We start from the raw sequence: 72089 nt of genomic DNA, 5'->3' as shown, positions 1-72089 counted from the left end.
ACTAATGAAACAATTCTATGTCTAGCATACTTTGTTATAATTTAGAGCAAAGTTTCCACATGCTGAAGCTGTTTTGTTCCTTCTCGTACTGGTTTGCACTCCCTATTCGACTTTGGGGATGTTTGTCCTCCAAGCATCACCTATGTCTTGTATTTTTTATGTCCCAGTGTGGAATAAGACTAAAGTTTATTGTCAGGGGTTTTTGCATCGTCTTAAGGATGCATCTGGAGCACTTATTCTTGCTCTTGCGCTTGAGATTCTTCCTTGTTTCAATTCAAAGAACAGCAGTGTGAAAGGAACAGGAGGTTGGCGTCAAACATTACTCTCTCCTTGAAACACAGCCTAGCCGCTCCCACCTAGAAATGTGGACTTTCCCATCCGTCTCACACAGTGAGAACAGAAGGCACATTGATCCCGTGTGGACTTCCAGTCAGCAGAGCTGTCTGTGTCCACATGTGTCCTCCGGTCCCTGGCCGTAAACCCTGCCGTAGCCAAGAGAACTGGCTTGTGTTGGCCCCTGGTAGCTACATATGGTTGGCGTGGATGAACCCACAGAAGAACGTATTGTATATTTTCTGGCCAGATGTCCTGGGGCTGCTGAGCAGATACTGAATTAGGATTCCCTAAAAGAGTGTTGGAGATTGGCAGGAGGGCATACTCTGCTAAGTTCTGCCATCTCCACGAGGCTCTTTGTGTCCATGCCAGCAGCCTCTTTCCTTTCTTTGCCATGGGCGTGTGTCCTGGTGGACCCTCTCTCCCATCACCAAGGAGACTGTTGGGGCTGGGCTGGGGGTGTGCAGATGGTGCCTCAAGTTTAGTCCCTACTACAAGTCCACTTGTTTCTTGCCCACAGAGCTATACTTTACCTAGCAGGCCATTTAGTGGAAGAGCTGGGAAGCAGGAGGATAGGGTAGGAGAAATGCTCTCTGGTAGCCCAAACAGTGAATGGTTTTGACTCACTAGGAAATGTTACCTTCCCATCCACTCTACCTCAGGTATCATCCCATGCCAGATTCTGACAGACAACTACGCTTCCCCAAAGGAAAACTGAGTACTTGCCATGGGAACCAGGAGCAAATCTGCACTGTTCATGCTTTTCAGAGTTTTATAGGGGAAATGGAAAAGAATAATAGGTGCAGGACAATAGTGACCTACTACCCCTAGTGACCAGGCACGAAATAGTCATCATTATAACAGTGATCATAGCTGCCAGACGATGTTTATTTTATTTAATTCTCTCGGCACAGTGTTAAGAAGAGACTGCAGTTCCCATTTAAAGGGTGAGGGTTTCTAAAGCTCAGAGAGGCCACAGCCATTCAGATGGTCAGTGGAGGGCTAAGATTCCGACCCAGTTTTCTGCAACTTAAAAGTTACCGCTTCTGCTGTTCCTCCCCACTGCTTCCTCAAGGGGCTCTCCTCTGACTTGGTAAGTGTCACAAGTTTTCTATAATTTCTCTCCACAGCCTCCAATCTCATCATGTCAAATTAGACTTAACAGCCACAGGGCTTCTTCAGAGGGTAGAGCACTCACTTGGACTAGGCTTGTTGATGTGGATATAAATACAAGGACATATACATCTTCATGTAAAATTATGAATTCTATGTGTGTGTGTGAGAAAGAGATAGTAATACAGGCGCACATCTTGTGCTAATGAGTCTAAATGATGGGATGGGGGTATAGAAAGGTGAAACACAGCAATCTGTTTTTAGCATCGATGTTTTCCCCAAAGAACTCATTTTTAGAGCCAGGCCTGCTGGCTCTAAATAGCTTCAGCTGCTGCTCACTTGAAGGATATACCCACGTAGAGTCAGAAGGTATATTCGAAAGGGAGGTGATGTAGGAAGTAAGAAGGATGCTCCCAATCATGTGGGTGCAGCCGGAAAAGCCGAGGCTGCCTCCGTGCCTGGCTGTGTGACCCCCAGCACAGCAGAGCTCTGGCTCTTCGCCTGTGTATGGCAGGAGGGAGCTTGAAGCTGGGCCAGAGGTCTGGCCAGATCAGAGACTGAACCCCTTAACTGCTAAGGGAAAAGAATTCTTAGAGTTTGGAGCCCGAGAAGTTCGTTTAGGACTTCAGCATAGGAAAGAAATCTCTAGGGCTATTTTCATCTTAGGTCTGTGTCTTCATGAATATTATATTCCTATGCTCCAATCTTCACAGCCAAAGGATTAAAAATGCCTTACCTTGGCTTTCCACAGCATGTTGGGGCAGTGGCTTTACTCCAGTGATCATCATCCATATCTTATTGCTGGAGATCCTGAGATGATTTGAAATCTATAGCAGAAGGAAGGGCACAGAGTCTCTGTATCTTCCATGCCTTTTCCAAAGCAGGGTCCTAGGTGTCCAAAACATCAAATTGTTATGGAAAGAGGCTCTGGACTCAGAGAGACTATTCAAATCCCAGATTTTCCATCTATATGCTGTGTGACCTTGCCAACTTTCTCAGCCTCTCTGAGCCTCAATATCCCCATCTGTAAAATATAAAAAGTAATACTCTCTTCCCAGCCTCATGAGGATGGAAAGGCATAGAGTATACCAAAATGCCTTGGCCTGGTCCCAGCACATAGTAAGAACTGGTTTCCTTCCTCTTTCCACCCACTTATACTCATCTTTCGCTTTTTCCTTTTACCATAACTCAGCACTTTGGAAAAAGTATTATCTATTTTTTTATTCCTCCTGAAAAGGCTGTTCAAATCTAGCATGTTGATTTGATGATGCATATGAGATGAACGTTTATGAGAGTTGTGCCAAGGAGTGGGACATTCTCATTCTATCCAAACACGTGCTGCAGCTCAGAATAGGGGGCAGACAGCCCAGCCTAGGTATATGCAGGCTGAGGAAGACCAACAGCACTAACGGAAGCCAAGTAACTTCCCCACCAGGCAGAACCAAGGGGCCCGAAGTTAAAAGAGGAGGATATGTTTCCCAGACATCTGTTTCTGTTGGGGGTCCTAGCACTGATCCTTGCCTCGAGGGTCTGAGTGCCTAATTGCTGGAGGCATCTCAAAAGAAATTTAATCAATGGAGGCAGAAACAAATCAGTGGACAAGCTAGCCCAAATGAGATGCCCTCCACTGGAATCCTGTAACTGCCTGAGTTGGATTCCCATCAGACAAGATACCCAATGAGACAGTGGAAAGCTTTTTGTATCTGGAGTGAATAGAGATCTAGTGTAGGAAAATTACGAGGAAACTGAAGAAGGCCAATACAATGCTGAAAGTTTTAAAGCAGCCCTAGAGTGAATTTTTGTTTCTGTCCTAAAGTTTTCTCGAGAAGCCTGTAATAATTTGGAAAGGGGAGGATGCTGACGATGACGGGTGGAGCAGAGGCAGAGCTAAAGGGGAAAAGCAAGCTGTGTTCCAGGTTAGAGCTGTATGTTTGGTAATGCAGATCTGGAACTTCACGGTTCTGAGATGTAACTGCCTTAAAGTAATACAGCCTTCTCTTTCTCCCTCTCTCTTTCTCTCCCTCCCCGCCCCCCGTACGTGTGTGCGTGTGTGTGCACATGTGTGTGTTGGCCAGTAAGTAGGCTAAAAGGCAATTCCAAAGAAGGGGGTGCACAGACTTTTCCAGCAAAGCAGAGCCCTTGAACAAGTGTATAAAACTCACAAGGTGCCCGCCCTGGGCAAGTCCCTTGCCTGAATTGGTAAGTATTGGTGCGAGGGAACAGAGCCTCGGAAGCAGAGAGCTCACTGGAATCCCAAATCTTCCAGTTACTGCATGACTTTGGGCAAGATTTTTTCCCGAGTTCTAGTCTTAAATGTAGAAAATAATCCTTACCTCACAGGATTCTTTTGAGGTTTAAATAAGATAATGTTTTCTCATTAGACGCTTTGTTTTATTCAAAGAGCTAGGCCTATTACTTCTGAACACCTTTTTCCATGTCTGTCTCTTTCTCACCACACCTCAAATCACTCTTTTAACATTCCTGTTTTGATCAATTGGCTAATATTAACCAAGCACCCACCATACATTCTGTCTCCAGCATAGCCTTTTTGAACTCAAAGTAAAGGTCAAGGCAGTGTCCCTGCTCTAAAGTGAAGAAGTCCCGGGGAGATACAGGAGGTGCGTGGTAGGGCTGGACCCGGACCAATTGAGGCATTGGTGAAATTGGGCTTTGGTGTTCTGCTGCCTCCCTTGCAAGTATGAACTGGTTTCTCTCCTGGGCAGGCACCGTTCATAGTCTACTCTGTGCTATTTGCTCCACATTTCACTCCCTGATTTTGTAATAGGTGGATTTGCTTTGTTATTTGGAAAGGTAGGCCCCTCTCCTAACCTCAGGAGAGTGAGTCTTACTCTAAGCCCTGGGTAACCGCGTTCCCGTTTGCCAGCAATCGGTTTAAAGGAACGCTTGAAGTTTCTGTTAAGAATTTTGCTTTCCTAGTAAAATGCACAGATGCGGCTTGCAAAGCTCTTTTGCTTTCCTTCCACTTTCAAAATGCAAGTAATGCCTGAAACTGCAGCAGCGTGAAGCAATAAACATGAGGATAAAAAGTGAATAACCAAAGATGGAGAAACTGGGTGTTAGAAAACAGAAAGAACCTGGATTCTTGATGATCTAATACAGCCCTGGACTGCTAACCTTTTATTAGCTGAGATGAGTGAAGGTCTGGATTGCTTATATCACCCTTAATTGGGTTTTCTGTTACTTGCAACTAATAGCAATCCTGTCTGACATTCCTTCCTTTTGAACAGCATCTCTTTCTAAAGTGCTGCAAGGTCGTACTGCAACCTTTCTTGTGGCCCAACTGATATCTTTGTTTCCAGTTGGCTGCAGGGGATCCCTACTAAGTATTAGCAGGACTTAAGGTATATTTTCATCAAAGAGTATTAACATTTTAACACAGGATTCCTGTGATCAGAAAAGCTGCATAGGGACAAAGGCATGAAACCATGATGGTAGGATGACAGGTTGTGGGATGGATACTTTGCAGATACTATGAATTTCTGCCCCTTCAAGTCCAGTGTGTAAGTGACCACCTGGTCTACTTACGTTTGTTCCCCAGAACCTTGCTTTACCTCATGCACCCCACGTGCTCAAAGTGTGGTCCACCAGCAGGACTAGCATCACTTGAGGACCTTTAAAAAAGGGAAATCTCACACCTTAGCCCAAACCTGATGAATCAGAACCTGAATCTTCATAAAGATCTCCAAGTGATTCACATGCACATTAAAGTTGGAGAAGCACCCCCAGAAGACACAGAACTGCTGGAATTAGAAAAAGATCAATTTTCTAGTACCAGGCGAATAGTTGGCAAGGCACAGTGTTACAAGGAAACACTCTCCTATTGTCTTTTTATCCAGCTGTGGAGATCTGGGGTAAACCAGATTTATTGAATAAATAAGTACAATTCTTTCAGAGTCATCTGAACTTGGAGACCAGGACCACCTAGCACAATTCACTTGTTTCAAGATTACATCTTATTTCCAAAAGAGATATGAGTTATGCAGAAATTGAGAGACATAACAGAGATGGAGATAGTGGTGCTATAGTTTAAGGAAGGCCCCACTGGAACCAGAAGTGTCCTCACATTATAGGGCCTCAATTAGGTGGCTTCATGTGAGAGTCCACCCCTTCCTCAAAGACTCAGAATCTCATTATTGGCAGTGCCTGGTGATCAGGTGATACTAGTTTTCCACATCAATAGGAATAAATGTTAGTTTGCATGAGAATCAAGAATGTAAAAAAATTAAAGTATATAACCATCACATGGGCAGGCAAGATTTCTTTGGGCTGCTCCAGGGAATTTTCTCCCTGGGACAAGCTTCATGGTAACCTAAGTCAAAATTAGAAGTTATCTTACTGATTTGCCAGGAAACATCCCTCAATCAGGGACCAGACTTCTTGAAAGTCCCTAAAATCAGTTCAATTTTTTTTAAAAAGATAGACTTACATGACAGGCAAAATCAAAATGAGAAGGATGCTTTGTGTGTGTGGAACCGTCAGGGGGTGAAAAGATAGAAAGACACTTCCTCCCCTCACAAACTAAAACCCATGAGTCAGGACGTGCAGGTGGGTTGTAACCAGTTGTGAAGTAGTCATTAGCAATTTATAAGTTAAAGTTTTGAAGTTTGTGGATGATGTGCTGTACTGGAGATCCCCAAGAAGACTCTCAGGTTCGATGATTTGCTAGCACTCACAAGACTCAGAAACTGTTATGCTCACAGATATGGTTTATTAAAGTGAAAGGATACAGATTAAAATCAACATAGAGAAAGGTGCATGGGAAGAAGTCCGGGAGAAACCAGGTACAAGTTGCCAGATTCCCCCTCCCAGGGGAGCTGCATAAGGATGCACTTCATTTCCCAGCGATTATGTGTGTGTGACAACACATGTGAAAGGTTGCCAACCAGGGAAGCTTCCCTGAGTCTCGATGTCAAGAGTTTTTTTAACTTGAACAACGATTTGAAGTAGGATTGCCAGTAACAGACTATTGTGAGACAGACATAGTGAGAGCCTGAACCATAGTTGTGGATATGGAAAGGAGAAGAATCTTACTTGAAACAATTCAGATACAGAATCTATAGGGCTGGACTCTAAGAATTTGGTAAAGGACTTGTGAGCAGTTGTTAAAAATTTGCCTGCCAATGCAGGGGACACAAGTTCGATCCCTGGTCTGGGAAGATCCCACATGCCACAGAGCAAATAAGCCCGTGAGCCACAGCTACTGAGTCTGCGCTCTAGAGCCTGAGAGCCACAACTATTGAGCCCACACGCTGCAACTACTGAAGCCCACATGCCTAGAGTCTGTGCTCTGCAGCAAGAGAAGCCACCACAATGAGAAGCCTGTGCACCACAACGAAGAGCAGCCCCTACTCTCCGCAACTAGAGAAAGCCCACATGCAGCAATGAAGACCCAACACAGCCAATAAATTAATTAATTAAAAAAAAAAAGAATTTGGTATATAGTGACATGTCAGAGAAAGGAATGGAAAAGAGGTTAAAAGTCATGTATGTTCCAGGATTTAGAGTACAAGGTGACTGGGATGACTGTGGTGCTACTATAAGAAATAGGAAAAATGGAAAATAGGCGCCAGAGACTATTTGAAAAGGGAGAGGTGGGTGGGAGTGGATCAGAGATAATCCACTAGATTTGGAAATGGTGAGTGTGAAATACCAATAGAATGTCCAAATGATGTCCATCAGGGCATTTAAAAAATGAGCCTGGATGTCCCTGGTGGCACAGTGGTTAAGAATCCACCTGCCAATGCAGGGCACTCGGGTTTGATCCCTGGTCTGGGAAGATTCCACATGCCATGGAGCAACTAAGCCCATGCGCCACAACTACGGAAACCCATGTGCCCAGAGCCCGTGCTCTGCAACAAGAGAAGCCACCACAATGAGAGGCCCGCGCACCGCAACGGAGAGTAGCCCCCCTTCGCTGCAACTAGAGAAAGCCATATGCAGCAATGAAGACTAAACACAGCCAATAAATAAATAAATAGATTTAGAAAACCAAAACCAAAAAAAAAAAAAAAAAATCAGCCTGTAGCTTGGGTGAGGGCTGAGGCTTGAGAACCCTTAGCATTGAGGTTCTATGAAAATAAATGGCATTATCTTGAATAGATATTTTATCCAAAGAAGACATACAAATGGCTAACAGACACATGAAAAGATGCTCATCATTAATTATTAGAGAAATGTAAATCAAACCCACAATGAGGTATCACCTCACACCTGTTAAAATGGCCATCATCAAAATATCTACAAATAACAAATGTTGGAGAGGATGTGGAAGAAAGGGAGCCCTCCTACACCATTGGTGGGAATGCAAATTGGTGCAGCCACAATGAAAAACAGCAGGGAGATTCCTTAAAAAACTAAAAAGAGAACTATAATATGACCTAGCAATAACACTTACTCAAAAAGATACATGCACCCCCGTGTTCACAGCAGCACTATTCACAATAGCCAAGACATAGAAACAACCTAAGTACCGATCAACAGATGATTCCATTAAAAAGATGCCCCCCACCACAGGAATATTACTCAGCCATAAAAAAGAATGAAACATTGCCATTTGCAGCAACGTGAATGGACCTAGAGGGCGTTATGCTTAGTGAAATAAATCAGACAGAAGAAGACAAATACTGTATGTTATCCCTTATATGTGGAATCTAAAAAACAACACAAGTGAATGTATATACAAAACAGAAACAGACTCACAGATATAGAAAACAAACTTGTGGTTACCAAAGGGAGGAGAGAGGGGTGCAGGGACAAATCAGTGACACACTACCATATAGAAAATAGATAAGCAACAAGGATACACTATACAGCACAGGGAATTATACCCATTATCTCGTAATAACCTTAATGGAATAGAACCTACAAAAATACTACATAACTATGCAGTATACCTGAAACTAACACAATCTTATAAATCAACTGTACGTCAATTGAAAAAGAAAGAGAATGTAGAGGGAGAAAAGAAGCTGACCTGAGAAAGAGAGGGGGGATGCCAACCTTTAAGTGACAGGCCAGGAAGAGGCATCATCAGAGAAAGTCAGAGGAGAGAAGCAGAGGCGAACTGGGTTGGAAGCCGAGGCAGCAAAGGGAGTCCAGAAGTCTGACGTGCCCTAGGACGTCGGAAAGCGACCGCTGAGCCTGGGTGGCAGCAAAGAAAGCCAACGCTTCATGACCTTGAGGGGGACGCTGGCCAGATCTCAGGGATTAGGGAATAAGCGAGTACTGGGAAAGCAGAGGACAGAGCCCCTCTTCCCCATCCTCGGGGAGAAGCAGGAACTTGGGGATTGGGGCGGCGGGGTGGGAGGGGCGTGGATATGACACAGGGGTACGCAACCCAAAGCAAAATGCTGACCCAGCAGGCAGCCCAAAACTTCGAAGCAGGCTTAGAGAAGCAAGTGCCCAAAAGGCCTTAGAGGATGACAAGCTTTCCTTTCTCACAGAGCTGGGCCGCCACTTTGATGAGGCCCCTTTAAAAGATGGTGATGCCGTGAACGTCCCTCAGAGACCACAAGGAGAAGGGTCCCACAATCAATCATCATCCGGGTGCTCTTCACTCTCACGAAGTTTGGCGAGTCCTTGGGTGCTGCGTTCCAGCTCAGGATCGCTGCTCTTCAGATTAAAGGGTCATTACAGCTCTGTTTATTTTAGAAAAGATTAATGGTTCCCCCTCCTCATTTCTCAAGAAGAAACTTTATTGGCTCAACCGCTCTGGCTGCAAGATAACAGATATAAAAATCATCTGATTTTGAGAAAAAACAGCTGCAGCTTTTCTTATTATTTTGAGTCCACAATCACATGTGGATAGAGACAGGGAATGTGGCTGGTTAAGTTTTCACGAGAGAGACACATGACCTCCACCCTAATCAGCAATCTTCCCGAGACCCTCCAACAAGTCACCTTCGCGAAGATGTCGCTCAATGAATTCATGTCAAGTCACTTTAACTCAATTCAACAAACTCTCATGAGTTACTCCCATGAACAATGTGGAAAATGACAGGATGAACAGGAAGGAATATTTACGTTCAGGAAGTTTATAGTCCACCAGTGGTACGTTAAACAAAACCCACTAAGAACTAAGACATTGTCGTAGAGGCGTTTGAGGAATGAGCATAGGACGGCAAGCTTAGCCCTCAGGCAAGACTGTTTGGAGGGGCTGGTGTTGGCGTTCTTCTTGAGGGACCCTGACTTTGTGTGTGTGTGTGTGTGCGCGCGTGTGCACGTGTACACACAGGTGTACTGGGGTTAATTAGAGGGAAAGCGAAACGTTTCAGCACAAGGTAATTTATTAAGCAAACACATGGAGGCAGAGAATTGCAGGCCTTGGTTAATGTGTGGAAAAATCAGAGTGGAGGAGGTTTTAGGTCCAGATGTTCACACACTTTCATGTGTGTTAGATCCACCTGGGCAACTTGTGACAAATTCACCAGCCCAGGCCTCGCCCCTGGATTTTACAAGCTAGGCTGCTGGGACTTGGAGGTGCTAATGATTAGCCAGGGTCATACTGCTCATTAATTAGCAGCTGAACTAGCTGCAGAACCTGTTTTCAGGGAAGGGCAAGTTCTTTTGTTTATTTTTTGTTTTTGAAGGGACCTGCGGTGTAGGATTTGGGAAGTGAGTTATAAGAGAGAAGACTAGAGAAGCAGGTTGGACGGAGGTTATGGAAAGACTGGATTGAAGGCTCAGGAAATTGGAATATTTCTATCAGCATACAAAGTGACTGAAGATTTCAGAGGGAGAAGCGACACTGTCAAAGTAATCAGAGAAGTGATCTAAGAACAAAACTTGCGGTTCACCTGGCTGACCGGAGACAGAATCACAGCTGGCTTACAGATCCCCTATCTTCCTAGTCATCTGAAGCAGGTTCCTCTTAAAGCCCACAGAAGCCATGTTTGAGAAAATATCACTTCATCAAGCATCTTTCAAAACAGCTCATTAAATCCTCAGAATGCAGAGTCAGTGAGAGGAATGCAAATTTTCACCTAGCTTTTGGCCCAAGGACAATATATGTCCAGCCTCCCCGTCCTACCTCCTGTGGACCACCTCCATGGTCAGGGTAGCAGCCACAAGTCTGTGCCTGAGGATATGGGGGGAGTGCAGGTAGGGGACCAGAACAGCAAAGCAGGAGTCTGGTCTATGAATGTTAGGCCTCTCAACAACATCATGCGCAGATGGAGAGCCAGGGGATCAGAGCTGTGTTGCTCCCGGAGGTCTGGGAGGGGCTGGGCCCCATGTATGTCTACCTTGCTTATCCACAACTGAGGGAGAGGCATGGGAAAGGTACTTGAAATTTGTACCTCCTTTAGTTCAACAGTTATTCCTACTGGGTTATACTGACATTGGAAAGACACCTCCTTAGGCTGCCAAGTGGGGCCAGAGTTGCTGGCCGTGGGGTTTGAAGCTGATGGCCCTGACTGAAGGCCTCAGGGCGGCGTCTCCCTCTGTTCCTGCGGTTGATGCCTGGGCCTTGGTCCACTCAAGGTCATGACAGGAGACAGAGCCCTGAAGCAAAGAAATGTGGATCCTAGAAAAGTGTTCAAAGGTCATGCGCGCCAACGGTAGCCAACTGCGCGGCCCTTCAGGAGCTGCAGGCAGTGAGGGTGCCTTACCCTCCAATGTGTCCAAACAAGATTGACAGGAGAAGCTTCTTGTTTTTATCCTGGAGATGTTCATATGCAGATAAACTCCATACCTAAAGAATGTGCTGAAAACCCAAGCTCCAGAAATGTAAGGTCAGGCGTCCGTAGCTGTACCCAGGATTCTGTACGTAGCTGCTTGGGGAGTCGTCCTCACGATGAAGCAAGGCAGCCTGGTGATACTGACATGGAGTCTGGAGATCATGGCCATAGCTCCTTCTCAGAATTCCGCTATGGCTTCAAGGGGCTGCACAAAAGTCTTCCACATAATATTTTGATGCTGGGTGTCAAACTTGTGATGCAGCATATAACAGGACTTGCTCTTGGAACTGGGCTGCTTACAACTTGCATACATGCAAACAAAAGCATTGTAAATAGGTTTTTCTAAAACAAAGATGCTCAGAGATTCAGTATGCTTGGTTACTGGTATTCATAGCAGAATCTTCCATTCTTTCATATTACACCTTTTATTCTCAGTCACTTTATCATAGCTTAATTTTTAAAAATCCTACTTTAGACCATTCGAGCTTCTGGGAAGTACCTTGATTGTTGGGATTACAGACTTCATTCTGAAATTCCTCTTCATGGGCTTAAAATGCCTATTTTACTGGTGTCTTCTTTCGTCATGCCTTTTTCTTCTAATTTTATTTTCCTTTATTTTTTAAATTGAAGTATAGTTGATTTACAATGTTGTACCAATCTCTGCTGTACAGCAAAGTGACTCATACACATCTATACACTCTTTTTTTTTATATCCTTTTCCATGTATAGCACAGGGAACTATATTCAATATCCTGTGATAAATCATCATGCCTTTTAAATCCAAGGGTTACTGGTATGTGCTGTTAGAAGAATTACGTCAGTATCACCAAACTTTTGTTCCCATGCCAGTTTGGTTTTGTTCCCTTATGAGCTGTGGGGAGTTTGGTCACGTAACTAGATGGAGTCGTGGGGCATTGCTGGCTTTGCTCTACCTCACACTAAAACTTCTAGACTTTTTTGGAGATCTAAGAACTTTCAGAGTGGCTGCCAGCAAAAGAGTGTGTTCACATGTGGGTGATATTTGTTCAATATGTCAAGCTGAATTTCAAAAGCCAATTTCCCTTGTCCGTCAGCGTATATTTTGTGAAGAGAGAAAACTGTCCGCTGTGCAGAACTGTGACTTCAGACCATATAAACAAATGAAAAGATGGAGTCACTTCACCATACCTTCGAATATGAGTTTTAAACTTCATATTAAGGCCAAAAATTACTAATTTCATTTGGTTACAGTGACTGTTGATAAAGGCATTAGAATGGATTTCAGGACCAGAGGTTAAGGAAAATGTTTCCAATGGTTTTATAGTATTATAATAAGACTTACATGTGTAGTCCAAATTATCAAAAGATTGAATGAAAGAACCCTACATTTTAAAATGTATAAATAAGTAATGTTCAACCTAATGCAAATGCAATATTTATTCTAATTATTTGACAGATGATTGCAGTTAAATTGTAAGTATGTTTTCTTGTTAATATTACCAAAATGACAATTGCAGAACTAGAACTTAGTGGTTTTAGAGAAACTCAGGTACTCCTTCCTTTCATTGTTTTCACAATAAAGAATATTTTTCATAATATTTTAAGATGCATATTACCTGAAAGTAGCATTTTCTTTATCATTGACTTTTATAATTCCCATTAGAAAAATTCTAAAACTTTTTATAAAATGTGTATTTTTATTTTTATTTATTTACTTAAATTTATTTATTTATTTATTTATTTATTTATCTATCTATTTGGCTGCATTGGGTCTTTATTGCTGTGTGTGGTCTTTCTCTAGTTGTGGCGAGCAGGGGCTGCTCTTTGCTGTGGTGCGCAGGCTTCTCGGTGTGGTGGCTTCTCTTGTTGCAGAGCACGGGCTCTAGGTGTGAGGGCTTCCGTAGTTGCAGCATGTAGGCTCAGTAGTTGTGGTGTATGGACTTAGCTGCTCTGAGGCATGTGGGATCTTCCCAGACCAGTGATCGAACCTGTGTCCCCTGCATTGGCAGGTGGATTCTTAACCACTGCGCCACCAGGGAAGTCCCCTAAAATGTGTATTTTTAAATGAAATTTCTAAACGCTATATTTTGCCTGTAACAATCAAATTTTCTAAGGAAGATTTATTCATTGAGGATGAAATATTTTAATACTGTACTTTTTCTCTGTAGTGTGATTAGCAATCATTGGGAACAGATGATTTAAATTCTGTTTTGTTTGCGGACATCACGCATACAATGCTGCCATCAGCTTTAACGTTTGCGATCTTCTTTTTGCATAGCGCCATGGACCATCCTGACAATTACACGCACAAGAAAGACAGCTGCTTGGCATCAACAGCTGATTGATGCATGCATCACCCACTTCCTCGTACATTCACCATGTGGAAAATTCCCCTGACCTCTATTTCATAATTTTTCCTCCTTCTTTTTGTATTCTGGAGGGTATAATATAGTTTCAACTGAAAGATTAAACAAAGGCATCCTAAGTGGGAAGCACTCCTTATAGAAGAAAGCTCAAGATTGTAATTAAAATGTTGGCGGTATTACTGGATGCCAAAGAAACTATCACCTTAGAACAAAGATTGGGCTAAAACAACACAAAATGAGGAATATCTTTTTAAAGAATCATCTGCACTCTGTCTCAATCCATGTGCACTTGTGTGAAAGGCAGAAGTTCAGAGGTCACATACTCTTCCTTCATACTGTGCTCAGATGCAGTGTTTCTCCATGGGGATGCTATGGTAACGCGGTAGTTCTACGTTACATAGAATGTCTCCACAATGCAGGACACCCAGTGTCCCTAAAGGCCAGCTGCACTCCTCAGTCTGGAAAAGCTGAAGGTGTCCTGGGCACTGCTGTTCTAATGTCTCAGAGTACACTGCATAGACTCTTTCCTTAGATCAGCACGATGGTTCAAAATGTTAGTAACATCTTCACTCTTCAGATGATGACTTGAGGCTGGAAATGGATTGCTGGCTTTTCCACGTGGCTAGTGAGGGGTGTTGCTGGCTCTAACCCCAAGGGGCTGGCTCTAAATTCTGCGCCTTTTCTAAAACATTGTGCTGCCTTTCGATGGAGGCAGAGACTCAGACTTGATCTCAATCCACTGGTAAATACATGCAAGTGAATTGCTGGTGGTGGTGTTATTTATATTCTTAGCTATCATCTAAGGAGACTGGGTCTTGTTAAATAGAGGACATTTTGCTCTGTGGGTCCTTGATGGAAGGGTAGAGGTAGGAGCTAAGAGAACCTGGGTTAGTTTGGCTAACACAGCAAGCAGATCATGGAGCTTCCAGGGACAATGAGGGGAGGACGGAAAAAGGAAAGAGAGCCACTGGGACCTAGTGAAGGCTTGAGTAATGCAACATGACCTACTCACGCACTCTCACCCATGAGACCCAAACCTTCAGTAAGATGTACTACTCATGAAATGCTTAGAGAGTGAATTTTTTGGTATAAAATGGCAAAGGCTGAGTATTACTCCTGGGTTGAGAGAGGCTGATGCAGAGACAGCACATGTGGACCCAGGAGCCAGAGGCAGGCAGGACCATGAGGGTGTCAGCAACTCCACGAACCTGCAGAAATCAAGGCAAGGCCTTTAGTATTTACAGATGTGAAACTGGTGAATTTACCCAGACATCTGAGACTGTGGGAGCACCAGTTCACATCTGAATTGTAGGCAATTGACGTGAGGGCCCAAACTTTGCTGGGTTCTAGAATACTTTCTGGTATCACAGGGAGGAGAAACAATCTGTGTCAGAGATTACCCAGCTTGAAACTTTCCCAAAGGCAATCTAAAGATCTGTCTCATTTAAGAAAATTCACACAGTATTTGAAGTGGCTGATCACTTACTTTTCAGACTGGTTGGGGCCATAAGAGAAATTCTCTGAAGCGTTAAAATTGGCGAATGTGGGATGTGATGAAGAAATAAATGCCCTAAGGTCTATTCAGCTAGTGTCGCCAGAACTGTCACTTCCATAAGTGGGGAGAAGACAGCCATTCCAGGTCATCTCTGTAATAAACACAGGATGCTTATGTAACTTTCACGAACAGATTTCAGGAAAACGACAAAATGACAGGGAATGACTGAATCCACAGATGGAATGAGGACCAAATGTTACATGTAATTATTATCCAATTATGATAATTATAGACTAGGATTCTCATAAAAGTATCCAGTTTGTTCTCAATAAAAACTTGGTGAAAGCTGGCTTGTATTCCTTTGGACACACCAGTCTGTTCTTGTTCTCTTGCTGGAATGCTCTGGTTTGCTGCTCTTTTGTATTTAAGACCTTACTACTGCTTGGAGAATGTGTCTTATCTTTGCCTGTGCACTAATCTTGATCCGAGAAGCAGGAGACGGTGCCCCTGGGTGCCTACCCAGCCCAGCAGCAGAGTCTCACTGAGCTCTGAGCCTGAGTGCTGCCCCCTAGGGGTTCTCTGATGCACTGCCCTGCAACCCTGGGGAGGATACTCATCCACTCTAGGCCAATGGGCACCTTCAAGGCCCCCAGTGTTCCAAAGAGTTCAAGGAGGAGGATGAAAGAAAAACCATTACTAATACCAAATTTTGTTACCTTCTTCTACCCTGAGGCTTCCCAAGAGGTCTCTCAGTTCCCCCTTATGGTCCCAATCATCTTTCCAACCTCTTACCCCCAAGGCAGGCTTTGGCTTGACATGTCCCAGACACAATTAGTCAGTGGTCAACTCTCATTCAAATAATAATAAAAAATCAGAAGGGCATTGTGTTCTTTGAAGATGAACTTCATAGGCCTGAAATCTCAAAAGAAATCTTTCAGGGATGAAACCTGGGATTCCCAGTGGTCCTCTCCCTGAACCCTGGGCAGAGCTTCTCATCACAGCCAGCACAATGGGGGAGCCTTCTACCCAGCTTCCACTCTTCCCTCAGTGGCTCTAGATTTCTACTGCAACCTGTTTAGAATTCAATGTTTTATAAGGAAATGGTGTATAAAAGGAGCACAGCTACTACTCAAGCAGGCAACCCTCAGGGTCCCAGAATTTAAAAGCGTTTAGAAAATATCCTAGAAATCACAGTAAAAGGGTGTTCAGGAACAAGTGTAAGACCCACCAAACCGTTCTACCAATTGAGCGAGGGATATTTACAGAAGGTAATCAAAGACCCAAAATTCGAAGGGGGAAAAAAACACAACCATAAGCTAAACATCTTTATCTAAATAAACTATGTTTGCAAGTGTGTCCTTTATGGACTTTGAAGCATGGTTTTGAAGTTGGCATGGCGTGGCAATCCACCCAAGCCAATTTCACCTTTTGGCAAATATGAATTTTTCTTGTAAATGTCAATAGCCTTCAACCATTAGAAGTAGGGGAGACTGGGGAGCCTGTATGTTCCCTTCCCCACAACTGAGCTACCAGGAACCATGTGACAATGAAAACTAGTTTTAGAAATATTCTGACGACACCTAGATATTTATTCTCATTAAGGCTCAAAGATAGTCTTAAGCCTGCTCTGTAGCTGGGGAGGCCCCACTCTTTACCCTTGGACCCTCTGTTCAGCATTTCCCTTAAAAGGCTTAACTGAATTCAGGGCAAGCATATTCTGATGGCAGGTGTGGCCAGCTTCACACCAGGTCAGGCGTAGGGTGTCTTGTGACGTGGAGGAATGTAGAACCAATTCGGAGGTCTAGACCGCAAGGCTGAACTATTTGTATTCAGCAAGCTGGGCCTGCCAGGTGCTAATACGTCATTCAGGAAAGGGCGGTCACTTCCGTATGACACTACTAACCTATCTGAATACTACTCATTTCACCAATTAAAAGCTATTTTAAACATTCCCTGTGTTAATCAATAAGCCACCTGGTGTACATTTAGTTAATTTTATTTAAGATACTAAGTGACCCAGCAAAGGAAACTATAAACAAAACAAAAAAATAACCTATGGAATGAGAGAAAATATTTGCAAATGATGTGACTAACAAGGGGTTAATTTCCAAAATATACAAACAGAACATACAACTCAACAACAAAAAAATAAACAACCCAATCGAAAAACAGGCAGAAGATCTAAATAGACATTTATCCAAAAAACACACACAAATGGCCAACAGGCATATGAAAAGATGCTCAACATTGCTAACTATTAAAGAAATGCAAGTCAAAACTACAATGAGGTACCACCTCATACCAATCAGAATGACCATCATGGAAATGTTTACAAATAGCAAATGCTGGAGAGGGTGTGGAGAAAAGGGAACCCTCCTACACCATTGGTGGGAATGTAAGTTGGTGCAGCCACTATGGAAAACAGTATGAAAATTCCTCAAAAAATTAAAAATAGAGTTACCATATGATCCAGTAATCCCACTCCTGGGCATTTATCTGGACAAATCCATAATTCAAAAGGATACATGCAACTCTATGTTCATAGCAGCACTATTCATAATAGCTAAGACATGGAAACAACCTAAATGTCCATCGGCAGATGAATGGATAAAGAAGATGTAGTACATACACACAATGGAATATTACTCAGCCATAAAAAGGAATGGAATTGGGTCATTTGTAGAGATGTGGATGGACCTAGAGACTGTCATACAGAGTGAAGGAAGTCAGAAAGAGAAAAACAAATATTGTATATTAACGCATATATGTGGAATTTAGAGAAATGGTACAGATGAACCTGTTTTCAAGGCAGAAATAGAGGCACAGACATAGATAGCGTATGTATGGACACGAAGGGGGTAAAGGGAGGCGGGGTGAATTAGGAGATTGGGATTGACATATACACACTAATATGTATAAAATAGATAACTAACGAGAACCTGCTGTATAGCACAGGAAACTACTTAATGCTCTGTGGTGACGTAAATGGGAAGGAAATCCAAAAAAGATATATGTATACATATAGCTGATTCACTTCACTGTGCAGTGAAAACTAATACAACATTGTAGAGCAACTATACCCCAATTAAAAAAAAAAAAAGATGTGGTACATACCCACAATGGAATATTACTCAACCATAAAAAAGAATGAATAATGCCATTTGCAGCAACATGGGTGGACCTACAGATTATCATACTAAGTGAAGTAAGTCAGAAAGAGAAAGAAAAATACCATATGATATCACTTATATGGAATCTAAAATATGACACAAATGAACTTAACTACAAAACAGAAACAGACTCACAGACATAGAGAAGAGACTTGTGGTTGCCAAGGGGTGGGGGCTGGGGGAGGGATGGATTGGGAGTTTGGGGTTAGCAGATGCAAACTATTACATCCACAAGGGTGAGTCAAAAATTATCTGCACTCTGGCTGTAGAATTTACTTTAATTAACTTTTAGAAAAGATAAATACATCATTTTTTGACATAATCTCCTTGCTTTTCAATACACTTTGTCCATCTGTCAACAAGCTTTCTTATTCCCTCATTAAAAAATGTTTCAGGCTGAGCTGTGAACCACGAATACACTGTTGTCTTCACTTCTTCATCAGAAGTGAATCTTCATCCTCGTAGGGCTGCTTTCGGGGGACCAAACAAGTGAAAGTCCGATGGAGCAAGATCAGGACTATAGGGAGGATGCTTTAACACCTCAAAACAAAGTTTTTGCAGAGTGTTGACAGTGTGGACAGAAGTGTGCAGATGTGCATTGTCATGCAAGATCACAAGGCCCTTGGATAGCAGTCCTCTGCATTTAATCTGAAGTTTAGGCTTCAGCTCTTCAATAAGCATCTCACTGTAACAAGCACTGTTGATTATTGAAACTTTTTCCTGATAATGTTCCAATACTTGCTCTTGAGAATCCCAGAAAACTGTAAGCATCAATTTTCCAGCTGATGGTTGACTTTTGAACTCTTTTTTGGTTGGCAATCGAGGATGTTTCCATTCCATATTCTGCCATTTACTCTCAGGCTCATAGTGATGAACCCATGTCTCGTCACCAAAAATGATTCTCTTTAAGAAACTTTCACCTTCCTTAGAGTATCGGTCCAAATTTTGTTTGCAGATATCCAAATGCTTCTGTTTATGCTCTTCAGTGAGTTGTTTCGGTACCCATCTCACACAAACTTTTTGAAACCTAAGTCTGTAGTGGATTACTTTGTTTGAGGTGTTAAAGCATCCTCCCTATAGTCCTGATCTTTCTCCATCGGACTTTCACTTGTTTGGTCCCCCAAAAGCAGCCCTGCGAGGACGAAGATTCACTTCTGATGAAGAAGTGAAGACAGCAGTGCATTCGTGGCTCACAGCTCACCTAAAACATGTTTTAATGAGGGAATACGAAAGCTCGTTGACAGATGGACAAAGCATATTGAAAAGCAAGGAGAGTATGTCAAAAAATGATGTATTTGTCTTTTCTAAAAGTTAATTAAAGTAAATTCTACAGCCAGAGTGCAGATAATTTTTGATTCACCCTTGTAGAATGGATAAACAACAAGTCCTACGGTATAGCAGAGGGAATTATATTCAATATCCTGCGATAAACCATAATGGAAAAGAATATAAAAAAAGAATGTATATATATGTATAACTGAATCACTTTGCTGGATAGCTGAAATCAACACACCATTGTAAATTAATTATACTTCAATAAAAAGAAATAAGATAGCAAGTGACCATCTTTCAAGAACTTGATTCTGGCGAGGGTCCTTCATTCCATTGGTTAACCACCTTTGGAGGGTAATCCCCAAACACGGTATTCTAAATGCTAGCTAAGTGCTCTTAGAGGATAGAGTAACTTGTATATACAACTACATCACAACGTTTATATTGAGGTGTTTTAAAATAAGTGCCACACAGACAATATAACACATGGGAAGAGTGAAAAGGCAACAGAGAGTAAGACAGAGTTGGAAGTAAGAGAAACAGTCTTGACTGGCTGACTTTCTGCTTTGTTAATTGTGCCTCAGCAGATGCTAAGTCCCATGTAAGGACAGGCTCTCTTTGCTGGAGATTGATTTATTTTGTAAGAAATAAAGCTTTATTGGACTATTTCTAAAACTTTTTATTTTGTGGACTAGAATTCTGCTGGCCCAGAAGTATCTAGAATAAATCATACAGCTGTATTTAGAAATTTCAGAACCTTAGAAAGAGAATTTGAGGCCAGGGTCACAGAAATGAGTCTGTTCTTCAATTCAATTCTGCATCTCCACTTTTCTCTGCTGATGAAAAGCAATGAAAAACTCTGGAAGAGAAGCATCTAAAGGTGAAGAAGCATATTTCAAGTGTGTTATCAAAATTCTATTGATTAATAGAAAAATGTTACTGGTGAATCCTAGCTGAAAGGTAAAAATTTATCAGTTGTTTTTAAGGCATTCTCCCTAAAGTATAAAACTATAGTTTTTACTGACTCAAATTCTTTGTAAGGTGCCTCAAGCCCTTTACAGGACAATGTGTAATATAAATGAAAAGAACACACACAGGTGCGTGAACACACACACACACACAACTGTAACTCTCATTGATACTTTATTTTAATATAAGGTTTAAAACTAAAATCAGCTAAATGCCCATCAGCAAATGAATGGATAAAGAAGATGTGGCATATATATACAATGGAATATCACTCAGCTATAAAAAGGAATGAGATGGAGCTATATGTCATGAGGTGGATAGACCTAGAGTCTGTCATACAGAGTGAAGTAAGTCAGAAAGAGAAAGACAAATATTGTATGTTAACTCATATATATGGAATCTGAAAATGGTACTGATGAACTCAGTGACAAGACAAGAATAAGGACACAGATGCAGAGGATGGACTGGAGATCTTGAGGTTTGGGGGTGCGGGGGTGAAGGGGAAGCTGAGACGAAGTGAGAGAGTAGCATAGACATATATATACTACCAACTGTAAAATAGATAGCCAGTGGGAAGTTGCTGTATAACAAAGGGAGTTCAGCTCGATGGTGGATGATGCCTTGGAGGACTGGGACGGGGAGGGTGAGGGGGAGTCGAGGGAGGGAGGGGATACAGGGATATGTGTATAAATACAGATGATTGACCTTGGTGTACCTCAAAAACTGGTACAAGAGTGTAAAGCAATTATATTCCAATAAAAATATATAAATAAAAATAAAAATAAAATAAAATAAAATTAAATTAAAATCAGGCAATTGAAATCTTAAAATAATTTCACATTAAACCTCGGTAGTTTTAATGGGGATATACATATCAATGTAGCTGATTCACTTTGTTGTACAGCAGAAACTGGCACAACAGTGTAAAGCAATTATACTCCAATGAAGAGCTGAAAACAAAAACAGAAACAAAACCAAAAACAAAAAACTTTGGTAGTTTTAAAATTATGTCATTCAGGAGACACCAAGTAACCTAAACTCTGAGATTAAATCTCTTCTGTAGAACACAATTCAATGACTCTTTCCCATTTTGAGAGCTTTTTGGAACAATGTGGGTGTGGAAATATGTACAATCATAACAACAAATAATATAATAATAATAGTAAATAAATCAATGCCTCAATCTTATGAAATAGCTCAACCTACAGCACTTCATTTTGCTACGCTTTCTCTCAGCAGCTTTGATCTCCTAGTTGCATGGCTCCTGAAAAATGGCAGAAATAAATCAAGGTGCCACACAAAAGACAGCAAAGGCAAGAACAGGGATTGTGTTTTGGGTTTCACAGAGCTGAGACATTAGCAGGCTCTGGCATTAATCTAGCTGGTGTTAGGGTAATTTTTTCAAGCATCAGGCTTTTTTAAAGAAACAAAACCCCTAAAGCCAGAGGGGCAAGATATGCACAGACTATATGCAGGCTTGTGTGGAGGTCTGTATGGAGTAGACTCCACAGAAAACCCCTCTGTCCTCCGAATATCTCCTTCACTATCCTGCCGCGGTTGCCTGAGTTTCTACCATTAAAGATTTTATTTGTTGGTTTTAAGACAGTGGTTTTCTAACTCCTTTATGCTGCCAACATTCTCCCGTTTGATAAAATTTTATCCAGAGGCCTCATAAAACAGATAAAAGCAGAGACACTGCAGCTGAAGTAGGTGACCCATCGGATCAGCCCCTCACTCCATCTGAGACACATCTGCAAACTGCTAGGGCTTATGGAAGGACATCTGAAAAGCCACTGGGTTAAAACAGAGCTTCCCAATTGATGTGCACAGAAGGGTTACAGAAGTCGGGCGAGATCAAGTCCTTCAGCCCTCATGGGTGGAGGTGGTGGGGGAGGTGTGGGTGGAGCTGTGGCCAAGCCCTCTGTGGCTCACTGTCTCTCACTTTTACTTACCTCGGTGTAGGGGATGTTACTATCATTTTCCGTGCACCAGGCTAGGGCATTATGCTCTGATAGAGTTTATCACAATTCTTGCTGGTTATTAACACCTTAGCAGGCACTTTTCCCTGCCAGTTCCCTGTGGAAAGGAAGCACATGGAAGCTAACCTGGGTAGGGGAGATGCTGGAGATTGGGTCATAAGTCAGGAAGCTCTCAGGAAGGAAAGAATTGAGTGAGAGGCCACAGGAGAAGGCCGGAAGTGGGGTGCTGGACTGCCTGGAACCGAAAGGTACGATGAACGCTAAGACAAGAGGAAGAGGACACCCTGGAAGGATGGAGAGGCCTCTGAAGGGAAGGCCCTGCTCTCCCACCGGATGAGGGTCAGCCCTGCTCCCAGGCCTCAGCTCAGCCCACGTCGAGATACACACACAAGCACAGATTTTACTCCTGAGAGAGATTTTTTCACAAGGTGAGTGCTCATCTGGGAGACCCAAGCGAGTGGCTTATTCACCTGCAAGAAGGCGGACTTGAATTTCGAAAGGGTCGATGAGTAATTGCAAGTGGGGACCCGTCGCGGAAGGAGGCAGGCCCTGACCGTCTCCGACTGAAGCAAGAGAGCCGCTGCCCACCTCCTCCCTCCCCAGCGTCCTGTCCTCTTCCTCTGTTTCTCGACTTCTTTTCCCATCGCTCTGACTCGCAAGTGTCAGCCACTGGAGGGGCTCCCCATCTCCCAGCCCTCAGAGATCTCATTGTGAGCGGTTTCTTCTCATCCCCGTCCACTCGGTGCTGGGCACCCGTCCAGACACGACCCACTCTTCCAAAGGCGCCCCCTGAGGGGCAGCTTCCTGGCAGGCACCTTCCCCAGGCGAAAATGGTGTGCCTCTGAGGACCGCTGTGCCAGACGGACAATCCGAGGTTTATGGTTTTCCAGCAAGGGGTTCACAAAGCTTTGCCAGTTCCCCCTTTGCCATTGGCCAATTCCCTTTCACTGGCTCACCCTGCCTGTCATCTGCTTTGTCAGCCAAATCCCTTTTCATTTTTCTCAGCTTCATCTTGGACTCAGGCCTAGTAAGTCCTGTCAAGAAGATCCCTGACGTATGAAGTTTTATGTCTCTTCCACCACCGTCCTGAGAGGCGGTGCCTGTCCTTTACGTCTGAGGGATGTTGCATGAGAAGGTGTCCCGTGTTTGAAGTGGAGCGCGTCGGACCAACACACCAAGTGAACAGCAGCAACATGAGTACTTTCAAATGAGAATTTAAATCAAAAGATGCAAAGGAGCAGTCCTCAGGGGAGTTTGGGGGAAAGGGAGAAATGAGTGGAGGAAAAACTAAAATAGAGAATGTCCTCGTACAAAACTGAAAATCTTTAGGGAGAGTCAAAAATTACTCCAAAAATGGCATCGTCGTTTTGGAATCAGGATGCATCATCCACGTCCTTCTGAATATCCTGGGCCTGTCCCACACTCACTTGCCTTTTTCTCACCAAATCGCTCGTTATTTCTCAGCACGCTTTCTCGGTGTTAGTGACGTGTACTCGCCACTGCTCATACACAGCCTGCTTGGTCCCCTGGAGGGACCTGCCAGACGCAGTTCTTTTCCCATGGGGTGACCTTGGCGCCTATGTGGGTTTCTGTTTGTCTGTTTGTTTAATCTAACATTTATTGGGGCCTACTAGGTGCCACGCACGTTGCATGATTTACCTTATTTAATTCTCATAACAACCCTATGAGATAGGTATCATTACTGTCCCCATGTGAGGATTACACCAGATGGGGACACAAGCTGACCATTTGCTCAAGGACAAAGAGCTATTACTAAGTGACAGAGAAAGAATTCTAATTCAGGCATGTCTAACCACAGAACCTAAGCTCTGAACCACGGACACGCGCGTCGTCTCCCCCTTCGCTGATGGACTTTGATGTATAATGAGTTTAACGTTTAAACTATTTGCCGTTTGGGGATAGAAAACACCCGCCCTGCAGTTGGCCTCAGAAAATACAAGGCTCAAGCCCACTGCTCTTCTGATCAGCAGGAAAACCGATCTCTCTTAGCGGATCCAGGCAGAGACGAACACGTCCTCCGCTGTCAGGGTTCTCTGGAAGTTGAACACAGCTCCAGCCAATACCTCCGCAGTGGGTCCCCCCTGGCGCAACCCAGCGCCCCGGTGGCGGTGGGGGTGCTGAGCTCGGCTTCCTATCCGCCAGGAGTCAGTGCAGAACCCCCTTCTCACTGCAGCAGTTCTTCAGGAGGAAAAAAGGAAGAGCCCGCACTTCTCACCCATCGGTGCTACTCTTGAGTCAGGGAGGGTTACACACCAACCCGGGCCTGAGCCTCAGTGATGCTGTCTTACACGCGCTCACAGTCACGTCCCGAGGCTCCAGACTGCCCGCTGGAGGACAGGTGAGTCTGCTGCTCCCTTCAACCAGCTGGCGGGGGTGGGATGGGGGTGAGGAGTTGGGGGGAGGGGGAAGGGGAGGAGGGGAGCCCTCCCTCCTGTCTCATTCTTCCCGCAAAGTATAAGTTTTGTTTAGGGGCTTCCTTGCCCTCCTCGTCCCTGGGTCGTGGCTGCAGTCACCCACGGACCCTTAGTTCACCTCAACAGATTTCAATAACTTTGAATCTCAGAGAAGAGGTATTGGAGCTTTAGTCCCTTGCCTCACAGATCCCTGGGGCTCTCAGGCAGGTTTTTACCCACCCCTGTCAGAAAGTTCAAGCAGAACTTTTTAACAGTCTTAAGACAACATTCACGTTTCACTCACTCTGCTACACGCGTAACTTGATTCTTAGGGGAAGCCGAACTCCTTTGCAGTAACTTGGCTTCTGCCATTTAGTGCTTAGATCAATTTTGGCCCCACAAGCAACTTGGAGGCTTGAACTTCGTGAGCCCTTGCATGGCTGTTAGGGCTCCTTGGAGCCCAGTAACTGGTGTTCACCGACTAGGGCCCTGCAACGGCCTCTCTGTTCCTTTGGTCCCCTTTCCTCTTCTCAGCAATGCTGGGAGCAGGGATGAGCAGGCCATGCACACTGGCAAGGCTGTTTGGGCCCCTCAGACGAGAGAGGTCAGAGGCAAGATCCTGGGGGGCTGTAATTATTTTATTCTCAACCACTCTGCAGCCTTTCTGTACCAGACGTCTAATCTGTACTATTATAACGTAGCTGAATCATATTTCCAATTATCTATCTTCATCTGCATCCCCAAGGGACACGGGGGTGTAGACTGGAGACGCAGGGTGAGCCTGGGAAGATTCAGAGGTTTGAAAAGGAGCTGATTAGCATAGCATTTGGGAGAGACTCTCTTCCCTTCTCTGCTCTCCTTTTATCTGATCCCAATTGGCCTCAGAAGGCCAGCCAGCTCCCAGCCTCCTGGCCCAGCCGCTGCTCCCTGCCTGGGCAAGTAGGGCTGTTGTGCTGGGGAGGGGATGCATTACTTCTCTCTACCCTCTGTATTCGTCCAGCTCGTACCCTGTCCACCACGATGGGTTTTGCATGGCGAAGGCTGGAAGGTGTGAGGAGGTCCTTTCCCCTGTAGGTACTCTGCTTTGAATTCAACATACTGTCACGAGGAGGAACAGACAATAAAAGTTACCATTTCTTAACTGACTTGGGCTGCCAGGCACTTTACCTACATCCTCAGAAAAACACTGCAAAGGAGACTTTTTATTCCATTTCCCTATCTAAAGAATTCAGGGCAAACAAGGTGCATATAACTTACCTAGCAAGTGATGGAGCAGGATTTCCGATCTAAAGTCCATGGTGTTCCCACCATTTGACTCTCCCTAACAGGTTGTGGCCTGTGACGTGGGCTACGGCCTTCCCTTGGGGGGAACTCGCCGAGGCAAAATCAGCACATGCTTTTCTAACTGATTATTTCTTTTCCAATCAAAACATATGAAAAAAAGGTGTGCCTAAGTGTTATATAATATAAATGTCATTTCAATGGATGATCCTAATTTTAAAACAAAATTAAGCACGTCTCAAAGTAATTAACGCACTCATTTTCTCTAAGTATGGATTTTATCTCACACTTGAGTGAAACCTGAGTTTCTAACTCACTCTCAGATTTTTGATTTGGAGCCTCCTCCAGTTTGTCTATAGCACTAGAACGTTCTGCAGCTTTGGTGTCACCATCATGCTGTCAGCATCTCTGCAGGAGTCCTTCTACCGTGGTTAAAGGCACAGACTACAGCGCCAGGCTGTGGGCTGAAATCCTGATTTCGCCACCTATTGAGGGCAGATGACTTCATCGGATTATTGTAAGGATCAAATGAGTTACCAGATTTAAAGTAATTAGAATAGTAAGACCTCAATGAGTTTTAATTATTATTTTAAAAATGTTTTCAACGGTCCTAGAAAAAGGAATTATCCATGGCTACTTTCTAGTATTTTTGCTCAGCGGCCAGAAGACAACCCATGTGTCACCCACAGATCTGGGAGGACCGCTGAACAGTCCCAACTTTGGGCAGAGGACAGAATCCTGGGTATTGCTTAGCATTGCAATGAGACGAGACTCAAAGGAGAGGGAGACCCTTTTGACCCATTTCAGTATTTTATAATAAAAGTTATCATCTGGTCATAATAAAAAAAAGCAAGTACTGTCTTTCTAGAGAGAGGAGGCACTTCTCATTTCAGAGGCATGGTTCCAATCATGGAAGGAAAACTGCATGTTAAATTGGAGGAAAATAAATCAAATGTTAACAGTAGTTATCTCTGAGTAGTAAGACTACTATATGTTATTTTATTTAGTTTTTTGGTTTTATTTAGTTTTCCATCATTTCCAAAATCTTTGATGAATATATTTTACGTTTACATTAAAAAAGTTATAAAAAAATAAAGTTACAGGAATTGTATAAATTGATACACAAGGTTCTTTTCGGCTTGTTTATTCTCTGTCAACATGTATTTTGATAGCAGTTCTGATATTTTTCCATCATTTTCCTTGATACTAGTGAGATTGCCAAACTCAATGCTTGTCTTAATAAACCTAATTTCGGGAGCAAAAACCATCATCATTTACTTCTCTTCTGACATCATGCCTCTGGCTGAGACTAAAGCTAGAGAAATAGGACAGAATCTAGGGAAAACATAGAGTTTAATGTAAATAACCCCCCCTAAGAAACATAATACTATGTAGACTTAGCCCAGGCAAACTAATATCATCTGTTTGCATTGAAGTGACATAAGGGACTCATCCTGATTTGTCACATTTTGCTCAAACACCTAGTCCCTGCTAAAACCCATGGCATTCTACTAACATTTCTTTACCTAATATTTTAAGTACTTGTCAACCTTCAGAACTCTTTGAAATACTTGTAAAACAAACTGAAAATTTAGATTGAATAATGAGCTCAAAAGACTTCAGAACCTTCAGGATCAAATGAGAAGCTAATAGAAGATTTTAAACAATGGCTCCTTCTCACTGCTTGTAGTTTTGTTTTTCCTACAATTTAGAACATTCCTTCATAGAAAACATACCTGGAGATGCTTAGAATTAGTGAATGATTCAGGAGTGCACCTCCAGAGGGGAAAGTTCATTCTCCGTTTATTTAAATCATTATTTAATGATAAACAGGCAAGGTGAGAGAATTTAGCATTAGTCATGGTGCCAGCCAAGGAGTAATTATAGTTAACATTTCTGTAGTATAGATGTTGGTCTAACTCTACACATAATTAAATCATTTGAGCCTTGCGACAGCCTTATGAGAGAGGGTTTTGTTATCTTCATGTTACAGGGGAAGAAATTGAGACTCAGAGAGGTTAAGGGAGTTGTTCAATGTCACACAGTCATCAAGTGGCAGAACTAGGAATTGAACCTTAGGCAGACTGGCTCTAGAGTCTATGTTCTTAACTTCTAGGCTATATTGCCCCAACTTGATTACTAGAGCTAGAAGAAACAGACTGTGTGGACCAGTGGACAGTGCCTGGGCTCTGCCACAGCAGCACCAGTAAAGGCCTGAAATCCCGTAGGTTTGTCCATCTCCTAATCCTTGAATTATGGATGTTCCCATATCTGGGAAGAAAGTCTTTGCAGGTGTAATTACATTAAGCATTTTGAGATGAGGAGGCCATCCTGGACTAAACAGGTAGACTCTAAACCAAGTATCCTTCTAAGAGAAAGGCAGGCGGAGGTTTGAGACAGAGAAGAGGAAGAGGCCACATGGCCACGGAGGCAGAGATTGGAGCAATGTGACCTCAAGTAAAGAAATGGTGACAGCACCAGAAGCAGGAAGAGTTAAAGAACAGATTCTCCCCTAAAGCTCTTCAGGGCGAGAGAGGCCCTGCTGGATTTTATACTGCTGGCCTTCAGAACTGTGAGAGAATAAGCGTGCTGTTTTAAGCCACTTGTTTTGTGGTAATTATGACCGCAGCCTTAGGAAACTAATGCTATACTGAACATGGGTATAGTACTTTTCAGTTTTCACTGTGCTTTGGCACACATGACCTTATTTGATCACACACCCCTGCGCTCTGCAGTAATTTAGCTTGGGGACCTAGCTCCACCATGAAATGGCTGTGGGACCTTGTGCAAGTCACCAGCTTCTGTGGCCTTTATCTCTTCCTCTGTAAAATGGAGCTAATAGCAATGCCTGCCCTGTGCCCCTCACCAAGATGCTGTGAGGATCAAAGGGAAAGAACATGAGTGAATGTACTTTCTATACTGAAAAGCTATCTTTGACCCTAAGCTATTTTCGCTTCTTACCTTTGGGTACCATGTAAAAACCCCTTCCTGGAGGAGGATGTGGGTGCCATGAACACACTGGGAGGGGCGTGGGCGTACCACTGCCACCTCCTTTACCACGACTGTACGCGCTTGGAACCCTCTGGAGGATGGGAGTGAAGACTGGGGGTGGAGAGACCAAGCATCATTGGGAAACGGGGACAGGGACAGAAGCGTGACAAGACTGAGCTCTGCCATGAGTTCAGTCATCTCGTGAGCAAAGCATTGGTGTCCTAAGGCTGATTTCTCAAGAAACATATGGTTTAAGAGCAGGAAGGCAGAAAGGTCTGTTTCCCATTAGCCCTTGTTCTCTGCATGGTCAGAAGCCAAAGACCACCCCAGAAGGTGTGAGTGAAAGTTCATTTTCCTGCTGACCTTTCAGTCCTGAGCCTTTGAGTGATGCTGGTTCTGAAAGGTGGCAATTACTGCCAATTGAGGTGATGCTTTTGTGAAGCTGACACCTCTCTATTAGGAAATGGACAGAAGCCGTGGATCAGCCACTCTACCAGGGGACAAAAAGCGAAAAAAAAATCAGTGCCTGGCCAAACTCGGCACAATTAGAGTCTTCCTCCAACCATGCTCTGGTGCACAATGGGGACCCTTGCAAGGACGAAAATGGGAACGCCAAGGTTGAATGCCACCCCAAGCCTTGGCATAGAGACATAAACAATGACAAGGAAAAGAGACATAATGGGAGAGAGAATAGGAACGGGGACAGGGTAATTCAATGTGTTTTTGTGGGGCAAATAAATCCAGGCAGAAGAGAATAGCATGGATTAAGCCAAAGGCACTCATCTAAATTCAGTACGAAGCAATTTCCTGATTTTTAATGAGTTATGTCACTTGCATTCTGTCCAACTTCTTGTCTCCTGTTCTTCCACTCTTTACTTAGTCTCCACAGGTACCCAGAATTCTGCTAAAACTTGGCATCATCAGGAACAAAACTTCACTCAGATTACTACAACTTTGTAACTGTTTTCCTCTTTTTCCTTTAGCCCTAACCAAACCTTTTTCCACACGTAAACACAAGTGATCTTTTAAAAGACAAATGTGAATGTGTCACTCCCCTGCCTAGACCGGTCACTGGTTAGCTATTGCTATTGTACTGAAGATAAAAATCTAAAATCCTCAACATACCATGTTCTGGCTCTGGGGCCTCCTCAGGCCAAACTAGTGCTGCTCTCCTGTCACTCTGTACTCTCCTTTGCACCTCTGTTCTCTGGATCTGGGTCTTCAAACAAGTTATTCATACATGTGCACACACGAATATATATACAGACGTATATGGAAACCACCAAGTTTGTTATATACCTAACCAAGTAAGATAGGTTCCCTTTGACTAGGAAGCTCTTTCTCTGTACTTTGCCTGGCCAACTCCTACTTCCTGTTTCCAACACATGGAATGGTCCTTCCAGACCCAGCCAGCCCATTTAAGATCATGTTTTCCTTAATATTCTCTCTCATACCACTATTCTTTCCCTAAATAACACTTACCATACTGCTATATATATGTATTTCTTTGCCTTTTGCTTCTCCCACTAAATTCTTAGCTCTAGGAGATAGGGACATATGTACTTTATTCCCTGCAGTAAAGCCACATACTTTATCCCGGCCCTGGGTATTCTGAGATTCAGTTGGTCAGGTTTTGGTCAGGGGTGGGGTTTGGGCATTGGCATTTTCTTCATAGTTCCCTGGGTGATTCTAACATGCAGGGAGGGTGGAGGACTGTTTATCCAATCTACCCTCATCATTTCAGGAAGGAAACAAATGAAGCCCAGAGAGGTCATGTGACTTGCTCAAGGTCTTCTAGCTGCTATTAGTGGTGGAAAAAGGAACCAGTTCTTTCAGAGCCTGATCCCTTTACACGCGACGATGCCCCTTCACTTAGCTTGGGGAAGCTCTGTAATGACGAGGGAAAGGTTTCTTTCAATTTTTGCATCCTTGTTAGGATAACTAACTTGTACCTGTTTACCTGGGACTTCCCTGGTTTTAGCACGTTAAGGAAGAGGGAAAATGCTGTCTGCCTCATAGCTGTTGTGAAGGTTAAATGAGCTAATATACGTAAAGCACGTAGCACAAAGCCTGGCGTGCACATAGTAGGAGGTCAACTATTGCTAGTTTTTAAAATGATATAGGAGTCTTTGGAAACAGGCTACCAAGGTAGAAACTCTCCCTTCCTCCCACCTTCCCTCCTTCCCTTCCTTCTTCTTTGCTTTGTTCTTTTTTTCCTTTCTTAATACAGGTGTAAACATAAAAACATAGAATGGAGTGCCTCTTAGAAGGTCTAGCAGCTGCGAGCATACTAAAACACTTTTTTTTAAACCAGTACTCATTACTGTCTGTCAACTTGAAATGCCACCCAGACGTCTCTAGGTAGTATAATTTCTCCCTGCCGAGTGAAAGCATTCACAGTGCTCAGTCATTAAGCAGCTACTTAAAACAACTCTTTCAGGCCTTCTCCTTCCCTTGGGCATCCATGCTTGTAACTCTGTCAAAGTGCCTGTTTCCTGGAATCTGGCTTCTGCACACTTCCCAGATGTTGGTATGCCAGACTAATTATTTTTCTAAGGCAGCACTGGAGTCCTTGGGATACCAATTGAATTTGATCCATATGGTAGCTCTGGAAAGGGCAAAATGCTAATTATGTAGAACTTGGGCCATTGATATATATTTGTTTGTTTGTTTATCATCTGCACAGGTCCACTGAAGGATAACCTTGGAGGCAGCTCCAACATGGTAACTGGGGTGTCCATTTCGTTAGTCTTATCTTATCTTACTTGTACTGGCGATCTTTATGTCTTAGTAAATTCATATTAGAAGTGATAGTTCATTTGTGGAAGTGTGAACTAAACAGAAAAACAGCAGTTCAGAGAATTTTGAGGATGAGACTTTGAAGATTACCTCATTCAACCCCTTTGAGAGTGCAGCTCATTTAACATTTTGTTACTGTAACATTTTGCAATCCACCAGGAGATTCCCCTGATCTTATCATTGCCTATCAGTTGGTGACTAGAGGATGTGGGGAAGGAGGGCTGCTGCAGATTTTGATGTGGGAGGGCAGTGGGCAGGTGAGGGGGGAATACATCTTGCATGATATGCCAGGGAGAGGCTCAGCAAGGAAGGAACAGTCTAGGGAGACTGGCAATCAATAAAATCTAACATTCTACAAGACCATAAAAAGAATGAACTGTTTATATGGACAACAACAGGGATGGATATCAAAATAATTATGTGAGAGAAAGAAGCCAGACAAAAAGAGCATATAGTGCATGCCATTTATACACACTTCTAGAAAGTGGAGGCTGATCTATAGTGACAGAAGCAGACCCGTGCTGCCCGTGAAAACACAACCATGATTCAGCTGGCTCCTGGAGTAAGAAACCTGGTATCACCCTTGAGCCCTGCTTCTCCCTCCCACTCCCTGTCCTATGACTCAGTTGCTGGGCCCAATAGAGTCTACCTTTTTAATGCTGTTCACAATCACCCTTTTCTCTCTATTATCATAGTCACTCTCTTAGGTCAGAGCTTCAAATACCTTATCTATACATTATTTTTAGTAGCCTCCAACCAATCTCTTCACCTCTGTTTCCTGCCTGTTCTAATTTATCCTCTGTACTGTTGTCAGAGTAACCATTAAATGTTTTCTATTTTTTAAACATAAAGCTCCAATATAAAACATTTTTTAATTATTTAAAATAATTAAGAAATATACATAGAATTATAATACAAACACCTACGTATCTATCACCCAGAATTAAGGACTGAATTAAGTTCACATTTTGAAATTTCTATTTGGCATATTTTTTAAAAAGAAAACTTAAAACGAAATCATCTTTGTTTCTTTCTCCATCTACCCTACCATTGCTTCCCAGTTTCTAACAGTCACTGATCTCATATATCTGTATGTTCTTATTTAGCTCACGTTTTTATACTTCTACTAAACATATGCATCCCTGTGTTAAAAATTAAATAAGTGGTATCTGCAACTTGCTTTACCACAAGTCTTTAAGGTTTGTGTGTCTTAATAGATATAACGATGAAATTGACTCTATACTGCTGTATTCTATCATATGAGCAAATCACACTTGATCCATTATCTTATGAGCTGGGCATTTATGTTGTTTCCAACTTTTTGCTATTAATAGCAATTCTTAGCAAACATCATTGTATATATCCCTGTGGTGGGATGAGAGATGAACCTAAATATATGTCCATACTCTAATCTTTTGAATCTGTAAATATTACTTTTTATGGCCAAAGATGTGATTAAGTTCCAGATCTTGAGAAGAGGCACTTCTTCTGGATTATCCGGGTGGGCTCTAAGTGCAATTACATGCGTCCTGTAAAAGAGCGGCAGAGGGAGATTCCACAGCACACACACTGAGGAGAAGGCAACGTGAAGATGGAGCGGGCAGAGAGCCACACGGCCACAAGCCCCGGTGCGCCGACGGCCAGCAGCACCGGGAGGCGGCCAGGAAAGGATTCTCCCCCACGGCCTCTGGAGGGGCCATAGCACTGCTTACGCCTCGATTCCCAGCTCCCAGCTCCGGAACCATGAGGGAATGCGTTTCTGTGGTTTTAAGCCACCAAGTTTGTGGTCATTTGTTATGGCGGCCAAAGAAATGAATATACTGTATAATGTACAGTGTTTACTATTACACTGTATAATCATTTTCCAGGATTTACATTTAGGAGTTGCAGGGTATGTACGTATTCTAGCTTGTGCAGACATTTAGAGGGCATTCTAACTTACGCTCCTCACAGCCGTATATGATGTTTTCCATTTCCCACAGTCTTGCCAGTTGTTGGTATTGCTGGACTTCCAAATCTTTGCCAATTCAAAGGTGTGAAATAGTATTTCATTGTTATTTCATTTGCATGTCCCTGACTACTTGTGAGGCTGAGAATATTTTTGTGGGATTCTTGGTCCTCTGAATGTCCCCTTGGTGAGATTCCTGCTTATGATCTCCATGCATGTCTACTGGCTTGTTTACAGTTTTCTTATTTCAGTAGTTCTTTACATTTTTGAACACTAATCCTCAGTCTGTTACCTATGGTTCACATATCTTCTATGAGTCTTTAGATCTTTTAACAATGATATGTTTTAAGGGAGAGAAGCTTTACATTTTAAAGATTTATCAAATTTGAAAGATTTCCCAAACTTATTCTTTATGAGTTATACTTTTTTTGTGTTTTGCTAAGAAATCTTTCCCTACCTCCAAATCACAAAAACTCTTAGATGCATTTTTTTTTTTGCAACTGTCTTAAAGTTCTATTCTTTCCACATTTGATCTTCAGTCTATTTAGAACTCATTTTTGAGAACAGTATGAAGTTGGAATAGCTTCATTTTTTTCCCATATAAAAGTCACTTGTACCATTTCCCCACCTGTTGGTAATACCACCTCAGTCTTGTACCAATCCAATAAGCAGTCATTGCTGGGTCTCTGTTTAGTTTCCCAGTCTACACAACTACATGCCCTGTGTCCCTGCCAGACCACTGGGTTCCTAAGGGCTCAGGAGTGAACTGCACATGGCCACTAGAATAGAGATCCATCTGCCAGAACTAAGAGGACACAGGGAGGATTCCCAGGGTGGAAACTTTTAAGGAATCCATGGAAATGCTCCCTGGGGGCGAGTCAGCTCTAACCATCTGCTGAGTCCCAAAGTGCAAGAATACCTGGCAAACTAAGAATTACCCTCCCTTTGACTCTTCTCCCTCATACCTTCTCCATCCTGGCTGGGCCAGGAACAGTAGCTGGTAAATGGGGGAGACGGTGGGGAGCAGAGAGAGCTGAGGTCAATCACACCCACATCACCAGAGGCAGGTGGCCACTAACCAGGCCTTGGCACAGTGACTGGAGAGGAGTCCTGCCTTTCAATGAATGTTATTTTTTAACTTATTGTTATTTTTTAAAATAATGCCAAGGTATTACTTATTTATTTTTAATGGAAGTATAGTTGGTATTATATTAGTTACAGGTGTAATGTATACGGATTCTATATTTTTGTAGATTATACTCAATTTAAAGTTATAAAACATTGGCTATATTCTCTGTGCTGGACAACATATTCTTGTAGATTATTTATTTTATACACAGGCATTTGTACCTCCTAATCCCTGACCCTTACCTTGCCCCTCTCTCCTTCCCTCTCCCCACTGGTAAACACTAGTTTGTTTGCTATATCTGTGAGTCTGTTTCTGTTTTGTTATGTTCATTTGTTTGTTTTATTTTTTAGATTCCACATATAACACACAGTATTTATCTTTTTCGGTCTGACATTTCAATAAGCATAATACCCTCCACGTCCATCCATATTTTTGCACAGGGCAAAATTATATTCTTCTTCATGGCTAAGAGATATTCCATTATTATATATATATATATATACTATATATAGAAATAAATATAAAGAAATATTCCATTATAATGGAATATGTACAGACACACACCACATTTTCTTTATCCATTCATCTGTTGATGAACACGTAGGTTACTTCCACATCTTGGATATTGTAAACAATGCTGCAATGAACATTGGTGTGCACGTATCCTTTCAAATTAGTGTTTTCAGTTTCTTCAAATTTTAAAGCCTCTGAACTCTGTCTTGGACTAGACATTATAATTTCCTAATGGAGACTATAATTGAGAGCTTAAAGTGGTTTTAAGATTATCCTTTGCCTCAGAATGAGCAGGCAACGAAATCATGATTTCAGACCTTATGTCCTTCATGAGCAGGATAAAATTAACCCACTAAATAAATTTGGAAGGGTCACTGGTAGGAAAAATAAAGTGCAACTGATCACCTCCCATAAGTCATATAGTCCCCATACCAGGTACCTGTTATCCTCAGCTCACCTCCCTCCGCTCTTAAATCTCTCTTCATTCCATCATATAGTCACTTACAGTTCCTCAGACCAGCCCCACTGGTTGACACCTCCAGGCTTTTACACATGCAGATCTCCTAGCCTTTAGTGGCCTCCTCCCTTCTGCCTCTTCTCTATCTGCCTAATTCGTACTTATCTTTCAAAACATTCTCAAACAGTACCTTCTCTGAGATGCATTCCTTTAACCTTCTCCTTCTCAGCTGTATTTGGATCCACATACCTACACAATAAAGCTCATCGCATTATTATTATTGCCGGTTTCATGTGTGCCTCTCCCACCTGGGAATGTGTCTTATGTCCTCGGTGCTTAGCAAGATGCCTCCAACATAGTAGGCCTTCTATGGTGTCTGCCAATGGTGGGTGACTGTCAGTGGCGAGTGGTGGGGGTGAGAATAAATTAGGAGCCAACTCCCAGGATTCTTCGGGGAAAGCCCCAGGTTTCTGGAAGGGAGTAAAAGACCTCTTGAAGGTGGAGAAAGGCCCATGAGTCAGGAGAAGCAGCACTGGGTAGCAGAGAACAGCAGAAGCACAGCTACTCGCAGACCATGTGGACATGGCATGTTCAGAAGTGTCACCTTTGAATCCTGAAGGGTTTTCCTGCCATGATGGGCTCAGAGACTACATTCGATTTTTTTTTTTTTCAGGTTTTCTGAAAGTTTGGGTTGGGAGTATGTGGAAAAAGCTGGCATTTTATACTCATTGTTAAGATTTTTGTTGACTTGAACCTAAGTATGTGTGGCAAGAAATGATTTAGATATCAAAAGAATGTTTTCCCTAGGTTCCAAAGAGATGCTCAAGTCAACATAATTAAATGAAAGAAAATTTAAATAAAACATGTAGGATTGTGTCAGGACCTGTGCTTGGCACACTGCTTGGCTCAGGAAAGAGCTGAGAGTCGTGAAGAAGTGACAAGTGTCTCTGATAGAAAGTCTACACAGGGAAATCCATTAACCTAGAACACGCAAAGGCAGTCAATAAAAGATGTGAAAATCTGTGCACGTGCGTGCACACACACACTCACACACGAAGTTTGTATCAGCATTTCAGCATTCCCTCTCATGAGTAACTGCTACTTTCTTGATTCTGTTCCCTGTAAATGATTTTACTTGTAATGTTTATAATAAAATGCAGCAGTAATAAAATATGATGAAAGATAAATGCATGCATTTTAAAAAGTAGTTGCACGAAAGACTGTTTATATTGCATGGCAGGCCATTTTTCATACTAAAAGGGGCTAAATTTGTCTACATAAAACATGATCTTGTTTGCTGCTTTTCCTGTAAAGACTACTGAAAATGCATTGCCTTCCCTAAACTCTTTCAGATGCAACCTCTAGTCTTTGTATGTTGGACACTGGATATTAACAATTGGCCTAGGTTAAGCTCAGCTGAAGGTGAACCATTCCTCCTGGAGCAATCATAATTCCTGGGAAGACTCTTAGTCTTCATTTTGGGTCTTGATATGAAACAGAATAGTGACTTTGGGATCCAAAAGACCAGAAATGAAGTCCCTTAAGAGAGATTCTATTTCTATTATTAATAGAATAGAAAGAGTTGGGATGGCCCTTTATTTGCTCTTTTCTGGGCTTTTCTTTCTTAGGTTGTAGTCCAAGGAGGAAAAGCTATTGTTTGGTTGCTTCCACACCATCAATCTCCCTCATCTCTCTACATCCCCAACCCTCTGCAGCTGACTGCTGAAATTGAAAGATGGTTATTGGATATTTTTCTTGCCTCTAATAAGGTCTTTGGTGGGAGAAGTCAGAACAAACTTGTCACTTACATAAGCTTTATAACATCATCATCACAAACTCCATTATCTTCACAGGTAAGAACATTCTCATAGTCTCTATCACTCATTGATCATTTAGCATGTTTCTGGCACTGTCTGAAGACTTTTTCACACATTTTATTTTTTTAATTTAACTAATTAATTAATTAATTTCTGACCGCGTTGGGTCTTCATTGCCATGCACAGGCTTTCTCTAGTTGCAGCAACGGTGGGCTACTCTTCATTGTGGTGCACGGGCTTCTCATTGTGGTGGCTTCTCTTGTCGCGGAGCATGGGCTCTAGGCGTGTGGGCTTCAGTAGCTGTGGCTCATGGGCTCTAGAGCGCAGGCTCAGCAGTTGTGGCGCACGGGCTTAGTTGCTCCGAGGCATGTGGGATCTTCTCGGACCAGGGCTCGTACCCGTGTCCCCTGCGTTGGCAGGTGGATTCTCAACTACAGCGCCACCAGGAAAGTCCTTCACTCATTTTCTCATTCAATACTCACCACAACTTTACGGAGTAGGTAATAATACTGTTTTCATTTTATACATGATGAAGCTGGAACTTAGAAGGCTTAAATGACTAACCTGAAGTCTCTCAGGGTAGAAGTAGCAGAGCCACGACTGAAAGCAGGGCACTCTGACCCCAAATCCCTGTGCTTCACCACTGTAGCACACATATGGACACAGCACAAAGTACTCTTCATTGTTTGTGGCTTTTAAATTTGGAGAATTTTTGGTGGCAATATCTTAATTCCTGATTGAATTTCATGGCTAGTCAGAAGCATATATCCTACAAACTCTTCTTAAGTTCTGTAAAATGATGCCTTTCCTCACACGGAAATTGTGTTGTTTTGGAAACTGGAGTTTTTTACATTAAAAACGTTATTTATGTTAAAAAAAAAACTCATCTTAAGTTCACTCTAAGCAAAATATAATTGTGATGGTAATCTGCTTTTTCTTTTTTTTTTTTAAGTAAGCCATTTCAAAATATGCAGGAGTTCTTGCCTTCCCTAAGTGTGACTTGTGGAGAGCTGATTCTCTGTAATCCTAATTCTATATTTTCTGTTCAGTTGCTTTTTTAAAAAGTCTTTATTTGGAAGCACTAAATCAAAGAGGGGGAAAAAGCCTATGCAAACTTAAGGGTAGATTGGCCTAGACTGATTTTTAATTTTATTCTAATTTTATATTTGAACATCGCTTGGAAATTACTAGTAAATAATATTCTTCTTGACAAGAGGGAATAAATTATGAATTCCCACACTCCCTGAAATAGACCTTACAGGAAGAGAATCCACCCATACAAAGTCAATTTGAACCCATTTACAATAACAAAAACCAAAAATCTGTGAAGTAAGCATATGTTTAACAAACACGTACAATATTTTTACTGCAAACAATAAAACATCACTGAGTTAAAATAAAGAAGACCCAATTGAACAGGAGACATATCCTATTTTTATGGGTTGGCAAGTTCAACATTGTTCAATGCCAATTAATCTATAACAGGGGTTGAAGGGGTTCAGAGTATGCCACCCTAAAACATGCCACTCCAGCATAAAGATTATTTTGAGCTGAAGGCAATTACGAAAAAGTGAACACAGGACCAGCTCTCTGCCCTCCCCCATCTGCCTGAAATCAGAACATAAATTCCCCTTGGGAAGGCGTTCTTCCTACTTTTCCAAACTAGGAAGTTGATAACTTCATCCCAGGAGACAAGATAGCACAGAGAAAGAGTCTACACAAACAAATCTTGCAAACTAGCCCGTATCATCTATTAGCATCCCATATAGTTACCTTCTCACAGCTGGCCAACTCTAAAAGCCTAATTGCCACTTCTCTATACATTTATTGCCTGTTGTTAAAATGCTGTATAAGACTCAAGCTCTAACTACCCCTTTGAGTTACTCATCACTGAGTTTCTCCCATGTGTATTTGTGCCACATATGTTAATAAACTTTTGTTTGTTTTTTCTCTCGTTAATCTAGCTTTTGTCAGTCTAATTTGCAGGGCCACAGGTGCAGAATATAAAAGGTTAGAAGGAAAAAGTTTTCCTCTCCTACAGGGTCAAAAATCTATGTGTCAAATCTGACCTGCTCTCTGTTTTCTAAATAAAGTTTTATTGGAATACAACCATGTCTATTCATTTACCTATTGTAATGCTGTTTCCGTCCTCAAAACCTAAAACGTTTACTATCTGGACTTTCAGAGAAAAAGCTTTCTGACTCCTGATTTGCAGATTTAGCATACTCTCAGTCAAAATTACCAGATGTTTATTGTGTGTAGAAATTGACAAGCTGATTCTAAAATTTGTATAGAAATGCAAAGGACCTAGAATAGTCGACAATCTTGAAAAAATGAAAACATTAGAGGACTAATACCACCTGATTTTAAAGTTAATTTGGACTACTTAGGGTTTTACCATCCAGTTGGTATTTTTTCTGAAGTTTGAGTCTCCTCCTTCTTGATCCTAACCTTCAAGGACATCATTGCTTGGGAGGACCCATTTCTTTGATGGATTTGTACAGGGAGAGGAGATGGATCTTCAGTCCATAGCTCCTGTGATGCAATTCAGGTTTTTTTAAAAATCATTTAATTGATTTAAATTAATGTTTTTTACTGGATTACAGTTGACTTACAATGTTGTGTTAGTTTCTGCTGTACAGAAACGTGAGTCAGTTATACATATACATATATCCACTCTTTTTTAGATTCTATTCCCGTATAGGTCATTACAGAGTACTGAATAGAATTCCCTGTGCTATACAGTAGGTCCTTATTAGTTATCTATTTTATTTCTAGTAGTGTGTATATGTCAACCCCAGTCTCCTGCAATTCAGTTTTGATGAAAGTCTGAGTGTGGGTGAAGGTGAAAGGAAACAGTTCCCCTACCAAAATTCAATGCCTCCAAGGTCTGTATAGATCAACAATCCAGGGGGAAGTCTTTCGTGGGATGATTTGTAGGTCAAGCTATCCCTGACTCCAGTGTCTTCCGCTCTTTGGGATTCTTCCACTTTGACCTCTCTGCTTCTCTTTCCCTCTGAGGCGCAAATGTGGGCAAAACCAAAATCCCCCTCTTTTTCTTGTGCCTTTTACCTCTTGCATCACCCAAGATTCTCTACTCAATTAGGTCCTCTGGACTCAAAACAAGCCAAACTGATGAACTTTCTTATTGTTTACTGACAAAAGGCCTCTTCTACAAGCTATGAAAAAACAAAAAACAGAATAATCAAGGAAGATATAAAACCCACAATTGTCTGCCTTATAAAGCTTGGCTTTTTGATCTGATAGAAACAAAATTATTTATAAGATACTCAATTTTTGTTTGATCCCATGCTTTGTCTCTGATCTATGTTATCGCTAAGTAATTTGCTAGTACTTAGAAACTGATCTAGGTTCCTGGACATTGCTTGATATTTCACCCAGTCCAAGGACGAGTAACCAGTGCCTTAAAAACCAAAGCTTTTCGTGATTCAGCCTCTTATATCTCCTAGGGGTCTCCCATTCAAGGTCTTTCTGGAGAGACAAGCCTAGTTCACAAATGACCTAAAGTTCAGTGTTGGTTATACAGCATTGTCAATATGGTATAGCAGTTAAGATTAAATGATTTCAAAATCACATTGCCTGGTTTTAACTCCTAGCTCCACAACTTTAGACAAGTTACCGAACCTCTTCATGCCTCAGTTTCCTCATGAGTAAAATGAGAATAATAGTGCCTGCCTTGAAGCCCTCCCTACCTTGTAAGGTCATGCTGAGTACCCGTTGGAATGATAAACAAAATCTAGTTAGCAATCATGAAATACTCGCCACTGTTTTGATTATCATTAATTCTTTCCAGGCCTAGTTTATCAGTTCTGCCCGCCTTTGATTTAACAATGAATAGGTGAGGAGACAGCTCACTTTTGATAATACCCACTATCTAGGGAGGGGGCGTATCCCTAGGAGAAGTAGAGAGTAATCTGAATTAGGAGGCAGGCAGCATGATGAGCGGAGAGCAGTGCAGTCGCATCCCTAGAGATACACGCTTCAGGGATGCAGGGTAGAGGTGCTACAGGAATGCCCCCTCCCCACCCCAGCACATCCCGGTTCACTGTCTAACTCAAGTCTCCGAAGACTGAAAACTGAGTCAGTCTTTTTGTTTTTTCTTTTCCCCCACCTCCAAAGAAAGGAAGCAAAGCCCTTTATATACTTGGAAACTATGCCTTAATTACTTTACAGATGTGCTTTCTCCAGGTGGGTCTTGCTATCATTCCCTTTAATCAAATCTGTGATTCTCCTCTAAACTCTTTCCAAGTACTGCATTTCTTTGGCACTATGGACACAGCTAGATGTGACTTTCTACCCAGGGTCTGACATAGGGTGATTATGATGAGAAGACAATCACTGCTCTGTGCTGCTCTCTTAACAGCCCATTTGGTGCCCAATCTAGCCACACAACCACATCCCCACTGAATTTCAAGCTTTATTTTCTGATTCTACAAGTATTTTATTTAGATATATATGTACATGGCCAGTATATTAAGTCATTTGAAAAATGTCATCATTACAAAAGCTGCTTTCCTATATTCTTTTATCTTACTATGTTCCAATGGACATACCCACTGTTGAGAATGGAATTCTTCATGCTGAGAATGAACCAGAGGGGTCATAAAACTGCATTCTGGGGACTTCCCTGATGGTCCAGTGCTTAAGAATCTGCTTTCCAATGCAGGGGGTGCAGGGTCAGAGAACTGAGGTCCCACATGCCGTGGGGCAACTAAGCCCACGTGCCACAACCAGAGAGCCTGCACACCGCAGCTACTGAGCCAGTGCACTCTGGAGCTCATGCACCACAACTAGAGAGAAGCCCACGTGTCACAACAAGAGATCCCGTACGCCGCAACAAAGATCCCGGGTGCCGCAACTAAGACCCGACACAGCCAAATAACTAACTAAACAAATAAATGCCATAATCACCCCCTGTCCCCCCGCATCTGCAGTATTTCCCCTATTTGCTATGCATGCATGCCTTACTGATTCAGAAATTATTCAAGCTTCCAAAAGAGGAAGTGATTTTAAATAGGAATAGTTAAAAATTTTCTAATGCATTAGTATTTCTAGCTAGGATGAATGTTAAAAATAGCAGTTTCAAGCATCTAAAAGTTATGAAGGTGGAGACAGAAAAACTAAATGTAGGAGGAAGAGGGAAGAAGCATTCGAATTTCTACTCAACCCATGGCCATTCAGGCTATTCAAAAAGAGATGGGACTTTAGGTCACCCATAAATATGAAAGATAATCTGATGGAGGAAAGGACCTGAGGCTAGGGTTGTGGAATGCAGTCATCTCTAACTCGCCCTGTCTTTGCTGTTAGAGTACTTTTTGTAGAGGAAAGGCTTATTTTCTCTAGCAGTAAAGCTTCTCAATGAAGACAGCTTGTATACAAAACATATACCCATTTGCAATCTCAAAAAACAAAGTGGACATAAAATCTTAGCATTATTTCTTTTTTTTAAAAATATTATTTCTTTTTCTACCACTTTAGCAAGATGTGAAAAAGAATTTTGTTATTTTTGAGGTTTCACTGCTTAAGGATCAGATTGGGCTAACAAACATCACCACTGACACACAAAAAGGAGAAACTGTTAACCTACATTAATCAAGATGAGCTAAGTCCCAATATCTCAAGGGCTTTTGAAAAGGTTTATTTCTTGCTCTCATCACTGTCCAGTGCAAGTCTCTCTGAGGGGAAGGTGTGGGGAGGGAGGCTGTGCTCCATGCAGTCATTTGGGCTCCTGACATCTGGAGGCTCTGCCATCTTCTGGTACCCTGGGGTCCTCCTGGATCCCCTGCATCTGCCTGGCAGAGAAGAGGAGACATAGGGAGTGGAGGACCAAGTCTGGCAGTGATGGCCACTGCCTCCACCCACATTCTTTTGGGCTAACTGCAAGGGAGACTGGGGAATGTAATTTAGCTGCATGCTCAGAAAGAAGAGGAAACAGGTTTGGTGAGCATCTAGACAGTGCCTGTCATATAATTTAAATTAAAGATACCTATTAGTGGCAGGAAAGCTGAATGCTGCCACTGGTTGTAATTCCTTTTGGCTGCAGCAAATCCTTTAAAATTTCAAATTAGTTTAAAATTTTGACTATGGAAAGAATTTACATTAAAAATATATATATAATATTTGGGGGGGGATCTCTCAAAAAATCAGAAATCTAACAGATCCTCTGGCCCGCATTTCCACTTGAGGTTAAATGCCCAGAACAAAGTAGCAGCTTGCCCCTTATTCAGGGGCCAGCTCTCCAGTTCACCCTCCAGCCTGCTTCACTCACTGATCTGCCTGGCCCCGCAGGGGATTACACGTGCATTCTCTGGTCTGCATGAGGATTTAATCTTTTCTATGTTTTATATCTTGTCACTAATATGCTAATAACAACACTGGACTGCAATGGACTGACTTGGGTCTGCAGTTGCTAATTATGCTCCAGATGGTGGTGACAACTCTTAGCCAACTCAACCTGAAATCCCTTTCTCCACAAAAGTAATGGCCAGTGTCCAATTATGAATGAATTGAGATATTTTATTTTTAGCCTAGTCATTTGTTTAGTTATCATTCATATCCTGAATAGGAATAGTACTCTATCAGAAACACTGCTGAATGTGAAAAATTTGCTTTTCTATTTCTTCCTAGGATGAATGCTTGCCGGGCTTATAATTTTAAGATCCTTTTACGGACTAAGAGCCCTTCACAGAAAAGCAGGCCTCAAGCAACAAAATGGTCCTTAGGTTGACAGCAGGACAGTGTACAGGAATATAATCTACTTCATGGTTGTTAATTATTGGCTATTTGGGGGAGGGGTTGAGGTGGGAGAGATTTGGTATAGCTATTAAAAAAAACAACTCACCTTAAATAAAAGCTAGATTCCAATATAGCTACTTTGTGGTTCTTTTAGTTGAACTTGAAGTAGTCCCACAATCGAAATTTGGAAAATCAAATTATCTTGAAGGGGGGACTGGCAGTGGGTGAATTTTAAATAACAGATATAACTACTTTGCTCCTTTGGAGAACTCTGCCTGTAAATCTCTCAGAGTTGAGTGTTAGAAGTTTGCATGTCATTCTAAAAAGAAGGAACTAGATTATCAAAATTAAAATTGAACAAATTATTTGCAAAGGAAATACTTCTTAACACCCTAGACAGGTAGGGGGAAAAAAAAACAAACATAAACATACCTAAGTCCAATGAACACTTACAGAATGAAAGTACAACATTATATTGAGAACTTTATCTCTTTTGTTTGTTTTTTCCTTAACTGAGCAGAGATTAAAGTATTATTTTTAAAAACCACCTGAGGGTATTTCAGTGTTTCTGGTAAAATTACTTAAGCACACAATGGTAGCCTTTCTAACCCTTTTGAGTTCACATAAATTTGGTTACGTAAGTTCTGTGGAGAGAAGTTTTAAGTGGATTTGTAAAAAAAGACCAATGGAAGAACTGACTTTGTTTTTAATTTTTATCATTGATTTGGATGAGAAGAATAAACCTGCTAGTGCAGTTTTGCAGATGAGTCAGCCCTTGGTACCTGGGAATAAAGACATAGCAGAATTATAAATCCTGGTGAAGACAGAGAGAGAGGAAAAAACAAAAAACAAAAACCCCAAAAAACATCTCTTGTTAGAGAAAAGAGGAATGGAAAATTTTTTAAAAAGTCACCTTGATTGGGGGTGGGGTGGGGCAGGGGGATTCTCCCTGGAGAAAAAGAGGTTATGGGATGATGTGGGGTGAGAGTCCCACTGAAGAGATCAGCCTACTCTCTCGACTCACTCACCCAGCTCTAAATCCTCACCCAACGCTAGGACATGGGAATTATTATTCCCTGTCCCAGATAAGGAAACTGAGGCTCAGACAGATGGATCAACCTTCCTAAAGTCCATATGCTAAATCATCCGGGCTGCACAAATTCAAGTTCAAGGCCCCCAGGCACCAAAGTCTGAGCTGAGAAAAACAAGGAGTGAATGCAGAGAAACAGCACTGAGAGAGATTCAGATTGAAAGACAACAGATGGGGCGCTCAGGTTTTAAATGTGATTTACTGACTACATGACTCAAAGGAGGAAGTTTGAAAAGACCTGAGGCAAAGTGGGCTGAAGGATGGAACGATTCTCCCCCCAGCTCCCGGAGACTGAATCCAGAAGTATAGGCTTAACTGGCACTTTGGTACCAGAAGGATACGTGCTGGACTGGTTCCAATAGAGCAATAAAAGCAATCAAGAGAACAGAGATTTATCTGTTGGAAAGATACACAAAGCTAAGTACCTTTAGCTTGCTTGAATGGGGAGGAGAGTACCATGGACGGCAACTCTTTGAAGAGTGCACAGCACTTAAGGAGTGATTAGCCAGCAGTGGGGGTATACCTGGGAGTTGAAAGTGATGAAATGTGGACGAGAAACCTCTAAGCTGATAGCAGAAAATGCTTTTTGGAAAACTTACAGGGTAACTCTTTGAGGCCCTGATGTTTCTCACTTTCCCTGACTCACTCCTTTTCTGGGAGTCCCAATGTCTCGGAAGAAACCCCCTTTCCTATGCAGCCTGAGCTGCAGCAGGTGGGACTGGCTGGGCTGGCCTTCAGCGGTGCTGCGCCCAGGAGCATGGTGGCCGGAAGATCCAAATGGGCTGGACAAGGTGATTCATTTGCTTCTCCTCCCTTGGTCATTTCTATGAGTCATACACTTTTATCCAGTAAAAATAAGGAAAGTACCATCAAAAAGCCTAAGATGTTGTTATCAAATACTTAATGAAAAAGAAAAATCCCTTTTCATATGATCCTTACAAAAAAGTTTATTTCGTCTTTTCATTTTGTTGCCATTTCTTTGATTTATCAGCATCCAGGAGGTAGGGTGAGGAGACGGGAGGCTGTAAGCAAGACAGAAAGATTAAGGTGGCTCAGCACTGCTGCTCCGAGGCAGTGATCCAAGCTGCTCGCCCTTGGAAAGAAAGGGCGCTGATCCAACTCTTTTCCAATAAGCAAGGACTCTTCCCCTGAATAAGTTAGGAGTTATGGCCATCTGGGTATTCTCCAGCTCCGTGTTTGTTGCCTGAGTCTAGACGGCTACAAACAGGATAAAGTGGTGGGTGATTTAAGAGCATGGATTTTGACATCAGGTGGTCTGGATTTGAATCCTGGGTCTATCACGTATTAGCTATGTGATCTTAGGCAGGATCCTTAACTGCTCTGAGACGTAGCTGTCAGATCTATAAAATAACAATTATAATAAAAAATAATAGTAATGATAATGCTAGCATGTCTACCATTGACTGAGCTTCTATTCTCTACCAGATATTTTTCTATGGACTTTACATATTATGTCATCTTCATAACAACCACAGATATAGGTACTAATCTTGTCATCATTTTACAGGTGTGGAACCTGAGTCACAGAGAGTTTGAGGAACTTGCCCACGGTCATGTGACCAGGTCATGGCGGAGGCAACATAACATCTGCCTGCGAGTCAGGTTGTTGTGAGGCTCACCAGAGATTGAGCAGCTAAAAAGATTAGTTGCCACTAAATGTACAACAATGTACACACTTACTTTTTTTTCTTTGAATATATACAATTTATTTAATAAATTAATGTCATTCAAAATACAGTGCCAGAACATTATGCAGTTGAACACCTAGCAATGTTTGTCGTGAAGCACCTGTGCGCATGTTAGATTGGCGGCGCCCTGCTACTGCTAGTGGTTCCTGGGGTTAATGCCAGAGCAGCACTAGTTACCTGCTCGTCTGCACTGTTAGTGCAGAGAATTCCTGAACAGTTCACCTTTCTAATCCTACCCCCACCCACACACACAATAGGTTAAAAAAAAAACACACCCTGACAGCTAACAAATATCTATACGCAATCACTCTACAGCAATGCTTGTTATTAAATTAAGATGTAATGACCTGGTTAACCCACTCTAAATCTTTAAGATGGAGAAGTACAACAGCAGCAGGTAGTTGTATCCATGAGCCAATGTTGATGTAATACAGAAAGTGGAGGCATTTACTGATTAGAGCTCCACACAGACCCACACAATGAGGGACCAGCAATTCTTATCGTAAGCCCAGCAACTTAAGTCCACACCTGGTAAATGACCAGCTGACTGGAAGACCTGTATTCTAGATAGACAAGTGTAAGTTAGTGAAAAGAGAATACATGCACCTAATAGTATAGTTAGACTGATTCTGCAGTCATACTTTCCCTGTGCAATACCATAAAATGGAAGATCTTCCTCAACTATAGGATTTAGACAACATTTCTATACCAACATGGACATTAGTGTTACATGCAGCTCAATTAACTACACTGAAAAAGTATTCCAGGACTTCAGAACAGAAGCACAGGAATGAAATACATATAATAAAATAACCTCAGCACAATTTGCGATATACCACACTAGGCGCAGGAAACTACTTTAATAAGTGAACTTTTGGAACTGTACATACACAGGGCTAACAATGTTGGATAATCCAGATCCTTCTGCTCTCATGATACACATAAAAGTTTCTCAATTATTGGATAATCTATTTCATATTATGGAAGCATATCTTTCTTAAGACTCACTGATACATTATACTGATGCAAATATTAAGTAGGGCACAAAAATAAAATTTATCAAAGATAGATTTTTATGTACTCATATTCAGTCCTTTCATAGCCTCTCTTATTTAGCAAAGAAAGTGACAAAGCAAATAGATCAGGGGTGCACTCCCTGAACTTCTGACTATACAGATGGTCGTGCAACCATTTCTCCATCTAGTTCAAACTCCTCTGTTCCATCCAGTGAAAAAAGATAAGTTGCTGATTTCCATGGAGATTCTTCAAGGCAGGATGCATAAAGTTTCCCCAACATGCATCGAAAATCTCTCCCTAAGTCCCACAGTACACGTTCAGATATATGCTGCCGCAGAGACCACCGGTCAAGTTCCAGATCGTATTGGTAAGTGACGTATTTAGCTCTCTCATTTAAGTGGGTTTCTCGCATAAACACACACAGAGAATCTGAGATCACAACAGCTCTAACACAGGGATCTGAGTACCTCTTAGCAGGGATGCTGGCTGCCATTTTCCACCCATTTTTATTCACATAATAGATTTCCACAGTTACTGAACACCCACCTACAGTGCCAGAGGGGAGTCATGCCAGAACTGGTGGCGATGTGCAACCCTCCAATATAAAAAGTTTTATCACCAAAAGCTGCAGCTGAAGCAAAAGACCTGCTAGTCTGTCTCACGGCCATCTCTACCCATGAATCAGACCTTGGAAAATAACAATACACGAGGTTCAGTGTCATCACATAAATGCAGTCGTGAACCACAACTGCAGCACTCCGCCGCCAAGCACAAGGCAAAGGGCTTACCACTGTCCATTCAGCCTTCCCAGTGTCCTATCTTTCTACGGTCTTCCAGTTAAGTGCTCCACCTACACTATCTCCTCCAATTGCACAGATATAGGCTTCACAGCAAACCAAAGATGGCTTTACGTGGAAAAAAAGCATCGGGGTCTTTGGAAACCAGGTATTTTGCTGTGCATCAAACCAGTAAAAGCAATTCACAGTTCTAAAGGCAGTCCGAAGTTTGCTTGTTTTGCTGTGATTTGTTTTTGTGTTTTTCAGAGGAACTTGACCACCTGCTATATAGATGTCATTATCGGGAGTTACAATGGTCCCAACCTTACGTAGATCAGCTGGTGGGCTACACAGCTGGTAAACTTTTTCTGCTTGGGGGCTGTAACAGACAGAAGAGTAAAGACTACAAGGATTTTCTGAAGATGCTACAATGAAAAATCATCATCTCCTCTTTAGTCATTCCAAGTCTTGGTTTGAAAAACTTGCGCATGGATTTATACAGCCCTTGAACAACTACAGACTTATTCGGTGGCAGACCTTGAAACCAAGCTCTCTGTGTTACTTCTGAAAGTGCATCAATTCTGATTTGGCTGAGAACTGAAGACAAATACTAGGATCGTGATTCTGTGTTGTACTCTAGCCACAGCATAGCAGCTTCACTTTTCTACATTAAGCTGTCACTACTGAGAATGTCTATCAGTAAGTCATGTGACAGTTGCGTGAAAGCTTCCTGGTGCTACACAGCAGTGAACTTGTGCTCCACCATCCTTTTAGCACTTTGTTTTAATTCCTCACCACTGAACGGATCAGCAAAACTCAACAATTGCACACAATTCTCTGCGTTTATTTTTTTAATTAAATATTCTCGACAACATTGTAATACATCGTCCACCTATAGGAAGAAAGCTGATTCATAAAGCTGTTCGACAGCGCTGTCGTTTATTGCCAAGTTACCCGCGTATGTGTATGTTATTATCATCTGTAAGGTGGCTGAATCCACATTCCTCAGGTGTACGTGTGTCTGTTTGCTTTCACTTAGTCCACTCACGAACATGGCCCTAAAATAAGAGCTACATGTTGCAAGAACCATCTTATGACAAGGGAATTCACTGCCCTCGACAATTAATACCATGTCAGTAAACAACTGCTGTTCATAAAACAGTTTTAACTGTTCCAGCAAGGACACAGCATATTCAGTATTGATCTGCTTCTCGTCCTGAGTGGACATGACTGTTTTCCATTAGTATCTCCAGGAACAGATTAGAAAAGTCAGTCTTACTGATGGAAGGTCAAGTGAATGCTGCAGAAATAGAGAAAGGAGAAACTCTACTTGCTGTTATCTGCAGCATTCAGAACCAAGACTGACACATTCACTAGTGAACAGTATCTTGGTATAGGCGTAGAATCACTACTAGGTCCTCCTGTGTTCATTAGGTTCTTCAGAGTTTTTCAACACAGCCTGCAGACATCTTGCTCGAGCTTGCAATTGTTGGTCAGCTCATGAGTGAAAGAGAGTAACACACGAGGTAGATTTCGTGGCAAAAATCCTATGTTCCGTGGATCCTCTGGAGTAACAGGGTCCCTGGATCCCGAGGGTTGGGATTCGGTGCAGCCGGTGGCCCCGAAGCCACCGGCCCCTCAGGCATGGCAGCAGGGGCGTGGCCCTCCCACTGCCACACTTACTTTTTTTTTTTTTTCCCAATTTTATTTATTTATTTATTATTTTTGGGGGGGTACACCAAGTTCAATCATCTGTTTTTATACACGTATCCCCATATTCCCTCCCTCCCTTGACTCCCCCCCACCCTCCCTCAAGTCCCCCCCACCCTCCCCATCCCAGTCCTCTAAGGCATCTTCCATCCTCGAGTTGGACTCCCTTTGTTATACAACAACTTCCCACTGGCTATGAACTCAGTGACAAGAACAAGGACGCAGGTGCAGAGAATGGACTGGAGACCTCGAGGTTTGGGAGGGGGCGGGGGGTGAAGGGGAAGCTGAGACGAAGCGAGAGAGTAGCACAGAGATATATACACACTTACTTTTTTAAACGACAGGCAAGGGAGAGAGAATTCCCTTTCCAGTTGCTGTCTTTCCTTTTTAAATGAATGAATGAGTCTCTCTATTATCAACATCCTTTGTTAGAGCAATCCACAGCAGTCCTTTCTCTAAACTAAAGCATCTGAATGTCACAGAGGTTATTTGCAAGAGTTCTGAGCAACCCTTGATATTAGGCTAATGTATATTTCCCAGCTCTACTCCGGAAAGCGCCCTGTTCTGCTAATCAACCAAAATAAACATGCAAAAACCATGGGAACTCTACTTTCAGTAAACACGTTTACACATCCAGAAGCTGTCTCCGCCCCTCCCCCGCCGCCTTAAATTTGATGTGCAGGGTTATCTCTGTACATGATGCTGTGCAGGGTTCTCACTCAGCCTCTTGGTTGGTGTAAAGGTCTGTTTGGCTGACATACAATAGCATAGCCTGGTAACAACAGAAATTTCCTTTCTCACAGTTCTGAAGGCTGCAAAGTCCAAGATCAAGGTTGTGGCAGAGTTTGGTTTTTGGTGAGGACACTCTTCTTAGCTTGCAGATGGCTGCCTTCTCACGATGTCCTGACATGACCTTTCCTTGGTGGTCGTGGAGGAGAGAAAGAGAGAGATCTCCCTGTTCCTCTTCTTGTACTGGGTTAGGACCTTGGACTTCATGACCTTACTTAACCTTAAGCACCTGCCCAAAGCCCTATTTCCAACGACAGTCAATCACGTCGGGAGTTAGGGCTTTAACATATGAATTTCACAGGGGACAACTCACTCCGTAGCAGTTGGCTAGTCTGGACTGAATTTTATCCCAGGGCCATGTGTCTCAGAGATTCAGTCATGATTCATTCAGATTTTTTCTGTGGATTGTGGTTATCTCTAGACAAGTAATTGACAAAGGGCTGTGAATCAGGTGTTTGTGTAGCCTGTGAACAAATTAAATGGAATAGATAAGATCTCTTGGTCAAGCAGAGTGAAAAGCCTTGGAATATAGGGTGGTGGTGTTCCCTCTAAAAATAAATTTTTGTGGCTATTGTGCTCCTGGTACTGAAGGCATTTCAGAGCATAAACAAGGACCTAAAAGTAAAAGTTAGATCTGGAAAGGAAAGGACCCATTCTGCAGAAGGAACACATTCTTTCCAAATGGTTTGCATAATTTCCTATGCTGCTTTCATGTTACAGAAAACAAACACTTAGGTGTTTTGGTGACTAGGTACACCAAGTTTATGGATACCATAATCTCTGAAATCTCATGGGGTTGGATTAGTTAATTTAAGAAGGCTTGTTAGTTTCCTTCCATGTGTCATTCAAAACTTTGGAAAATATGAATATACCATTTTCTTGCTTTGAGACATTATTACTTACTCCCTTTGGCCATAGGCATGCTCAAATAGTGATGGTATCTTTGTGTGTGGGTGGTGATGGGGGAGTGAGGAAATGGGAGGGGTTGCAGTTAAAAAATTGGACTTTTCCAATTATAAAAACCCACGTAATATTCAGCTTCTTGTGTTCCAAACCATTTATACGGCTCTTGCCTATTGTTTTGAGAGATTTTTTTTAAGAAAAAAATTTAAATCTTTCCCTTAAGATAAGCCACAGCCACCAAGGCTAGGGACCCTATTGATTCTTCCCACAGGGTAGAAAAGACTCACTCTTTCAGGACACCAAGGCCACACACTTGCTGCTTTCTTAGAGGGGTGATAGGATGCAGTGGGCATGTGAGAGAGTCCTGCCCCTGATGGGGGTGTGGGGAGGGTAGAGAAGAGCCAGATGAAAGGACCTTTATGGCCTAGGAGGTATTTGAGTAGGTGAGGGAACACTGAGGGCAGAGAAGGTGCTTGTTCCTACTTGAGGGCCCCAGAAGGAAGCTAGCTTTCTGGCTGCCGCTAAGCTAGTCTACAGGATAGCGTGCTCAGGCCGTGGAGGCTCCGAGCTCTGGTGAGGAGAAGCCTGTGAGCCTCCATGGGCCCTTTGCAGAGGCATGAAGGGCCTTCGCAGCAGAGGCCAGGCCTGGGTGGAAGATGGAAGATGAGATGGACACTGAGGGGGCTCGGGGTCTGCAGGCAGTGCTCGCTGAGGTGGGTCTGGGCCGGTGGGTTGGAGTGCACTGGGTCCTGACCAATCTGAGAGAGACCCAATCACCCGTTCTCTGGCCACAGACCCCCAGGTGGACAGGGGGCCTGTGCCAGAGACCAGAGCAGCAGGGGACTCCCACCACCAGTCTCTGTCTCTTCCTTTCCACCTCAAGGTCAGATAAGCCGTAGCCACCTCCTCCTTCTGGTCCTCTTTCCAATTTGCCACCTTAGGAAGATAAGACAGGAGAAGAGGAAGGAGACTGAGAACAGGAAGGAAAGGAGGAAGCCTTCTGAAAGACTGAGAATCTGTGTCTAAGAATAGCCAAGTGTTACTAAAGGCACTGTTTAAACAATAGGCTAAGACTTAAGTCTTAAATCAGAGAGGACTAAATGTTAAAATTTTCTTAACTATGCAATAGGAAGGGTATCAAATCAGATTAGCCATAGACAAAGTAAAGGAGTGACATCTTACTTTCTCTCTGTACTTCTGGACTACAGTGTGTGTGGATTTTGCTTCATTTGCTTCTTGTGTCATGAATAGCAGTGTGTGTATGCATCTTGAGTATGGCAGGAAGGGAATGAACTGAAGTATAGTTTCACTGGGAACATGCTGGGTGATGTATTCATCCCGTTAAAATGGAATTTCAGGAAACATCCAAACCCAAAACACTGCAGAAGGTCCAAAACAAACGGATACACACATAAATAATTATGACAGATATTTCAGCACTGAGTATCCTACTTCTCATTGGATCCTAATGGAAGAGTCAAACTAGATTTCCCTGACCTGTGCTCTTTTGAATAGAGCAGCCCACCTCCCAAAGGCGATTCGCAAATGTCCTGTAAGGCAAACTTGTCCACCACTATCACCACCTCGACCACTGTGGCAGCCAGACTGCTGATCTCTTACGCTGTACTAAGCATTTACGATCCTCTACTAAATGCTTTATATGATTGTATTAGTTAATCTCTGCAGCAACCCTATGAGATGGTGCTAATATCATTTCCATTTTTAAGACGATGGGATGGAGGCTCACAGGTGAGCTAAGTATTTAAGCCAGGACTCAAGATTATGTGTTACTAGTTCCAAAGCCAGGCCTGTTTTTTCTACTATATCAGGGTATTTTCAAGCTTTTGAAAACAACACTTTTAGAAAACGTTCCAGTATCTCTGAAGTTCAATTTTGGGGGCTTTACATTCTCTGGTTCCATGTTGATGTGACTCACAGTCAATGGGGTGAGATACAGCTGAAACTCTGTTCACTTCATTTACCATGATATGTTATCAAAGTCTTACAAAACACTTGTTGGAGGGAAAGTGAAGAAGCCTATTAGAGCCGACATTTATTGAGAATTTAGCACGTGCCAGGCCCTATGCTAAGCCAGTGTGTGTGTTACTTTCTTTTCTAACCCCAACAGCTCTGTGAGATACGAACTGTTCTGATCCCCATTTTATTTATCTATGTTTTCTGCTTGTTTTGTTTGTTTGTTTTGATGTGGACCATTTTTAAAGCCTTTATTGAATTTGTTACAATATTGCTTCTGTTTTATGTTTTGGTTTTTTAGCCCCGAGGCATGTGGGATCTAGCTCCCTGACCAGGGATGGAACCCGCACCCCCTGCATTGGAAGGCGAAGTCTTGACCACTGCACTGCCAGGGAAATCCCCCCATTTTAGAAATCGGAAAATTGAAGCACAAGTTTCCATAACTTTGCCCAAGGTCACACCATAGATTTAACTATTCCAACCCCACCACTTAGACATCATTCATACATAAGCAACACATGCCTGGTGACTCATGGTGATGCCTAGACGAGCAAACCCCTCAGGAATGAGAAGTTCCCTTTAAAAAGTTAGCTCTACTCAAGAAAAAAGCCAGATCTAACCCACCACGGGCCTGAACTGCTTACCTATGCCTGGTGTGATGGCATGCTTCTGTCTGTGCCTGGGTCTGAAGGTAAACGTGACCTCTGCCCGCCCCCAGGAAGAGTTGTGAAGTTTTTGACAAGGACTTGCCTTCCTCAGCCTTCCTCCTTCCTCCTGGGCCTCCCTTCTTCCACTTCAGTACTCGGGTACCCTCCTGTCCTCATCACCCCCTTCTTAATAGGACAGGCTCTGACACCAGACGTTGCATGGGGATTGCTTCTACTTTGCCTGGAACTTATTCACACCGCAAGACGACACACATTTACGGAGTTATATTTTGTATTTTAAAAAAATGATTGTATGGTAAAGGGAATTTTTGGCACCCACAAATACCTCAGAGACCCTGGGGAGAGAAGCGCCTAACGGGGAATCCTGTGGTACTGCCCGAGAGCACATGATTTAGCCTGTTCCTGTGTAAGTCGAGGCTTCCCTTCACAGCCCCGACACTTCCAGCGTGGTGACCGAAGCTGTCGGAGGCTTTGTTCCGGGGAACATGTGCTTTACCCTTGCCCAGGACATCTGCTAGAGGCTCCTCTCCAGCCTCCTACTTCTGAGCACACGTCTGGTCCTCTCCTGGCGGTCCTATTGCAATTCAGCACCTCTTCTCTTTTCCCTCTGCTTCAAGATCTGGGGAGGCATATTTTAATATTTTCTGGCATTTTCATCCATATTTTCATTGGCAAAGTGTTGAATTAATTTTATCTAACATCCTGAAATACAGCTCTATACCTCTATCTTATTTTTATCCATCTCTAGGCATAAAGTTTCTGAAAAACAAAAGGGCCATTAGGCACTACTTCCTCATTAGCAAAGGTTTCCAGTACTTTAACAAAGTTTCTCTCTGGGAATGTTTTACACATTTCAAATTTGATATTCAAATGAAAACATATTCAACACAGCAAAGACACCACAAATGTCACCAACCCTCTTCATCTGGTTTGGCCAAATCTCTCACATAAGATAGATGAGGAATATGCCAAAATACATTCAGGAAAATGCCTGCTGGCTTCTGTGAACCCAAGTGCTTTCAGCTTCTCCTCTTATAGCAGAAATCGATACATTGTAAATCAACTATACTTCAATAAAAATAAATAAAATTTTAAAAATAATAAAAAATTTTTAAAAAGAAAAAGGAATTTGTTTTTGATCTTAGCTTTACATGTTTCTCTTTTCTTTCTCAACCTAAGTTCTACAAATTTTGTTAGCCTGTTGTAAAGACATGGAAAGTTCTGTAGCACTTCCTGGCTAGAACAACTCTCTGCCCTCCAGCTCACTGTGCAAGTCTTAATCATCCTCTAAATCCCAGATCTTAGTCCACTCTTCTGTGAATCTTCCCAGACCTCTTGGCTCCCATTCATTTCCCTTTCTTGGGAACCCCAGAACACCCACAAAGTGAGTGAACTTGTTTTGGCACTAAATAGTGTAGTGCTTGGGTCTATTATTCCATGTATGGATCTTCTCTTTTCAGTGACACAGGTAGCTTCTTACATGAAGGTACTTTTGTTTTCCTACCTGTAAGTTTCTATACAAAGCAGACATTTAATGGATGAAGGCACTTGATCTCTCTCAAAAACATGACCCTAGAGTTGATTTGATTCAGAAGAAAGTACAGCTCAAAGAAATGCTTATTAGGGAATCCCCTGGCAGTCCAGAGATTGGGACTCGGTGCTTCCACTGCAGGGGGCAAGGGCGGGTTCGATCCCTGGTCAGGGAACTCAGATCCCACGTGGTGCAGCCAAAAGAAAAAAGAAGAAGGAATGCTTATTGTTTTGCCATTTCTTTGAAGTGGAAAGTCCCGGCCAGTTATCAATTAATAGTGAGTATCAAAGCAATGAGTATCTAGTGCTTTACGGGGGATGAATTCTGGAGATAACTGCACAAAGACTATTGTGAAACAGGTTGAAATCTAGCACAATTTACTCCCTCTCTGGTCTCAGGCTAATCACTTAACTCTTGCGATGCCACATGTGGAAAATACCTTCTGCCACCAGTCTTGTATGAGTTGATAAGCCTGCGTTCCATGTTACAGAGGTGCTTGGGCTCCTGGCTTTGTGTGTTTGTGCATTTAAGAATCTTTGGGTGAAAAAGCAAAGAAATAAACACAAAGGAACCATTATCAGGGTCATCATATTGACATTCCCGCGTTGTTTCAGGTCAGGGGAGGATGAGACAAGGGCACGACTTGGGCGAGTGACAAGACGTATGAGCAGTGGAAGCAACAGTGCTGGGTAAACAGCTGTAAATCCCCAACGCTGAACCTTGTTAACATTTTACAGAAAGCTTTGTGCCTTTTAAGCAAGCTACAAAGCAAGGATGAATTCACACAGCCTCCTTGGAGGTCAGTGTGATTGCTCTGTTGATGTGGAAGATCACTAATTAATCACAAGCTAATCTGTAGCTTGATGTTCACCAAGCTGGATTTAGAAACCAGGCATCCTTTGCTTAGCAGTTTGGAGGAGACAGCTATTGGTAGAGGTGGCACATACAAAAATGATGCCTGTTTTACCCGGTGCTTGAAAGGAAACTCTGCAGTTGGTCTGAAGAAAGCTACCCATCTCTCTTTGCTGTTTCCTTCCAGTGATTTATATCTGTTCTTCCTGCCCCACTTGGCAGCCCAGGACCCTAGGTTTCCAAGGTTCTGATGATGTCTTCCCGTAAGAGCAGCATATAGTGGGTCATCGAGGAAGGAAGCTTACTCCCAAAGGACATGCTGCGAGGATATAATTCGGGGGCAGAAATCAAGAATATTAACATACTATTGAACACAAATCGCAAAGGAGCGGATTTTGGTAATGAGTTTCAGGGGGAAGTTTCAAACTGTCATGACTGCCAAATATTAAGGGGCAAGATGCCACTAATTCCCAGTGGATTAAAAGCACTGCTGATTTTTCTCGGGGACATTTCAACTTTGGAAAGAGTGTCAATTTAGAAACACAAACTAAATGCTGTCTTTGAGATGAGATGAAGCCTCAAGGAATTAAACGAATGGCCAATAAGTGGGATTTTTCTTAAATAATTCTTGAGCTGTGTATTCTAGAAAGGACTGTGTGTATGGAATGGAGGGAGAGGGATGAGGAGGATAGGAGGTGAGGAGGAGGACAGGTCTCTGTGGAATGTGACCTCGGGATACTCAGACAAATTGCTACAGAGGAGGAATCTGACAGAGGAACTGAAGAAATGAACTCACTCTCTTGAGGTGTCTGAGCCAACACACATTTTATGACTTTGATGATAAAAAAAAAAAACTATATATTTTGAATGTTAAGATAAGAAAGATCAAAGCAACAAAATTTGGATGAAAAGAAGACTGCTGTCCTGTTTCAAGTTTTAGAAAAGAAATGACGGAACGACCTTTGGATCACATGGCTGAAAGCGGATACTTGTGTGTCTCAAAAAAAAAAAAAAACAACAAAAAAAGAATCTTTTCATAGAAAATTCAAACACTTTACATAGAAAGTTCATCATCATAATGTAGAAAAAGCACCTGAGTTCATATAGCATGAAAGGAAGTTTAAAGTAAGAGTCTATCATTAATGAAATAGCTGCTATAAGTAGGATTATTTATCCATTATTTACAAATTCATAAAATTGTTAGATGAAAAATATACCATAAATATATTGGATCCTTTTCCATCCATTTACTTAAAGAACTACTTTAATATCTATTGTTTAATTATGTTCACATTACTTCTGAGAAATCAGTTAGAGCAGGTTTTATCTCCATCTTACCATTTGGGAAGGCAGAGCACAAGGAGGTTAAGTAGGTCCATAAGGTCAAGCCTAGTTGATAGCATTTCCCAGACCTTGGCCTGTGGACACCCTAACTGGGACTCTCCACCAGACCATGAGCAGCCCCCACACCAACTCTTCTGAAGTACCCAAACCGACCAATGAATGAATACTAAAATGAAACTGAAAGAGCCTGAAGTACAAGAGGAACTAAGAAATACAATCTACAGCCATGTTCAAACCTTCTCGAGGCTGGCTTCAGGATGTTCAAAGGAATTTCTATGAATGGAGACGAAATCCTATGAATTGCTAGGGGTCTGAGAGGGGTAGCACATTAAGTTACCAACCACTGGGATGCCTTTTGGTGCATTCATTTGCCTTCAGAAAGCGGTCTTGAGGGCATGGGATGGAGGCTTTGGAAAACTGTGGGTGAGACACACCCAAGTTCCCAGACCATCGAGACCAAGCCACTGAGTGGGGTTTTAGAGAGCCCAAGGGCTCCCATGGTGGTGCTCAGAGTTTAGTGGGAGGAACACCCAAAATGAGGGTAGGTCAGAGAAAGGGGATTAGAGAAACTCTGAAAAGTGGGATTTTTGTTTTTTGGTTTTTTTTTTAACTTCCACCAGTCCTTGGAGACCATGAGAATATAACAGCACAGGTCTTCAAGACAAGCTGTGCTGCGATTTGGAAGATCTGTGTGAGTTCAGACAAGTTATATAACCTCTCTGAACATTCATGTCTTCATCTACAAAAGGAAGAGGTTAGGCTCAGTGATGTCCTTCCCACTCTAATATGTTATGGTTTCATGAGCAAGTCTTAGTTTAGCACCTGGAAGGATCCTCAGCCCGCACAAAGTAACTCCATCCAAAAGGAAATTGCCTTTACCATCTGTTTCAGGACCCATGTAGGGATTTACCACAATTAGTGATGGCCTTTGTTGGTTGCCAAGCCTCTGAAGAGTCCTAGAGCAGACGCTGGCATTGTCCTCGGCTGGACAAGTCAGGGACGGGCTGCAAAGGCAAAGGAGAGACACGGCAGGAGAAAAGTGACTCAGAAATGAGACTGTTCTCTCCATTCAACTCTTGGTCCCTACACTGGGCTCCTATTGTGGAAATTAGACTTTTGAGCAGTGTTCCATGTGTTTATTCTACTTGTATCAAAGAGGCTTTCATCTCCCTAGAGCAAATTATTGACACATTCCACCAAAGATGTGAGGGTGGAGGCCTGGCCTTAGAGAAAAAAAAGTAATCACATCATAATGAAGAGCTGCCCGAATCATGAACTTAAGAAAAACGAACATAAAAGCCCCCACTTTTAATGACAGTGGTTGGCCAGACGCCAAGGTCCTCGTGCCCAGGGGAGCATGGCGGGCTGAGTCCTTGTCCGTAGGCTGACCCTTCTGTGCCCAGGAATTTTCCACTGGGAGGCTGGGGGTGTGGGAGGCAGGGGCCTTTGCAGCAACAGCAGGTTGAGGCACTTACAGCCAGTGGCTTTCACCCTTCGCTGGAGACCGGATTTTGTTGGCTGAGTGAGCAGTGACTCTTGATTCCAGGCAGTAAATCTTTGCTTCTCAAAGAACATTTGGTTGGGGAGAGGCAGGAGAAAAATAAAGAGGAAACAAAACAAAACAAAACAAAAAATACCCAACAGCTCTCAGATATATCCAAGAGGAGAAACAGACATAAATTAAGTGGGGCAACGTTTCAGTTTCACTAATGGATAGCCAAAGGCTGTGGGGAAGGGTGTCTCGATAGAGATTATATCATTTTCTACAGCAGGTTCACTTGATTTACAGGAGCCGTTTGGTTCTCAGGCACGCTCTTTGAGATACAGCTTGAGTATATATGGTAAAAGGGCCTAGTGCAAAAGAGAATACAGGGAGTTATTTACTGCTGTGGAAAACCAGGACCCAGGGTCTGACTGTGTTTTCATTTGCTGTTTAAAAAATGTTTCCATGTAACACCAAAATATATGATACAATTGTAACAACCAAGATTCATGAACAGCCAGGGAAGATGTTATTTGACGCTAGCATCCGTTTTCTTCACCAGGGGATAGAGGAGGAGCAGAAAGAATAGAGGAAGTGAGGGTACAGTGGGACTTGAAATACTTCATCCAGCGGAGCAGCCAGTGTATCCTTGTGTCAAAACAGTGCAAGATTTTTGGCCCTCTGCTTTGCCATGTGAAATCGGGCGTTTGCCTGTGATGTGAGGAGTGACTGCTGACACTGGTGAAGACGGATAAATCTCTTGTGATGACCCAAAACACTCCCCTAATGAGAAGGGAGCTCAAAAATCCCACCATTTTACCTATGTCACATATAGGTTTTTCATCTTTGGCTACTCATGATACACACCGTTGGTCGAGCACTTGTCAGCTTCAGAACGCTTCTCACAACAATATCTGGGCTGTTGCTGTATGTATTTGCAATTCATGTATTTAGAAACTGAGGCTCAGTGTGTGTACGATTTGCCCAGATTTCACTCTCCACCATCATTACTCTATACACTTGGTTCTCAACAGGGGGCGGTCCCCACCCACCCCCACCCCTGGAGGGCCTTTGGTGACATCTGGAGACACGCTTGGTTGTCTCAGCTAAGGAGGAAAGTGCCACTGGCATCAAGGGGGTAGAGGCCAGGGAGGCTGCTAAACATCTCCTGGGATGTCCAGGATGCCCCCACGCCACCATCACGGAGAATTCTCCATCCCCAAATGTCAAGGCACCAAGCTTGAGAAAACATGCTTTATGTTATTCTCACTTTAAAGTTTCTCTGACTACCATTTCTGAATGGAAAACAGTCACACCCACTATTTTTGTTATTTCCCAAACTCCACACTCTTACTACTAATCGCCTAACAGGCGTCTCTACCTGGTTGTTACGTGGGAACCTCAAATACAACATGACCAAAACAGATCTCTTCCGCCTCCTATATTCTGATCTTGACCACAGGCCCTACCATCTAGGATTTCTCAAGCTGGAAACATGACGGCCATTGTTGACCTCTTCCTTCCTGCTCTCTTCCTCACTCACCCCGTCCAGGCATTTGACAAACCTTTCAAATACACCCGAGAAACATCACTTGCGATTGGCCTCTCCTCTCCTTATCGCTGACAGCATCTTGGCACTGGCTGTCATCAGCTCAGGATGAACTCCTGTTGCCTCAGCTTGGTAAACCATGCCAGGCACTGTTCTTAGTACCCACGAGATATTATCATCATTCCCATTTTAAAGCTGAGGAAATGAGGTACATTGAGATTAAGTGGCTAGTCAACGACTAGCCAGGCTCTGTGCTGTCAACTACTACACTCTGCTACCTCTCCCTTTATCATCCAAGACTCAACTGCCATCTTTTCCTGCAGGAGTCACGTGCTCCCTTTACTCTAAAGAGCTCTTCACTCCTGGAACTTTCTAGAGCTCTTCTCATTTCTGTACCATTGAAAATGATGTTTCTACCACCTGGCACACCTTTCCTTCTTTCTGGTTAGCTTCTACTGATTCTCTAAGATCCAGTTCACATAAGAGCTCTTCAAGGGCAGGAGCCATGTCTTATTCAGTATTTTTAATTTCTAGCACTGTATCCGCTTTATAATAGGTATCCAAACATTTACAAAATATAAGAAAATGGCTATTTATCTTTCTGCTACTTCCAAAGCAAAGTTGCTTTGCAAATATTTTCCAGTGAAAGCAGCTCCATCAATATCCTCTTCCTCCCTCAGGGCAACTGATCAGAAACTACTGCTTGCATATGCGTACACACCAAGTGAGCCTCTTTAAAACAGCGGTCCCCAACCTTTTTGGCACCAGGCACTGGTTTCATGGAAGACAGTTTTTCCACAGACTGGGGGGGGGATGCCGGGGGTGGGGTGGGGGATGGTACAGGCGGGAATGCAAGCGATGCGGAGTGGCAGCTGAAGCTTCGCTCACTCACCTGCTGTGTGGCCCAGGTCCTAAGGGGTTGGGGACGCCTGCTTTAAAATATATTGACTATATGAATTCGATATGTACATTGTATTGACTACATGAATTCAAAGACGTGGCATCAGCAGTGTTCTGAAGAGTACTGAGAATTTCTCAGGTTTGTTTATGGCCCCAAATTTCTGCTTCAATTTGAAATCCCTTCTCTTAATCCTGCCATTAGCTTGTTATAAGAGTGATTTCTTTCAAATCATTTATTTCAGAGTATAGAAAAAAACTCAAAAGATGTTTACGTTGGGAATTTTACCCCAAGTTCACACTGCTTGAACAACTTTCTGCTTCCTCTCCTGTCCCCAACACCATGTGTAGTTGAAGAAAAGATACAATATGGTACAAGGATTTAAGGTCGTTCTAGCTTCTAATTCCATCATGACTACCATAAGCATATGAGAAGACAAATATTTCCTGGCAAGCCTCATTTTTGTCATCGGCAAAAGGGGGGAATATACTGTGTAGAAAAAAATCCTTTGGAAAGACCATAAAGTCTTTACACACAGAAACAAAAATCTATTAATCGCCTTCTCCATTAATTTTCCCAAACTAATAGCAACTGGAAGACAAGGACAAAATCTGAAGATGAAAAAAAATAATATTTAGAACTGGAGAAGGAAGATATGAGCACCAATCAGACTGGGCCCCAGATGTGATTATACTGTGGACAAAGCATTGCTCTGGGGCTGGAGGGTTAAAATGATTACTGAGATATGGCCCTTGCTCCTCAGAAGATGGGGCAAAGTGCAATAAAGGCCATTCTTTCCTGTAGGTTTTCAGGAACATGAGGGTCAAATCCTGCATTTTTTTGGTTAACATGGCATTTTCTATCTTTTCTGTCACCAAATAGGGTAACTGTTCAGGATGAACACATTTGATGTGATAGTTCCAGTAGCCTGTCCCCAGAAGATCTCAGCCTGTTTCTGAAAACCCATAAGTTCCAAGCTGAATTATATTCATTAGTACTCTTTCTAAGTGGTCCCAAGGTATGGATAAGCTAGTCACGAACCCAGTAGTTACCATGTGCAAAACCAGCAAACCGAATCTGTATCCACCAGGGAAGTGAAAAGACCTATTCCTTTTGTTATCTAAGTACTCAGTGATTCCTACAGCAGTGCTGGCTCTGTCTGATGGTGTGTTTTCTTTAGATCACTTCTCCTATGGCTTTATGGAAAATCAGGAAGTAAATGTTCTCCTTTTGGGAGTAACTCTCCCACACCAAAGAACAGCTAAAGTGGTTATAGAGGCTTTGTAAAGCCATGACTTCCTGTATTAGCATGTCTTCATGGCTATTCATTTTTTTTTTTTTAATTTTTAAAAAAAATTTATGTAGGCTGCATTAGGTCTTGGTGGCAGCATGCGGGATCTTTGTTGAGGCATGCAGCATCTTTCTTTGCAGCGTGTGGGCTCTTCGTTGCAACATGTGGGCTTCTCTCTAGTTGCGGCGTGTGGGTTTTCTCTTCTCTAGTTGTGGCGCACAGGCTGTAGAGCACGTGGGCTTAGTTGCCCTGAGGCACGTGGGATCTTAGTTCCCTGACCAGGGATCGAACCTGCGCCTCCTGCATTGGAAGGCAGATGCTTTACCACTGGACCACCAAGGAAGTCCCTCATGGCTACTCTTATTGCCTGGAGAATTGCCCCATTCTCCTTGCCTCATTCCACCTCTCTACTGCCCACTTCATCTAGTTCGCTATTACTTCAATCTCACTTTAAAATCACTGCATTTCAGTAGCCAAACATATAAACTAGAGTTTTGGGTTAGACCATTCATTCTTAAACCCCAGATACATATTAGAACCACCTGGAGGACTTTCTAAAAACCACTAATGTCCAGGCCTACTCTGGATCAATTAAATCTGATTATCTAGGGTGAGTTTGGACATCAGTACTTAAAAAAAAAAAAAAAAAAATCCCCAAGGTGATGTTAATGTGTAGCCGGTGCTGAGAACGTCTGTTTTAGGGCATAACTGTCTGCATAGGCGAGTTCACTGTCTCTCTTTATCACTACATCACATAGTAAAGTGGGGAATTTTGTTCACCAGAAAGTCTCTGTGAGAGAGAAAAAAGAACTCATTCTCCGAATGTGTGTTCCCCTCCCTAGGAGCAAGAGAGGAAAGTTGTTGGGTGTGTGGGGGCAGTGCATGGATCTTCTGGGAGGTCTTCTCTAATCAAAAGTACAGGTTGGTTTATTTTTAAGCTTAGCTTTGGTTGCTAACCTGTGCTTTTTTGAAAGTGACTCCATGAGGAGATTGGGCCACACGGATATTAAGTGAAAAAATGAATGAATGAGTGAGTGATTGAGGGAGTAATTGAGAAATTAATACTGTCAAAAAATCTGATTCAACCTCTAATTTTCACATATGGTCTCTCATCATGAGACTATTCTTAAAAGGCAGTTTTTTCATTCCTTGTAGGCATTGGCACACATATCTAATTGCCTATTGAAACTCACCACTTGGAAGTTTAAAAGATGTTTCATACAGATGGCCAACAGGCATATGAAAAGATGCTCAACACTGCTAATTATTAGAGAGGTGCAGATCAAAACTACCATGAGGTACCACCTCACATCAGTCAGAATGGCCATCATTAAAAAAGTTTACAAATAACAAATGCTGGAGAGGGTATGGAGAAAAGGAAATCCTCCTACACTCTTGGTGGGAATGTAAATTGGTACAGCCACTGTGGAAAACAGTATGGAGGTTCCTCAGAAAACTAAAAACAGAACTACCATATGATCCAGCAGTCCCACTCCTGGGCATACATCCAGAGAAATTATAATTCAAAAAGATACATGCACCCCTATGTTCATAGCAGCACTATTCACAATAGCCAGGACATGGAAACAACCTAAACGTCCATCAACAGATGAATGGATAAAGAAGATGTGGTACATATATACAATGGAATACTACTCAGCCATAAAAAAAGAATGAAATAATGCCATTTGCAGCAGCATGGAGGCAACTAGAGATTATCATACTAAGTGAAGTAAGTCAGATAAGGAGAAAGACAAATACCATATGATATCACATATGGAATCTAAAATATGATGCAAATGAACCTGTGTATAAAACAAATAGAATCACAAACATAGAGAACAGACTGGTGGTTGCCAAGGAAGAGGGGGTTGTGGAAGGAATGAAGTGGGGGGTTAGGGGTAGCAGATGTAAGCTTTTATATACAGTATGAATAAACAACAAGGTCCTACTATATGGCACAGAGAACTATACTCAATATCCTGTGATAACCATAATGGAAAAGAATATTTTTTTAAAAAAGAATGTATATGTATAACTGAATCACTTTGCTGTATAGCAGTAATTAACACAACTTTGTAAATCAACTATACTTCAATTTAAAAAAAAAAAAAGGTGTTTCAGATTTAAAATCCAAAACTGAACTTCTGATGCTCCCTCTCCCCAAACCTGCTCCTACCAGAGGTTTTCCCACTTCAGCTGCTCATACGACAGACCTTGAAGCCATCCCTGACTCTTCTCTCTCTCAATCTAACTCTCTCTCCCTACCTCCTGCCATCTCTCTCCCTCTCTCCCTCCCTCTCTCCCTTCCCCACCCCTTCTCTCTCTCTCCTTGACTAATCCAGAGGCTAAGGCAGGTCACTTCCACCTTCACAACGTATCCCACATCTAAATACTCCTGGCCACCTTCACTGCCTTAACCCCACTCTAAGTCTGTCTCATCTCTCACCTGCAGTGTTACAGCATTGGTCTTTCTGCTCCTACCTGCTTCAGTCAGCTTTCAAGCTTGCAGCCAGAGAGATCCTGTTAAGTCAGATCACATCATTCCTCCACTCAAAACCCTCAGAGCTCCCTATTTCATCAGTAGAAGCCAAGCAAATTCAAAAGCTTTTAAGACACTGCATAAGCTGGTTCTTCATTATTTCTCTGTCTTCATCTACTACCAGGGTACCCTTTGATCCTCTATGTCCTGAACTAGTCACATTGGTCTCTCTGCTGCTCCTCAGATGTGGTCAGGCTTCTGCCTCAGGGCAGTTGCACCTGCTGTTTCCTCTGCTGGACACGTTCTTCAAAATGCCCGCAAAACTCACTCCATTACCTCCCTTGGGGATTTGCACCCCTGTCACCTTTTTACTCAGGCCTACTCTGACAACTCTACTTAAAATGGCAATGTCCCCAACATTCCCTATACCCTGTTCCTGTTGCATTTCCTCCATGGTATTTCCACCATACTCTATTTTTTTTTGCTTATGTGTTTTGTTTATTTTCTCCCTCCCTCAATTGGAATGTTGGATCAATGAGAGGAGAGATTTTTGTTTGCTTTTTTGCTTCTTCGAACTCTCTGACATCTGGACGGTGCTCAGAAATATGTAACTAGACTAATGAAATAAAGAACGGCAGATTCTTTCTTGCATGGAAATACAGAGGTATAGACAATTATATACCTTCCCTCCCTCATCCCTGACCCTCATTCCCTTCTTAGCTTACATTTGCTGCTTTTTTTTTTTTTTGGCTGCGCTGGGTCTTCATTGCTGTGCAAGGGCTTTCTCTAGTGGCTGTGAGCAGGGGATAATTTTCGTTGTGGTGCGTGGGCTTCTCATTGTGGTGGCTTCTTTTGTTGCAGAGCACAGGCTCTAGGTGCATGGGCTTCAGTAGTTGCAGCACTCAGGCTCAGTAGCTGTGGCTCCCGGGCTTAGAGTGCAGTCTCAGTAGTTGTAGCACACAGGCTTAGTTGCTCTGCAGCATGTGGCATCTTCCCAGATTAGGGATTGAACCCATGTCCCCTGCATTGGCAGGCAGATTCTTAACCATTGCACCACCAGGGAGGTCCCTGCTGCTTATTTCTTAAACCTGATATTTCTTGGAAGTAGCATGACGAGGGACCACATTCCTTTTTCAGTTTGCAGTGCTAGTTCTTGGACTAGAAGTGCAGCTAGTATTGTAGGACGTTGCATTTCATGAGTGGCAAATCCACTCCAATGTCTTCTCTGTGCCTTGAGCATGTATGTGGCTGGCATTCTCAGCTCACGTTAGAACCTCCCTGTTTGAAAAGCCACAACTGAGACTTGGGGTTCAGTATTCTGAAAGTCCATAACAAATACCCAAGGAAATTGACCTGGATTTTTCTAAGTACTTTTAAATTATTGCTATTCACTCAGTGAAGCACTGTGATCATAATGTAGGTGCGTGGTTCTCCAAGATATAATTCTCGAAAATGAATTAATTTTTATATTCTAATTTGCTTCTTGTCTGGATGACCCACTGATAGGCACCACAGGATGGAGAAAACATAGGTACTAAGGAATTGGAATGGTTGGAGTAAGACCCTGAAGGAATGGGACACGGGATGAATATGTGTTGAGGAGAAAGCAGGGGCAGGGCAGGAGCTCAGAGTGCACATCAAGGCTTTTGGAGTAGCCAGGCAATAGCTGGCACTTGACACCACATCGGGTACTTCTGAATCTCACGGGACGTGTGGTATGCAAAGAACTTCACAACCAACTGAGCCCAGCTTCCTCATTGAGGAAACTGAGGCCCTACAAAGGGGAAAGTAGTGGGCAGCACGACAGGCACTGACTTAAAACAGCTTCCGAGTTTCGCTGTCACCTGGTCCAGAGTAGAGATGACATGCCCCTTAAAGTGGGCACAGCGTCGGCAGATGGGGCTGTGGCAGGAGACTGGCAGGCAAACAGCTTCAGAGAAGCAAACACTCCGTGCTTCAGAGGGCTCTGAGTAAGTCTTCCCCGAGCGAAGCCGTCAGCCATGCCTGGGCTGCAGTGCCCCTCCTTACGGCTGAGAGTAAGGACGAGAGCAGCTCTGGGCGGGGAAGGGCTGAGGACCTTTAGGCGGAACCACGGATGAGGGGGAAACTCTCCCCACGTCCGAGCTGCTTGCTGTCACTGCTCCTGCTGCAGCTGTTCTAGTGGGTGTGTTCTTCCCTGATGCGGACGATGATAATGGCCCTCTTTTTAAGTGTTTTGGACTTGATCATCACTCCTCGGCACATTAGTATTCTTGAATCTTCTATCTTGGGTGACCTCCAGCCAACAACAAGCCCTCCCATTTCTGTACAATTGCCTTGTGGTTTGGGTTGGAATCCAACAGAGCAGAGGCGAGGGAGGAGACTTGCTTCACAAGGGCTAATTTTCTGTCCTTGCCTCTCCCTGCAGCCCCCGCCTCTGGGCTTGCCTCTGTGTGGCTCCGGCCTCCTGATTAGGCACTCTGCTCTGTCTTGGGGTCTCTGCGCACGCGGCGGCCGAGTGGATGAAGGAAGGTCAGGCTTTATTAAGAGAATGTCTCCACAGGTCGAGGGCTCCTGGTCTCACCATTTCCCTTTGCAAGCCAGCGACTTTCAAGGCCCCAAGCTGTCCAGAGGCTTGTCCAGGAAAACCAAGCCAGCCTGTGCAAGGCCAGGATCAGCACAAATCAAGTCGGCATTCTCAGGATGCTCTGGTAACATAACACAATCTGAGCTGGATTTGCTATACCCCTTTCCACAGTATCCTTATCTTCAAAGGTCTCAAATCAAAGTGACACAGCAACGAAGGAAAAAACAAGGAAGGTGGTAGGCTTCAGAACATCTTTTCTGATCTATTGTGGCAGATTCCAAGGGAAACTGAAAATGACTAAAAGTGAAAGGTTAGGTTTTTCATGAAATATGAAAGTAACTGAGATAAATCATGTCAGACAAGGAAGCTAAAAGTCAGTTTAGGAAAGTACTTTAAGTCTGTGAAGGGAATTAACCAGAATTTAGGGACAAAGTGAAAAGAAAATGTATTAGTAAAATGATCGAATGTGAAAGGACACATTTATTCAGAGAGGTTTCTGGGAGAGACTTGGATTTCTATCTTTGGTGATCTATCGATACATAGATTGAATGCAACCCCAGAATAGGCAGCGATCTTTAAACAGAAGAGCAAAGTTGGAGGACTCACATTTGCCAATTTCAAAATCTACTACAAGGCTACAGTAATCAAGGCAGTGCGGTACCGGCATAAAGACGGACTGATAAATCAATGGAACAGAACTGAGAGTCCAGACATAAATCCTTCTATTTATACCACAATTTGTTTATTCATCCATCTGTTCATGGATATTTGGATCCTTTCTGGTTTCTGGCTACTACAAATAAGGCTCCCATAAACATCTGTATCCAAGTCTTTACATGGACATATGCTCTCATTTCTCATGAGTCAATGCCTAGGAGTGGAATGGCTTTGTCACATAGTAAGTATGTGCTTCACTCTTTTTTGTTTTCTTTTTTTGCATTTTTCTTATTGAAGTAAAAAAAAATACAATACAAAATTTACCATCTTAACCACTTTTAGGTGTACAGTTCAGTAGTGTTAAGTATTCACATTAGTTCTCCAGACTTTTTATCTTGCAAATCTGAGCCTATATCCATTAAGCAGCAACTCCCCTTTTCCTCTCCCAACAACCCCTAGTAACAACCATTTTATCCTGCTTCTATGAATTTGACTACTTTAGATACCTCATACTAGTAAATCACACAGTATTTATCTTTTCATGACTAGTTTATTTCACTTAGCATAATGTCTTCAAGTTTCATTCATGTTGTAGCACGACAGAATTTCTTTCCTTTTTAAAGCTGAATAATATTCCATTGTACGCTTTCACCACACTTTATTCATTCATCTGTCCAGGGACATTTGGGTTGCTTCCACCTTTTGGCTAGTATGAACTAGTGCTGCAATGAACATGGTTGTGCAAATCTCTCTGTCTTATGGGTGTGCAAGCTTTTAAAGAAACTGCCAAACTGTTACCTAAAGTGGTTACACTGAATTATATTCTAACCAGCAGTGTGTGAAAGTTTCAGTTCTTCCACATCCTCATCAACATTTGGTATGACCAGTCTAATTAATTTTAGCTATTTTTATAGGTATGCAGCGGTATCTCATTGTGCTTTTAATTTGCACTTTCCTAGTGACTAATGATATTGAAGATTTTCCACGTGCTAATTGCTACCTTTGTGTCTTCTTTGGAAAGGTTGAGAACCTTTAGGTGAAACAATGCATGGGGTGGAAACTCCTCCAAAGTCAGAACTGCCTGTTGTTACCGTTCCTGCTACAACTGTTCTAGACAATGGTATTAAAGGGCCGAGTGTGGGTGTATCTTTTCTTGACATTAACTATGATAATAGTCTTCTTTTCAACATTTTGGACGTTATCATCTATTTAAGTCTTCTGTGCATTTTTGAAATTGTGTTGTTTATTTTCTTATTATTGAGTTTGAGAGTTCTTTATATGTTTTTGGATACAAATCCTTTATTAGATATCTCATTTTAAATACTTTCTTCCAGTTTGTACCTTGTCTATTTTCTTAATGATGTCTTTAAAGAGCACACGTTTTAATTTTTATGAAGCTTAAGTCATCAGTGTTTTCTTTTATTGATCACATCTTTGGTGTCATATCCAAAAAATCTTTGCCTAACCCAGAGTCACAAATATTTTTCCTGTGTTTTCTTCTAAAAGTTTTGAACTTGGAGGTTTCACCTGTAGGTCTAGGATCCATTTGAGTTAACTTTTGTATATTGTGCAAAATGTGGCTCGAAGTTCATATTTTTGAATATGACTATCTAATTATTCCAGCACTTTTCTCCACTGAATTGTCTTTGTATCTTCGTTGAAATTAAGTTGTCCATATGGGAGTGGGTTTATTTCTGGAACTTCTATTCTGTTCTATTGATCTATCTTTACACCATTGCTACAATATCTTCATACTGTAGCTTTGTAAATTTTGAAATCAGTTAGCATTAGTCTTCCAACTTTGTTTTCTTTCAAAGTTGCTTTGGTTATTCTAGGTCCTTTGCGCTTTCATATGAATTTTAGAATTTTAGTCAATGTCTATAAAAAAAGTCTACTGGAATTTTGATTAGAATCACATTGAATCTGTAGATCATTTTAGGGAGAATTGACTTCTTAGCTATACTGAATCATCTGATGCATGAATACGATACATCTTTTCATTTATTTTGATCTTTAATTTCTCTCAGCAATGTTTTGCACTTTTTATTGCACAGGTCTTACACATCTTTATCAGATTTATCCCTATGATTCCATATTTTTAATGGCTTTTAAAAATTTTTCCATTTCCAATTATTCATTGATAATTTGATCTGGTTTTTAAACTTTTAGATTGGTCTTACTAGATGCTTCTGTCTCCCCTTTCATTACTAAATGAGTAAGCAGATCAAAAGTGTTTGTTTATTTTGAGAAACTTATTGGCCAAATATTAGTCATACAGATCTGGGAAAAGAAAAATTCACCACCAGCTTTTTTTCACTACC

General features: G+C 42.4%; 2 pseudogenes; one reads left to right on the top strand and one right to left on the bottom strand.

Annotated features, from left to right (window-relative positions):
* The first annotated feature begins 10907 nt into the window (after positions 1–10907).
* Positions 10908–12323, top strand: LOC130857598 (E3 ubiquitin-protein ligase RNFT1-like; annotated as a pseudogene).
* Positions 12324–48446: 36123 nt separating this feature from the next.
* LOC130857577 (kelch repeat and BTB domain-containing protein 2-like) lies at positions 48447–50299 on the bottom strand (annotated as a pseudogene).
* Positions 50300–72089: the final 21790 nt, after the last annotated feature.

Source organism: Hippopotamus amphibius, chromosome 1 (assembly GCF_030028045.1).
Source record: "Hippopotamus amphibius kiboko isolate mHipAmp2 chromosome 1, mHipAmp2.hap2, whole genome shotgun sequence".
Taxonomy (NCBI): Eukaryota; Metazoa; Chordata; class Mammalia; order Artiodactyla; family Hippopotamidae; genus Hippopotamus; species Hippopotamus amphibius.
The sequence above is the reverse complement of the archived record's forward strand: the minus strand, read 5'-3'. Positions and strand labels throughout refer to the sequence as shown.